The 60948-nt window shown below is 37.6% G+C and overlaps 1 protein-coding gene across 4 annotated transcripts; it reads right to left on the minus strand.

The window, feature by feature from the left end:
- Positions 1–19883: 19883 nt before the first annotated feature.
- On the minus strand, positions 19884–48122 carry LOC121295338 (glycine receptor subunit alpha-4-like). 4 transcript variants are annotated; one of them, XM_041219832.1, is made up of 10 exons: positions 47811–48122; positions 31570–31703; positions 31007–31074; positions 29910–30133; positions 28795–28877; positions 26653–26790; positions 26140–26354; positions 25567–25716; positions 23900–23968; positions 19884–22030 (listed from the first exon to the last, which is right to left on the minus strand). In XM_041219832.1, exons 1-10 carry the CDS (start codon positions 47876–47878, stop codon positions 21737–21739), a joined length of 1443 nt encoding a protein of 480 aa, XP_041075766.1. In that variant the 5' UTR covers positions 47879–48122; the 3' UTR covers positions 19884–21736. The 4 variants fall into 4 exon arrangements, with proteins under 4 accessions (XP_041075766.1, XP_041075768.1, XP_041075767.1 ...); XM_041219834.1 differs by lacking the exon at positions 25567–25716; XM_041219833.1 differs by lacking the exon at positions 23900–23968.
- Positions 48123–60948: the final 12826 nt, after the last annotated feature.

Here is a 60948-nt window from a genome sequence, read left to right on the forward strand (position 1 = left end):
GCGGAAAATTGCATCAAACAACAGGTGTTTACTAATTAATAAATGCCAAATTACTACTGTAGGGTGACCCTTCTACCTCAAAATAGATCATTCCCCCCTCTTCATATATATGAAAAATATTTAAATCAAAGATTGGGTGAGATATCTGTCTGACTCGTTTATCTATTCAGAGATTCTGAGGTTCTGAGTGAGGTAATACAAACAACAAACACCCAGCCACCAGTTCTGCATTTCTGCATTTGTCTCAGAAGGATAAATAGAATAGGAAACTGCTGATCTGATTATAAAGATGTAGCGCATCGTAGATGTAAATGATCTAGCTGCCGTCAGGGCATGTGGCCCACCGAAGTGATAAGATACCAGGAAGAAGGAAGAAACAATTTGATTTATTCTGTTCAAGAGCGTTATCCTAAATTCTGACTTTTAAAAGCAGCATTTTCTCAAAAAAAGAAAAGGAGGACCTGTGATAAAACTGGTAATGCTAATAAGAGGTGAGAAAATGGGTTTTAAAACCCAGGTTAGCACTCCTTTAAGGGAGAACATTGATAACTGGACAACGTGACCTTTCTCAAATGTCAAGGGTACACCTTTCAAAATAAACATTATCAAAGACTTCAATAAGGGATATACCTAATGGGGACAATTTATCATTCACTCCACTTAATATTAAGGCTGGAGCGAAGGCCCCAAAGCTCTAAATGTCAAATTTCAATTTTGCTCACCCCCTGATGAATGGGCCAATCGACCTACTCAGCTTCAAACCTAGTTTCTGCGCAACAAAAAGGTCTCAACTGTAACATTGATAGATTCTTCAATCTTTTGTTTCCGCAATACTTGGCTTACAATGGAGCGGTGCCTGACAAGGCTTGTTGCTTGGTAGCAATTCATGACAGATGCATCACTAGAGCTGCATGCTGGACTCTCTTGTTGGTGGAACTTTCTTGTCAATCTGCTCTGATGCACGTTCAGCCTGTCAAGCTGGTGTAGGAATTGTCAAAATGAAATGTTAAAAAAAAAAAAAAAAAAAAAAAAAAAAACTGAGTGTATGAAACTGAGGATTTACTCTACTATTTTCTCCAAATCCTTAAAAGGTATATAATTTAGCAGGGGGTACAATAACAGAAAATGTTACTCAGCTCTAATATGCAGCAAAAGACCTTTGGGAGAGGATTGATTTATATATATATCAGCCTGGTCCTTGCTGGGTTAATTCATTTTTGTCATTCATTTATACAAATGTGGGCTAAACACCATGACATTTGTACACAATGGCCCTTGAACAGAAACAGAAATCTTCTGTAATAGGATTGTTGGTAATATATGTACATGTATATGTATTTTTTAAATTGCCTGCTTAGTGACATAGGGGTCTGTCGTTTCTTATTTATGTCCTGTTTAATTAGGGACACATCTTGCTTCATTGGTGTAATTGGGCACTTTCCTTAACCAGACATTTCTTTTTAAAATCAAGTTCCACTTAAAAGGCTTTTCTTTTACGCTGCAACAAACCAACCTGGGGACTTGCCAGTACATTTTCCCAGTGACTGTTCCTTTCACTTTACAAAGAAAGGGGACTGACTCCCAGGTCTGGTGATTGGTATGATCTGTGCTGACCTGCTTGCAGCTGTAACTCAGCTCTAATATGACCACGTGATTTGGACTGGATAACTACTTGATTGGTGGTGAAAAGTTAAATAGTTCAGCCGCCTCCTTCTTGCAGCTGTAGATAGTTTTTTGAATGTCATTTACAAACTTAAAACACAAACAGAAAAGAAAACAAATGACATGCATCCCAACTTTTGGACGCCCATATGAAAAACCACAGCAAGAGGGAAGGTGTATATCCGGTTGCAGTTGCAAATATCTACCATACTTGCTTGTCTCGTTATAGAGATCTGCATGTTCTGATTCCTGTGCCACTGAGCTCTCACATTGAATGCAAAACAGTGCGAAAGAAAGCCGTCAGCAACACAATTGATTAGTATAGTTCCTTTCTCATCAACTCATCAGGTGGACTTTTTTAAAATATGCAGCGATCCAATGCTTTTCAATAGGCTGTTATACCGTATGGGAATCAGCCACTACTCTCACATCTCGGATCTACATTGGCTCTGAAACAGAGGTCAAACCAACACGTTTTATTTAACACCCCTCTCAGTTTTGTCCGTTTTCAGTCTGGTGTACTGATTATGCTCATATTTAGAGGCAAACTCTCCATCGCACTACAATGAGAAGCAAGTGGCTCTTACTGTACTCATGACAATGAGCATGCCTACATATGTTTAGACAGACTGCAAGATCCATACTAATTACATTTGAATGTGAACTGAAGATAATTGTTGGACACTGCAGTTTCAGATCTCCAATAAAACTGCCATATTGCAGTATTTTTTCCTAATTGAATTCACTTTCACAGTGATTAAATGGCTATAATTTTTCATATGAACACTCGCAAAAGGTAACATAATTACCAATAAATACCAGCATCCTCATATTTCCAGAAAAAGATAAATTATGTCTTTAATTATAATTTTATGTCTGGTCCGCAGCAAAAATAGTGTCCGGTATAGGTTTTGGCCCCCATTACACATAAATATTATTAATAATTATGATAAAGTAAAGAGACTGCTCCAGTAGGAGGCCCCTGTGTGTGTGCTTCAATATATTGTGAAAGAAATCAATATTAATAGTGTGATCAATACTCATTTTGTACTCCTTTAAAAGGCATATAGAAAAAGTGACCTTCAGTTACAATTATTACAATGCTGCTGTGTTGCCATTCCTAACCTAACCTTTTTAAACAGGCGTTAATGATTTTATTTTCTCTTTTAATTAGATATTACTGCTTATTTCAATAATCTGGGCTGTTAAACGTGTATGGCAAAATCAGTGGACAGCAAAATCAGCAGTAATTTTAAACAGATACACCCCACACACTACTTGAGTAGATTGGCAGAAGCAGTTGGTTTTCATTGAAGAAAAATGTAAACAATGAAATAAAATAAGTTCTGCCTTTTAATTCTATGCATGTGAACATATGATAATAATACATACTTACATATACAAAAAGTACAGTACAATGTTGACTTTACAATGCTAGATTGTGTCTTAAACTTGTTAACGATTTATCCTTGGGCTGTGATAAATTCTTGCAATTACAAGAGCAAATCTGAGAAGCAATATTAATTTGGTTCACATCAATGCACTTTCTGGCATACAAATGCTTTATTGATATAGCCCAATGAGGTCCTTTTCTGGCTGGCCACAGCAAGGCTAATGTGAAGGCATGGCTTCTGACTTCCATCTAGCTGGCCTTCATTTGATACTGTTGAGGGGTTTGTGATTCAAGAAGCACAACTGGAGCTTTGCAGGGAATTCTTACATACAGGATTGCTTGCCCTGCAGCGTGCCTGACCATAGCGACAGTGTTTCATTGCCCCAGCTTTCTTGATCACTGCATTCTCAAACACCTGGTTTAGATTATTCTCAGCAGCACACGGAACAGTAGAAAAGGGAGTTGCATGTCAAGCGTACCAATACACAGTAACCAAGAAGCAATGGAGCATCTACCCCCCATCACTGTTTAATTAATAGAAATATGTACACAACAAAATAGAATCATGAAATATAACATGTTGCCCTAATACTGGGAACAGAGGCACTGCAGTACTAGCCAGGTTTCAAAGTGATTGCACCAATCATACAATTAAATCAAGCATTGGAAATAATGCTGTAAAAGCAGGCAGACAGGATGGGGGAAGTTTTGATCACCCATTGCTTTCCTCATCTTGGGATATAATTGCACTGCATTACATTGCTGTGGCAGCATAAATGACCTGCAAACTGATTTAGAGTGCACTTGTAGATAACTCTAAGACCATGAAATGATCTCCCACTGGTGAGACTTAGCCAGACACATTTGTGATGCACTGTAAAATGAAAAGGAGGAAGCACAATCTCACTGAGGAGACAACTTGTTGTACAACAGCCTGCTGAGACCAGACAGGCTTTTGACTACAAAACATGGGATTCCTGCTGGCCTGTTTAAATAGCATCTCCATTCTAGAATTCTTGAAACTGTATGTAAGGGAAAAATGGAGAGATTGACCTTTGACAGCCCTTGTGTCCTATTTAATTTATAATAGACTTTTTCAATATTTGAAAGTATTAATATTTTAGGAGGAAGAAAATACAAGAAAATGCTGAAAAAATGAAGAGGGGCTTTGAGGAATAAATGCATTTAATAGAAAAACTGGATTAAACTACTTATAACAAATAAAGTAAAACCCTGCTGTGCATAAGGCTGCAGTTTTTCATTTAAACCACAAGAGGGCTGCCACTAAAACCCCTTATTGTGTAAAACTGGGTAGTTATTGTTTCTTACGCTGTATAACAGCTATAGCAAATTAAAATTGCTATGAATTTTGAACAAGCACTGCTCCACACCTGGCTCCATTAATGTGTTGCCTACATTACCAGGACAATATGGGTGCGATCGTTAGTTTCTGTTTCAAGTTGGTCAGAGCTGGTTATGTAGCCTTTAAGCTGGTCATACTGGTTCAAAAGATTTCTGTTTTTTTGCTGGCTGAAGAAAAGTACATTTCAGAGTTCAATTTGACAGTCAGTTGACTTTTGTATACAGCGCATTGACCTTCAATCTGAAGTCAATGTAGCTGCTACCTTGGTTTTTATAAACCAGCTAAAACTAATAACAGAGGAGAGATTGGGTGTGTATTATAAGACAAGTTTTAAAAATGGTACTGTCCTAGAAAATACAGAGGGCACAGTCTTTTACCGGGTAGACACAGAAAAATGGACTGTTCTTTGAGAAACAGGTCAGTGGACATCCTAAAAGCTATGTATTGACTCAGTGGGCCAAATCAACAACAGGACAAAAAAAAAGTCTCTGTAAGCTGCCAGCCTTGACTTTACTTTTTAACATTCGAGTGGCATTCTTTTTTTTTGTTGGAGCTGAAATTTCCATCTTCTGAGAGGAGCCGGTAAAACCCATTACCTCGGTAACACTTGAGCACCAAGCGAGAGAGGATGGGAGTCTTTCGGAGAAGGCGAGATTGGATTAGAATTAGTTTGGATCCTGTTTTAAAAAAAAAAAAAAAAAAATTTGCCTCAAGTGGAAGAAATTGTTCCAGCAGGGCTATCAGGCCTTGTAAGATAGCTGGAGTCATTTTCACAGCAAACAAAAAAATGAATTTAGCAAAGGTAATCAGTGGCCTCCTGGGATGGCGCTAACTGCGCTTGCACAGTGAACTTGAGGATAAAGGTTGATTTACCAAATTGCAGTTCCATGCTGTTTTATGCTGAAAAGTTAATTTTTAATTGGAGCTTCTGCAAAGTACATATTAAGGGTGTGCATCATGACCTTCAGCATTAAGGGAAACATTGAAGTTCTCTTTAAAAATTATAGCTCAATTAAATAATGTAAACCTGCTGTGCAAACATTGTCAGTTTGGTTACTCCAATGTGCAGGTGATTTAATTCCTCTTAATCCTGTAGCTTGCTGATTTTTGTTACAACCGTATTCTATTGTCAAAGTAAAACACCATTATAATCAGATCTAAACAATAAAACCTTAAAGGGGATGTGATTTTAGCCACAACATTCACTTCTAATATATTGTCAGCTCATGTATGTTCTTCAAGTTTTGTAACAGTAATACATATGTTTTTGTAAGTCATATATATATATATATATATCTATATATAATGTATTTTCTGTAAGTATATATTATATATATATTATATATATGCGGTAATATCTGCCCATATCTATATTAAATTTATTGGACGACAACTGTGCAGTCAAAAGGGCTCCTTCGTACAGCAAATAGTGAAGCTACACAGCTTTTACTATAGCTGTCTGCATTGACGTATCACATTCATCTGCGACAGAAGTATGAACCAGCATTTAAAACCTTTAAAAAGCACTCCAACCCACAACGCCTCCTGTTAATGAAGCAGCCATTGTCAGACTATCACAGTGATGACTGTTTATTGCTTCCAGCCTTTTCCCTTCTTCTCTGCAGCTCCGGGGAGCAATTAGAGCAACTTCATCATATTTATTTACTATGTGCCTTCAATGTCATTCTCTTGTACCTGCAGCAGCCCCCCCCCCCCCATACACAGATGGTTGTATCAATCAAGCTGACAGGTTCATATTCTGGGTGGGAGTCTTCTTTGTGCATATGAGATGAAGACCAGTCTGCTGGAGGCTTTCTCCCGGCGTTGATGAGGTAAAGCTCCCAGTGGCTGAGGCAGCCTTTCTGTTACCCAGTAACTGGGTGGATATTGTATTGACTGGAGTGACCCTGTCGGTATTGTGGTGGATGAGAGATGGAAAAGGCATTTTCATCACTCGCTTTAACTGTCAATGACGGCATTTATGGATAATTTGAATAATTTGAATATTTTTTATGGTCAGTGACCATTTAGTAATTTTTTTTTTCCCACATTCAGAGAAAGAGAGAGATCTGTGGCTGACTGTACATGGAGATTGACACTGTTCAGATTTCTAAAAAAAAGCAGTTCAAAGAATCCAAACAATTCCATGCAAAATTATAACATTTGCATGGCTACGCGCTCCGGTGTATATAGGACTAAAGCTGTGGAAGGGAAATACACGATGTCGCAAATGACATCCCGCACGTAAAAAAAGCACAGGAGCTGACTAACTCTGTAGAAATAATTACACCACCAGGTTTGGTTGCCAGATGTTTGTTATACAGCCTATCACTGCAGGGGCTTCTCCTGAGAAGCGACAAAGCATGCAGTGTTTTTGAATTAGTCTTTCATTCTTGAAGGCAATAAAACATATACGATTTGGTTTCATGATGTGAGGCCCTGAGAATCGACTGGAGGGGGTGTTTAAGAGCACTCAGCGAGACCCCAGCACTTCTCTCCTTTCCTCCTGGATCCTATAGAATTGTTACTTTAATCTGGTCTTCCTTTCGGCATACTCTGGTTACCATAGAAACAGGGGCTCCCCTCCCGCTGAGAGTAGAAAGTGGAGTGTAAAAAAACCCCAAAAAACATACCGTACTGTTCATAAAGTTTCCCTTTGAGATTTCTTTTTTTTTTCTTACTCAGAAATATCTTATTGGTTTCTTTCCAAAAAAAAGGTGACAGAGCAAGATGAAAAAATATATTTCTCAGTTTTATTGATGACATCAACTGTACACACATGCATATATTAACAGAAAGATACATCTAAAAAAAAAAGGTCCTGGACATTTAATTTTTTCCCTAATGTATTCCAATTTCCATTATACCTTTTAGATATTCGAGACCATCTGAATACCAGGCTATTATTAGAATGTTTTATATTTTTTATAACACCCCTTCAAGTAATCCAGAAAAAAAAACTAATATGATTTTTTTCTTGACCAATATGGTAAGTGCAACCTGCTTTTTTTTGGCAGTACAAATCTATACATGAATGTTTGTGTGTGTGTGAAAAGCCATCCCAGTCCAAAATGAAACCCTTGAACTCCCATGTACTTCTAGGGACCCACATGGAAAACCACTACAATTACACTGCTGTGAACTACAGGTTTAATTTTCATAAAAGGATTATTGACATTGAATATTTTGTCATCAACCCAGAACTACAAAGATGCAAATAAAGCAAACAGATCACATTCCCTTTCCAATCTTCCGTGATAATGGGGTCATCCAATTTATCAAGTGGAAAGTCAGAAAAAAAAGATCAGGTTTATTTGGGAAACATTATAAAGTAGGTTTGCTACTCATGAGGAAAGTTTTCTTTTTATAACACAAGGAATTCATAACAGGGCTGAATGGCGAGATAAGCTTGTCTTGATTGAACACTTTATTAGGAAAGAAAAAAATGCACTAATGACGATTTTGGAGTAAATAGCTTTGAGCCCTTTGGGCGTTTAAAACTGAGAGGCAGAAATGAATCAATTGACCTCCTTCTGTCCTCACAGTGTAAAGCCAATTAGACCACCACTGTAAAAAAGGTGTTGCAGCTTAGCTTTGCTAGCCTCTGTGATATCATTATATAAAACAATAGATACATTCAGTGCAAAAATATGGATAAATACAGTATGGTGAAACATCTGCATGTAAAGTGTCAGGCTTAAATCTTAATTACATTGAATGGGATTTTGCTAATTTAGAGTAATTAATGAGGACATCGCCTGTTATAATAAGTGGTTAGGAGTGTTTGTTACATTTTCAAACGCCAAACTGACCTTAACAAATAGCCTGACATCTCATTAGCATGCAGAATGTGGCATTTTCAAAATTCTAATGTCATATTTAAACAGGCATTTTCCCTGTACTAATTAGCATAGGATAAAATGACCTTTTATTTATTGAGGGGCTCTGAAATGGCATTTGAAGCCCAAGCAATTGTGTTTGAATATAGACTGAACAAAGTAGACAAACCTTTCGATGGGTCACTTTTTTGAGTTCATTTCGTATTTAATTCAGGTTTTTATGTTTGGCGATTGGGTGTTATAGAGCAGTGAGACATGCTGGAAGAACTTTCCTCTTCAAGAGCTGGGGGGGGGGACGGGGAACAGGGAACGGGACTCTTCCAATAGACAGAGGCCTCACAATAATCAGAATATACTAGAAAGGCACGGTATTTAATTGGCTAGTTCTCCTTTATTCACTTCGATACTGATTGGAAGGTGCAGCCCACTTTTCATCACTGTAATTATCGAACCATGTCATAGCTGAATCACAGGAAGGTATTATACATAGTATAAGGATTTTATAGATTTTACTAAAACAAGTTGCAGAATTATGAGATTATGCACAAAATGCAAAACCAGTCAAAACGAGTCTGGTTAAAGTTAGGGGGTGACTGGTTAAAATTCAAGCCAGTAATTGTGTTCTCCCTTTAGAGCGTGACTGACTGACAGATTTGATGAATGCATAAAAACAGACATTTTGAATGACAACCATTATAATTAATGCAAATTATTTTATAAAAGAGTAAAACCTAACTTCCTTTAAGTTTTCTTTTTTTGTTTTGTTTTACAGATCACATACTTTATTAATGCCATTCATAATTAATTTAAATGGAACCCCACGGGAATAATAGTTTTCCATTGACATTTCCATGCTACCAAACATTGAGTAAAATCACTATTTGAATCAAAGGCCTATGCTTTCACATCACATACAGAAAACATTAAAATAAAATAAAAAATAGAGTAGTGAAGTCAAGGGATCTGTAGCTTTGGTTGTTTGGGCAACTCAAGTTGTATTATAGTTCCTGACTTATATATTCCTGAAATGGTAATGGATACTCTATTTGAGTAGTAACTGCTCACTGTGCAGTAGTTCCTCAGCTGCAGACAAGCAGTCCCAGGGGAAGGGGAAGCTTTGTGTTTCCTAACAGTCACTCAGCTGGGATGCTGAGTGAGTGGGAAGAGGGATTATTTTTTACATCTATCCACTTTGCCTGAATTCAAAATGAAACTGTCACAGCCAGACACAGCATTGTTAGTTGTATAAAGTCCTCCATGACTGGCGCAGAAAGTCTTACGCTAGATGCCTAAGATACAGCATGTTTTTATTTTTTATTTTCTATGAGTAATTCATTATTTTGTGCATTCTGATACAGCAAAGCACATAGATTGTTTCAGTTTCATCCCAGGAGTATTGACACATGTAAGAGGTCAGTTAAAGTTTCAATGGCCAGATGCTAGAGACACAAATGAATGGAAGATTATGCGGAACGATAGATAGCTGCTTGTAGTGTGGATTGATTCATGCAGTCCAGTGATGAATGGAACACTTTGAAAGATGAGAGAGTGACAGTGCTGGAGCCCTCTGTTTATTCACAGGTTGGGGAGAGTATGGGTGAGCATCATGGGGCCCGGATTCCCCTAATGACCCTGCTGCTGATAAGTGATGACCTGCACCTGGATGGGAATTACTCTTGTCAGGGATGAGAGGGTCAGTGACACCTCCATTCAGGTTCATTTCAGAGCAGAAAAGTAACTCCTGCAACAGTATAAAACAAGATTTCCCACTTTCCCTCATTCAGTTGTATTGACATTTCCATTCATTTAGGTTAGGCTTCCAAGTTTCCGGTACATACAATATGGAAACAAATGCAACAGTAAAAGGAAAATAGTCTTATAATTGTTTTTCCATGCATATTTGCAGTTGACCATGCTCAGAATAACCATTTAACATGATTTTCTTTTTTTAGAATACTGTTACTGACCAATAAGTGATATATGATGCTTTCACAATGCTTTTGCAAAGCTTGACTATACTTTGCTAAGTAAACATATATAGGGGTAGGAACTACTAAACATAAAGTACCCACAGAATGAGAAATTGTTATGCAGAAGAGGTGCACCTTGTGACATGTGATTGTCTGAAAATAAAGTTTTGAGAAATTAGGTCTACACATGTCTTTATTCCAGTGATTCTGGATATTAGCAATGGAAGAATATTCTTGTTGCTAAGAAAGTGCTCTCTGTTTTAACACACCATCAATACAATGTTTATTGGCTAAATTGACATGCGAACAACGTTCACCAGACACAGAAAAAAATAAATAAATCAGTGTTTAAAAAATATAATGAAAATGTGAGTGTGAAAGAAGGAAATCTGATACTGTCAAGCTGCATATGAATGTTTCATAAAAAGAGCAACCCATATTTGTACATTTTCTTGCTTGAAATAGGTGAGTTGTAAAGTACTGTAGTGAAAAAAAATGGAAATGTGGCATTGTGATGGTAATAGACCTTGACCTGAGGCCTTATAAATCTGTCAGTAAAACTTAAAAGGCTAGGATACTGCTGAATGGGATCGCGCTGCACTGTCACCGTGGATAAAGGGCAGAATTGAACAGAGTTTAAATAAGATGGCATTGATTTTATTTATGAATCCTAGTGGGATCTTCCCTGGCCATTGATCACAAAGCCTGACCTCGTTAAATTATGCTCTAAAGTCACGCTGATTGCACCCCTGGGCATTTAAAGATAGACATTTTAAAACCATGTGTTTCACAATCCTCCAGACATTGGGCACACAAATAGCAAATCAGTATTGCTCATTTTGTTACCTTGGTCCTGTGAGTCTTTTAATACTAAGTCATCTCATGGTTTTCTTAATTAAATCAATCGATCAATCTTAAAGCTGTGTCACAGAACAGATATGATTGATTAATAGCTTGGCTGCATAAACTAATGGTGTCTGACTGCAGCTGACAGATACATCTAGAACTGTAATTTCAGACTTTTCTTAAAAGAAGCACTAAAAGACCATTGATCCTTCCAGCTGCCAGGCCTGCGGTCACACACCAAATTATTCTCTGACTCTTAGATGTGTTGTAGTATTTGACAGAACAACAATGCTGGGAACTGTTTCTGCAATGAATAGGGCACTGCTCGTACGGAAGAATGCCATTGATGATATATCATCTTTTATATTGAGGAACTCCTAAAAGCACAATTCAGTAGCAAACCAGTAATACCAATGCTAAATATTGCACCTGATACAGTAGCGCACACTAGTGGTACTGTTGTGGTACCATGTTACTGCATTGGATTACCCATGTGTATTGGGTCATACTACTGTCATCCAATTAGCAGAATATAAATATGTAGTAGTCATGGACTGTGTGTGGGCTGTTTTGTTAAGATCAAAGGTGTGTGGGTGGGTGGATGGCTTAGCAGTGAAACGTGTTCAGGTGCATGTTAAATGGCATTCATCTTTGATTCATTTATTGAATTTAAAGCTGCAGTGTACCACGGCTTTTATCAGTTTTACACTAAAACTTAACTTGCTGCTGTCTGCTTATTGCATTTCTCCATAGCTAGGCATTCTCTGAACTCCACGTCACCAGAAACCAGACCTAGTTGACATTCCTCTTTGTTTATTTCCCCGAAAGGTAGTTTTAGCTGCAGGTGGCCAAGCTTCTTCCTAACTATTCCTGATCATTTGTCTTAAGCTGAGAGGGCAGGAAACTACTTTGTGGCTTCAAACTTGGTTTTAGGTCACTGCTTGGCACACCAGGGGAGACTTAAAGTTTGATATAGAAAAGTTGTCTCAAACTAGGTCTCCCGGTCTCTTGGAACCAAGTTTCAAGCCACTGTTACTGAAATAATGGCTTTGTGTTCCCTCAGGGTTAGTTTTCTGATGCTAATAGTCTGGACTGTTTGGTTACAAAGCAAAATAATATCCTGACTTAACCCACATTTAAATGTCAAAAAGATTTTTTTTTTTTTCCCAGTGTTTTGTGAATTCTTTTGAATTGGTTTCCCATATCTGGGGAGCTGGGATTAACATTTACCAAAGATGATCTTAAAAACATACAAACAGTCAAGTCAGATTTGAGGATTTGTTTGTGCTTACTAGTAATTATTTAAATACCACTGAAGACCGCCTGTCAGCCCCTGCAGGCAGTTAAAATATGTTAATAAGCTATCTACAGCCTATTATTCCTTTATTCTTCTCAATTCCCTTCTAACTTGACTTTCGGAACGTCCAAAGCAGGTTCTGTGCTACATATATATATATATATATATATATATATATATAATATATATTATATATATATTATATATATAATTCTTTATTTAACGAAAAGAAAAATTGCTTTTCAGATATTACCAGCTTCGTAATCTCATGATTTGTCCCCGTAATCAATCTGCATGATTTATCGAAGAAGTGCATTAGTAAGTGCAGGTATATCATCAAAGAATGTATTTATTCCTGCATATAAATGATCAATTAACAAAATAATCATTAATGTCAAAGAATATATTTATTTCTGTATAAACATTTCCCATTAACAAAAAAAAAAAATGCATTGATGTTATATGCTAATACAATATATGTATTTCTGCATGCAAATGTCGAACAATATATTTCCGCATGCACATTTTCCATTAACAAAATAATCGTTAATGAGCTACAGTAACACATAATATTGTGATCCACTTATGTAGAACAACCAGCATTCTAGTAAATTTGCAGATAAAACAATTCAAAATAGTGTTGAAGGATATTGTACTCCAAATACGTAGTAGTTTGATGAAAAATAACATTTTGTTAAATTCAAATTAAATCATTTAAGACCTTTCATTTAATGACACCTTGGTTGTGACACAAAACACGACAAATACAGATACTGAATAGATATTTATTGCAGCCTGGTAGACTCTTGTTGCCCTTGGAGTTACACAGGACTCCTGAAGCCTTCCAATGCGTGAAAAGTGATACATTCGGTCATTATCCAAAGCCACTTGGCTATTCTTGAGACCGGTAAATGTCAGAAGTAAAGAGTTATCATGTTTATTTTGGACATTTACCATGTTGCTCCTCCCCACACTAATTGATTCCATAGGGATCATAGATTTATCTTGACTGGAGTGGACACAGATTTAAATTCATTACCCCATGGGCTGGTCAAGGTTTGTACAGGTCCTGTAATGTAACATGTGTCTTAGGCTTGGCACACAAAGCCACCATCAAACGTCTCTCATATGCCAGTGCGTTTGTTTCCATGGATGAAAAAGGCCAAGTTATTGGGGCTGAGCTTCAGTCATTTTTACAGCTGAACCCCATCTGTTAAACTGTGAAAACAACGAGCAAGGACACAGGCAGAGTGTGCAGTCAACGATGGAAAATGTATTTTAGCAAAGTAAAAAAGTGTAACATTTTAGTAAAGTAAAAAATAGGAATAGAAAGAAACAGTGACGCATCACTGCAAAAAAATTATATATATATATATAGCCCAGTAAATCAACATAAACATTGTTTCTAGCTTACCCAGTTATTAGCTTACAACACATTGGGATCCATTTCTGCTGATGTTATATAGTGTCTCAGCTGGGAAACATACCTGGGCTATGAAAGCGAATGATGCAAATCTGTACAATTTACAAAACTGCCCCTTGTAATATTTTAAAGTTAGAAGCACTGATCTTAATCCCGCAGCTCCTTTTCTCTGCTGCTGTCCCCCCCCGGGGTGATTTATTTACCCCTGAATTAACATTACTACATACAATAAAAAATACAATGGAAAGATGCGCTCAAAAATGTTGAATATTAGACTCCAAAGAGCTTAGTATGTTCAATACAAATTTTTATTTGGGTATGCAAATTATCACAAAGAAAGAGTACTCTAAGTGTTTGCCAGTGTTTTTTTTATTTATTTTTTAATATAGTGACACAAACAATCTCACTGAGATGAGGGTTAAAAGGCCATTGCCCAATTTTTAAATGATGGCTGATTCAGAGGTTCATTTCCCACTGTCACTAATTCGGATGCTGGCAGATTTTGATGCATGCTCCCTTGTTGTAAAGGGCACTCTCCCTGATCTATATGTTAGCAGCTTGTAATGTATGTGTCTTCCCTCATTTTAAAGGTCAGTGCTCATTATCACGTTGTTATCATACAGAAATATCGCAACATTATAAGGGCTCTGTCCTTGATGCAGATTTTGGTTCTTTGAGGGATTTGTTGAGCATAAAAAGATCCTATACTGAATGCTGTCTATTTGCTATTGTACTCTTGCAATTCATCTGAAGGAGGTGGGATAAAGGTTAGAACACTGTAAAGAGAATCCCAATGACAATTCTAAGAACTTTTGTTGGGATGTGCTACAGTGTCTGGTTGTGTTCTAAGGCTAAGGACAAGGTTTTGAACCCTGCTATTAAATGAACCCATGCCATGTTTCCAAACTTATACATTAGAGAGAATCTCTGCACCACCCAAACATTATAGGATGCATTGTACTGATGCTATAGTGCAGTTACAGTGTAGTTATGCGAGCCTGATATACCTTTTGTGTCATATAGGATCACTCTGGAATAAACCAATCCATGCTAACTGGCTATGGATGAAAAAATTATCCTGTCTTGCACTAAAATGTAGTTATAGTAAACCTAATCTAAGGCTTTAGAAGAGGTCATCTGAAGTCCAACTAACCACTGAAATGGAATAATATGTTTCAATTGAATTTGCTTCCACTCAGTTGTTCCTATGGAAATGGTTAATCCATTTAATCGATCCATCAGGAGACGTTGTCATTTTAAGCACAGGCCAATGCTGTCATTCCCGATTCAATAAGAAAAGAAAGAAAAAAAAAACTCTGTCTCTTGTCTGTACCAGAATTCTGTGCCAAGCTTTGACGCTTTAAGAATTCACTTGTGTTCGAAACTTTTAATGTGCCATCCCAAATACTTGGCTTGAAGGCAGATGTCTCTACTTATTACTGACACTGGTTACCAGCACATTTATCAAGAGTTTGGAACTACTTGGTCCATTTGTCAAAGGCGGCTCCCAGAGGAGACAACAGCATACGGCCTGCTTGATTAGTGAGGTAACACTTTAAACTAGGGGGGAAGAGACAGACAAGGGCTGCTGGGGCTGAATCCATTGTCATTATCATTCTATGCCAAGGCTTCTTCGAACTCATTAGCTGATATAACATCTTGTCTGATTTGACAGTCACAATCTCATTCTTCCACCCGTGGGGAACTTCCTTTTCCCCCCGGCTAATTTAGACATGAGCAGAGGATGTGAGAATAAATGATAATTTTGATGTAATTGCCAGAACATTCATCTGGGGGTTTTCTTTAATAAAGAAAGCAGATGGATGATGGATTGTTTGTTTCTTATGTTTTGGTTTTTTGTGGTCGATCTATATTCTAATCTGCATGGAAAGCCTTGTTTAAAAATGTTAAAAGAACCCTAAATTCAAGGACAAACGTTTCGAATACTTTTAAACATGAATACATGTATTATGAGATATAAATTCAGTGCAACACCTAGATGCATTGAATTATATGCTTTCATGATCAAATTGTATGGTTTGATAAAGCGTTGTAAGAGAACATATTACTTATTAGGGTGTAATCGAGTGATCTAAACAGTGTTGGATCTAAAAACCTCATAATTTCACTGTATGTTATTGTATGCTATAATGTCAAGTCGGTAGATAAATCATCTTAGGGAAAAATACTGGTAGGATTAATATAGAGTTTAATATCCAAATAGTATATTGTCCCAATAATATAGAAGGATTTTATATTTCCCATAATATATCATCTTTATTTCAAGACCGCCTGCCCATACACTGAATTTCTCTAAGTAGGCTTGACAGTACCATACAGTTTTTAAAGATGATTGTAATCCTCCATTTGCAAATCTAATGAAATTTCTAATTGGCAACAATCTAATTTTATATGTGTCAGTTTTAGGCTATATGTGCAGACATGGCAGTACCTATTTCGGTAATTACATTAAGGCATCATTGAGTTTTATTAAATGGAACTGAGTTGATATATGAGATATGTGGCAGTCAGGATGTTTGCTTGATTTTTATCTGATCTCATTTTCATGTTGTGACTCCAATGGAGCTGAGTTGAATTCTATAATGTAAGCTTTAAAAAAAAAAAAAAAAAAAAGTGCATGGAAAGTTAGGGTATTCTTTGCCTCCTGTTTAATGCATGGGATTACATTACTTCCGTGACATTATTTGGTTCAGCTTTTGAAATTTTAAAAAGTTTGCAGAATCCCTCTCCTCCATCTGGTCTACATGTGGTATAGCTAGTCACTCAATAGAGGTAATTATAGAAATCCTAAAAGAAGCTTTGTAAAATTAAATGACAACCGTTTCGCCTCAATATCTTGAACGCTGACCGTTTTGGACGACATACTTTCAGACACAAGTGGTGACCTGTGAAGGATCTCTTTATGGTCCTGTTTCACCGGACAGAAACAATGCCTATGAAAAGTCAGATAGGATTGTGCTTGGGTGGTGTTGTACTTGAGGGGGTTTGCATGGATTTGGCTGCGGGTCCCTGTCCCCCTGTCCCCCCCCTCCGTCCTGCTGAGAGATGCCCATGGTGGGGTGGCGAGCTTTGCCTGCCCCTTTGAGATACATGCAATTACAGAGGTGGTAATGAGGAGGATGGTGGGGCAAAAAGTACAAATGAAAAAGCTATGGCTCTTATGGGGGTATAAATGGCAAGCTACCGTAATTGAAGAAACCAGCAACAATCTGGAACTGTTTTTTTTTGTATCTGTAATTCACGAGTCAAAGCTCTACGAAGAGGCCTCAACATTACATTTGCATTGCATTGTTTCCCCTCATCTCGTTAGACATTAGTAGACACATTTCATCCTCCTGGGCTCTGGCTGCACTAATTTAAACTGACTGAGCTGAAGGCTCCAAATGAAGTTCAATGAAAACTTAGCAATCAGATTTAGCTAAATGAGTCCGGGGCAACGGAAAGGATTTTATTAAAAACAAAAAAAACCTTGATTAAAAATTAAAATAATGCAATTAAAAAGCCAACATAAGAGATGCCACTGGTTTGTAACCCTTCATATATGTAGAGGTTTACAGGGATTCTTTTCATTTCGGTTTATTATACTCACCCCTGGTTTAGAAAATCTATTTCTTTCCTACCTGAAGCTTTTAGTATTGTACTCTAAATCCATTTTGTGATTTTTATGCATTTTATTTTTGAACCAGAACAATTGACCTTAATGTTTTTTTGTAATGTTTTTTTTTAAGTAGTCACTAAGACTAGCTCACTGCTTTCAGTTGCTGTAAAGTCAAGATAATTAGTAAACACAAACAAACACACACCTCAGGCAGCTTTGAAATTGCCCCTGCACTTCTGTCACTAGGCTGCACGGATATACGTCTACTCTTGGCATGCAGTGCCAGTTTAATCACAAGCAATCTCACCGACTCCCATGAATCTCGCATGAACAGCCACACTCAACCCCAGATAGTCCCATGGTTTGTTCTGGGTCTCTTATGTATTCAGTTAGGATTTTTTTTAGAAGCATTAGCTCCAGTCTTTCATTAACTTTTTAAAAGGAAAAAAAAACAACTTTTCATTTTCCAATCTGAGAACCAACTATCATTCAAAGTCTGAAGTTGTAATTGTTTTCAAGCGTGCAATAGTTTCTGTTCCCAGGAGTTTAGTCTATGCAATGGGGGGCTCTATTGCTTCAGAATATTTTTAGTGAAAGTCAAATCTATGCTTCTCTTCTATGGACCACCCAATATACTGATAGTTTGCTCCTGTGACATTTGCAGCCTCTGAAATCATAGCGGTATTGTAATTTTATTTGCCTAAAATCATATTTTATTTTGCCTGGGTTTTTACTGATTACTATTAGGGCTGGCAAAAGCGATTAAAGAAACGGCAATCACAGAAATTCTTAAAAAAAGTATTTTTATAACATCTTTATTGTTTTCCTTTCTTTCTTTTTTTAACCTGGAATTTATGAAGTGTTCAATAGACAGAATTGCATGAACTGTACATTGCACGTCCCCATATCATGTATACGCTGCCATGAAGTGTTTGGATTCTCTATCTTTTTGATGGTGATTTATAGATTCCCTGCAGGTGATTGCTGTTAGTAAAGCAAGCACATACCTAATGCAAACCTAATGCATATCCCAGGCTATGCATTTAATATACAGTAGATGGCACCTTTCATATCATGGCTCTATAGCATTAGTCATTGATAGGCCAATCTTTAGATGACATTCACACAACAGTAAGACAGCTCTTTGTTCAATAACCCCTTATACAAGACCTATATCAGCACTCAGCAAATGCATGATGTACATGACAAACTGACGTTTGTATTGTGGTTTCTTTATAAAGGTTCAATATTCTTAACTTGACTGGTTGAGCTCCATTTGCAGATGCCAACTTTGTCAAAACAACACAGGGCCATTAGGTGCAGTGGTTCTGTAACTTTTTATTTTATTTTAAACCATCCCAGAGGTGTGACCGGCACCCAAAATGTAACCATTTAATGTTGCTATATTGTATGGCGAACGTAAGAAACAGTGTTTTCAATGGTTTAAAGCTGCAGATACGTGGGTGATATGGCTTTCAGCTGGACATGGTGGTTAAAAAAATTAAAATATTCAGTACATTTCTAGTTGCAATAAACCTGTGCTGGCTTTCTATCAACCATCTGGGTAGAGAAACTGAACCAAAGAAATTGCGTTGTAATTTCCAGCTCTCACTATTAGTTGCTTTTCAACACGGTTACTTAATATAATAATATAAATAATATAAATAGGAACCATTTTTTAAGCACAGTAACACACCATGTAATATATTGTAAGCTAGTGCCATGGGAACTGTGAACACACAGTGGAAAGGAGGACGTTACCTTTCATATCATGGTTCGGGTTACTTTGAGGTTGCTCTGCATTGAAATTGTGATGCCAGTGCTCCATTCTATAGAAGATTATAAGTATGGATGGTGAGTTTATTGAGATTGTGCTGCACGAACGCAGGGCACCTATCAAATTGAGAGATTGGTCAGCATGGTTTAATTCAAGGTTTCACAAGCCACAAGAACTCCACAGTAAGAATGGTCAGACTTTTCAAAAAGACAAGAGTTTCATAAAACTGTGACTGTGAATTGACATATGGGGTTAATAAAGCAAATTCAAAACCGTCCCAGTTGGGGGCGCTTTATCGGCAGTCATTGGGGGGGGAGTAAAAACATCCTGATTAAGCGACTGTCCCAATTAAACGAGAGGTAGTTGAGATGACCTTAGTCACACTCTTTTGTTTCTAAATGAAAAGCAAAAGAATGAAATCACATCCCATTATGATTAAATGTTAAATACATCATCTAAACTAGTTGATTGATAGTGTTTTTTTATTCCTAAAGTGAAAAAGAATGAAATCACATTTTATCACAAGGCGAGGCACCCGGGATGTTGACACACCAACTGTCTTTGCAACAGCAGCCTGAGAAAGCACAGGAGACTCCAGCAGTTCCTTCAAGAGTTCAACGTGGTTTACACAATTTACGCAAGTCACAGTGTAATCACGTACTCACTGCACTGTGCTACGCGAACCTGTCTTGCTTTGAAAAATGATCCCCGTTCATTTGAAAATACTGTATCCCAATTAAACGAAGTGACGTCCCAGTTAAATGGCATAAAGAGAATTGAGACGAACCGGCTCCCAGAGTTATATCCCATTAAGCAGAAATCCTGATTTAGTGAAGCTGACTGTATTTCAACAAATACACAAACTTATTACCCATGAAAACATAACAGAAGAGGGTTGTCACACTCTTGGGTTTCCTTCAGGTGGTTTCATATCAGCTCTATTACTTTGTGGGTTAGGGCTTGTTTATTGCACTACTTTTGCTGATGCAATACCTCAAGGCCACGTTCCTCTTGCAGTGATGACTCAGACTTGCGCACGTAGTGCAATACCATCTTATTACCACCTGTATTCCAGTCTCAGAGTCCAAATTTATCTGTCTCTAGAGTCCAAACTCATCCATCTTGAAGAAACATGACTTCAATCCATCAACACCAGCAGACAATTCTCCAAACCGATTAAAACATACAGCATAAACCATGCAAATGATGAAAAAATAGTATTTCTTCCAGGCTAAAATGTTTTTAAAAAAGAGTAGGGGGAGGGGTACAGTAACTGGCTGTTGCCAAATAAAAAGACAGACGTGCATGTTTTGATCTGTTAAATATGTACCATGCATTTGGTCCCGTGGCTTGGGTTTTCAATCTCTTGAATCACAAAGCTCCCATGTTCAAATTTGTAACAAAACACTGCAGCTTGAGTTACACCATTGGGCATCTAAATCTAACATGCCGGTCATGTCAGAGCTGTCAGCTTGGAGGTTGAAAGGAGTTTTGAGAAGAGGCATGGTAAAGCTCTGCTGTTATTTCAAACAAAGTTTTTGATCTTAGTTTTGTCAAGAAAACCTCTACAGACATCCAGACATTCAAATTCTGCAGCTATGGCATGTAATTTTATAGATTCAGTATATTCAACATGATCCATTTGGAAGGGGAAAACTTCAGAATAGTTAGTTAGTTATAAGCATCGCCCCAAGTTAGCAATTCAAAGATCAAGTAAAAAATATTTTTTTAGGTACATTTTTTTTCTTCAAAAACATTCATTTTTTAGATACAGTATATGGTAGAATACATTTTTTTTCTTTTAAATCTAACTTTAAAAGCTGTCTCTAAAGGGGTGGAGCTGAATGACTCCCTTTTCAAATCAAGCAGGTCTTCAGCAAACTGCTAAAAAAAATAAAATAAATAATTTAAATGCAATTCTCAGACTACAAAAGATAACATCCTTGGAATTTACTTTGTGTTTTCTTACTCACAGTATATTTTTATGTATTCTTGTATATTTGCAATGTTACTTTCATAAATCTAAATTGCTCATTTTCACCCAGTGAAGGTCATATCTGTGACTTATGCACTTGACAGAGTTTCTGTAAAGCTGCTTCTCCCTTGTGATATGGGACTATGGCAAATCCTAGGCGGGAACTGTGATCGGCACACGTTAGTGCAGCAACTTAGAAGCAATTTACAGCTTGAACATACCAGCAAGACTAAGGTAAGTACAAACAGAATTGAGAATAGATGAGAGAATAACAAGAAGTAACCGGTACATGTTACCTTCTGAAGGGCTGTTATGAGAAGAAGCGTGAGTCTCTTGGTTTAGTCTATAATTCAATGGGGCTCTCTTGGAACACCATCCAAGGATGAACAAGTTATTAAAAGAACAATGAAACAGGTTGCTGTTAAAAAAAAAAGCAATTTTACATCAGGGTAGATTTTTCCAGAGCACTTATTTCTGTCACACACTCCACGTGTTGTCTTGTAGCAGTAAATACAATCGAATCCTTTTCTTTGAAATCTTACAGGCAGTTCTGTTTAGAAAAGAAACGTTTCCTACAAGGCCTGGTGGATGTCCTCGTGCCGCAACACTTTGTAGGTGATCCAGTAGAAAATGTTGAAAAAGAGGAAGGACAAAGGGAAGACTGCCCGGGATATTGTGTCGATGCGCTTGGCTTGATCCACAAACTTTTTGCGGATAGCCTCGGTGTCCTTGGGTAGGGGAGGGGGTGGCGGGGGGGCAAAGATGGTGGCCCCCTCCACCGCGGTGCCGTCCGTCACCTGCAGGCAGTGTCCCAGTCCGTAGCCTCCGAAGTAGAAGCCACGGCTGTCACGAGCCAGGTCTTCATCCTGGAGTGAGCAGGAGAAGGGAGTGAAACTTTACAATAGGTCTTGACAATCATCACGTAATTACCGTTTATTATGGGCCTTAAGATGCCAGGATGAGAATGGCATTTAACTTATTCAACTGTACACATTTCTTTGCAATTTAATATGTCATTATAAACAAATTTCATACCAATAATTGAATACCGATCTACTCCCTAAAAGAAGACAGTTTACCTGTTAATGTTATACAGTAAGTGGGGTGTAGCGTCATACACTGTACTGTACCTAAGGCATTTAAATGTGATTGTTATGGCAAAGCCAGGCTAGAATCATTGGTCATTCCTGCAATGTACTGCTGATATTGAAAGTCAGTAAACATATTGAATATGGGTTTGTTGTGCATTCATTTTGTGGTGAAGAGTTCTTATACAGGCTCTAGGGATTATAAACCAGTTTTGGTTGAGTGACATCCAGGGACCTATTCACAAAGCTTTACATCACAACTTATTAAAGGACTGCATTTTTTTTAAAGTTCTTCAAACTATACTTGAATAAAATTTGCATTGTCATGCCATTACCTATTAATTTACAGGGGGGCTAACAATAAAAGTGTTCTCTGCTTTGTGAAGGGGTTGGGCAGCCTCTTCTTGCAGCAGTTTGTAGCGGGTGAGGGGTGTTAAGCCATCCTGCCAGGGGGGTGATGTTAATAATACCTCCAGCCAGACTAAAAGGCCCTTTTAATGCTTTGTTTAAGTACTCAGTTGTGTTTGACAACCCACTAATGGACTATATTGATTTTAAAAAGTAACATATAGATTTTTCTGTAAAAAAAGAAAACTCATTTGGACATGAATATTAATATTCATGTCTAATATTAATTTGTCGCTCCTGAGATGTGCCGGGGGAGTTCTGACAATGTGTTTGAATTGGATAATTAGCAGTATCCATCATCATTCTCTCAGATCTGACCCCTAGCATACATGCCCTTGATAGTTCTTTGATACCCAATGTTCCTGTTCATGTCTTGCTGCTGTTCACTGTGAATGTTCCGGGTTTAAAAAGCCCTCAGAAACTCTAGGTTAGGCAGATAGGCAGAGGCTCTTATACATGCTTTCCTTTCAGCTCGCTGTCCCTTGCTTTTGACGCCACAGCTTGTCAGTCAAAGTCCTTAACAATTCCCAGCACTCCCAAAGTCCTTGCAGATTACCAATACTGATGGATCTGTGGCAGTATTACTCCAGTTTCAACCTTTTATTTTTTTGCTGTGTGCTGTATATTATCAATTCAGTCGTCCTGTTGTCCCTGCACAGTATGTAAGTGATAAAGCTGCGTGGGTGTGTGTGCCGTCCACATAGTTTAACTCCTTTATTTGCTGTTCAAATCACGACCTAGATGTAAAGCTTCTTGCATTCAGTAAACAGATTTACATAAATACATTGTGTTCCTTTCACCAAGGTGAATTCTTATCTTTAATTGACAGGTGTTTCTGTAGTACAGTAAATTTCTTATTCTTACCCATTTGTCTCACTTGTCAAGTTATATATATATACACACACACACACACACACACACACATATATATATATATATATATATATATATATATATATATATATATATATATATATACACACACACACACTGTATTCAGGATTGAGTTCTTCACTTTCATTTATTCCTAAATATACCAGGATTTCTTATGTTACATATTCCTTTTTACCTTTACACAAGTCAGACCTATAAACTAGTTATAAGTATTACTGCACTAATGCCAACAACACTAACAGATATAGTTAACTAAATTAAATAAACGTACACCGAAACAAGCCTCATCTTCATCTTTTCATTTTTTTTTGCACCGAAGCACAATAAAAGATTATTTTAACTTACTTTAATCACAGTAAATATTCTTTCCAAAGGAATTTCAGCTCTGTCCTGTCCATATGCATATAGCTGCCGCTGTCATACAGTCATAGAGACAGAAGCATGAAAAAAAAAACAACAACACATTTTCTGATTTAAAATGAACTGCGCCCTGTAATAATGTGTAACTTTTATAACTGATAGGAACAGTGAGGTGTCTGATCCACATTATTAGCATAAACCACGGACCATGAATTACTCTGCGCCAAGGAGTCAGAAGTGGTACTGCAGCTGAAGGAACAAGAAGCTGTAAATGGTTCTTCGACTTCGCTGTTTATTCTTGAGGAGCGCCATAGAATACTGTAATCAATTACTCACCTTTTGGAGTAAAGTATATGTGTGTGTAGCCTGTTAATGGTTAGGCTTTGACAATAAATGGGAAGATATATCCATGCAAACAATAGGATGGAAAAGACAGTGATCAAATTTAACCCTTGCATATTCTATGAATGTAAATATTCAATTATATATTTATCTTATATATTTATTTATATTTATTTATCTTATTATGTAGACTCTACAATGATTTGCTGTACGTCCGACAAGGTCATGATCGTGGTGTGAGAGCTTGCCTGTTCACTGTCTGATATGTCTCTGGCCCGGCTACCCTCCTTTTAAAAGTGTCCCACGGTACTTTGCATAGTACATTTACAGTTTCCTCATCCATTTCCAATGGCTATACAACTTTGCTTCACTGTGCTTCATCACACTGTTGGGATTTTACTGTGGGTAGTTTTTGTAAGGGGGTTTTTCAGTTGAAGCAGCAAATACATTGAATATTATCTTATGATGCAGCAAAGCCTCTGCCTTTAATTCCAACCCGTTACCCAACTGAAAAGTTGTATTGATGTTTCAATGAAGAATGTGAGTGCTCAAAATAAATAAGGTTCTCTAAAAGGTGAGTTCTGTGTTACAGTATGTTGGGAGCTCCCCAAAAATAAACACAGAAAACAAAGAACGCTATGCATGCAGCGGAAATATGTTTGTGCTCGTAAACCCATAAGACAATTGCAACACACCGGTCAAGAAAGTTTTAAAAATGCAACAAGAAATAGCCTGTAAAATTGGTAATCATGAAAATGAAGAACCCTGAATGAATATTGTTATTTACGCTCCACATTCACTTCATACTAGATGCATTAGCTGTGTTATAATGAACCTTATATTAAGACAGCAATGAAAAACTACTTATTTATATTCTACTCACAAGCAAATCCCCCACTTTGTTTTGTTTTTTTGCTGACATGCCTCAAGAGAGTTGTGGGAAGTGAGAGAGTTTCAGGCAAATCAGAACATTATGTTCCCCATCGTAATAAAAAAAAAAAGTGGAAGCCTTTAGATAAATCCCTATAGGGCTGACAAAAAGGAAGCAATGTGTTTAATCATTACACAGTGATTAGATAAGACAGGAGACAGCTGAACGACAAGAACTGACTCTTAAACAAGGGGGTTGATCCAAGCAACACAAGGGACGCCACCATCAAACTTCCAATTAATTAGCTCTGAAAGGGGGCAAATTAATATTCGCGTGAAACAGCCATTCAGGCAGCCCGGTATTGGTCCGTCCTATAGCTCTGGCTGCAGACATTAGATAGATATTTAGCATACTTGAAGCAATGCAATGCTTTACTCACTATCTTTTGGCGCCTCTGCTTCTTTCTCAGCCGCATGAACTCTTTGTGCTGCCGGGATACAAAGTTTACGGCTGCATACTCAAGCAAGGCCGCAAACACAAAAAGCAGACACACAGCCATCCAGATATCGATAGCCTTCACATAGGACACCTGGAACACAGAGTGCACGGGACCAGACCACGTAAGAAACACTGATGAAATTCAATGTAAATGCAAGCTTGCGGGGGCTGTTGCGTCTTTTACTCTTCCTATGTGTTGCAATCTTGTAGTAATATATCTTATTAGCAGGGTTTGTGTGTCAAATGTATAAATTGTGATTATGTTTATTAGAAGGACCAAGAGGACACCAAAGCTGTAAAGGAGGAAAGTTACAAAAGAGGAACGAAGAGTGGACACTCTATTGTCTCTGAAATTGGTTATTATGCACACAAAAAATCACTTTTTTCGTATTGCGTGGTGATTTTGATGTTTAATGATGTATTAGTATTAAACTGATTAATTGTTGTATTGAGCAAATCATTGTTAATCATCAACAAAACCAGTAAGCCAGTAGCAATGGTCATGATCATATACCTTAGGTAGGGAGGCCCGGGAGCCTGAGCTCTGGGTGGTCATTGTGAGCACGGTGGTGATTCCCAGACCAACCCGCGCTGGAGCTGCATCCATGTTGATCCAAAAGGAGACCCAGGACAGGATGACGATGAGCAGGCTGGGGATGTACATCTGGATCAGGTAGTAGCCCATCTGTCTCTCCAGGTGAAACTTCACCTCAATGCAAGTGAATTTACCTGGGGGTTCACAGGAGTGGAGATTATCATGCAGAGTGTGTGGGGGAGGTCATGAGCATGATTGATCCTAAAATGTACCAACCATACCATGTATTATAGGATTCTTCTCTTGTAAGACCAAATGAAAATGAGCAATACGTTTGCAAAGTAAACTAATACACCTATCACCATTGTAGTGTGTCTTGAAAAAGTGTCGGTAATATACATTATCTTGTACAAATATTTAAATTAAGTATTTTTTTTCTATTAAAATTGACAAGCCACTATCCATTTGTTTGAATTCAGTCATGGCCCTTACCTGTATTATAGTGCTTGGTGCAGTAGCCCAGGTCTTTTTCATCTTTCAGAATAAATTGGGGGAGAGTGAGCCCCTCGGCCACCTGCACGGGACTGATATCCAGCCACTCAAAGATCAGGTCGTTCATCGTGTAACCAACTGGTGGAGAAAGGCAAGCGCGTTTGTAAAGAGTAGGCTAGGCACATACTTGTTTATTGCAGTAACGTTTTCCATTTGTTTGTTAACAAGCGGCTCCTGTTGAGAAGTCTTCTTGTCCTCATGCATTCAGAATTTGGGGTGCAAAACATTTGAAATTTGCATGCCAGGGGCGGTTTTGGAAAATATTTGCAAGAGATAGAGTTGGATGTTCAATTACTGCGATTCAGCTCAGCTTGTTTGCAGAATTCATCTTCTAAATGGGTTCTGCAAACACACCACAATATCCTTGTATTGGAACGCAAACATGCCTTTTCGCATTGGGTTCTGGGACAAATCATTGAAATAAATATTGTAATAAAATCCAAACCAGCTTTAAATCCCCCACCTCCCTCTCTTTTGAGTTCTGAAAGTTATCATTCTTATTCTAGGAGATTCAAACTCATTTTAAATGCATGAAGCATGCAATAACTGTGCTGCATGCTTGACATGTCTGAGTAATAGTGATGTCTATCTTAGCCCCTTGGGGTCGGAGTTACAAAGTCATACATTATTCAAGACATTATCCCCCTTCCAATAAGAAGCGGGAATAAAATAACAACTTGTTTATTAGGAGTTTTTTGTATCAAAGTACACATGACTAAATAGAAAACAACAATGAATGATTGTTTTAAGAAGATACTGGCTTTTGAGATTAAAGCTATGAAAAATAATTGTGCCTTAATGGAAATAGAGCATGCTTAACAAAACTAACAGGTGTAGAGGGATGACAACTACAATGCTACAGCACTTAAAGTGACCCCTGCAGGTAGGGCATCCAGATTTTCTACTTGAAGCATTGCACAGTGTTTGAAAAGCACAGTGCTATTATGATTTAAGGATAGAGATATTATTGTCGAGGACTAGTTGTTTTCAGGACTCCTTATGGTCTTGTGCTGGCACAGCAGACGTGCATTGATTAATTATCTTAATCTCATGACTTACTTAAATTGATGTGATTTATAATTTTAACTGTATCATTTGTGAGAGGTGTGTGAAATATTTGGCTGTACTATACACTTGGCGCACTTTGGAAAGGTGTTGCCAGCTCAGGGAGAAATGTGTGCCAAGACCTTCTGATAATGGGGCTTCAATATCGGTTCCAATTAAAGAGATGTACACAATACGGGTACAGCAGGACTTTTGATAATATTAGCGAATTCTGTGTGCGTTTGCATTGCAATGCACTAAACGCAACCCTGTAATTGGCATTGCTCTCTCCCATTCCCATGACACTGTCAACTCTTCAATCCCCACATTAGAATTCATAATTCAGCTTTAAATCCCCAAAGACACATCGTAGACTGCAAGTCTTTCTGTTAATAAGATCTAAACCGTGCTTTTTTCTCAACTGCAGCAAGAGGTAATTACAGCTTCCCAGCAGTAGTTAATTAGCTTTGTACTGTACAGCCCTTTAAAAAGTGTATTGTGTATTAGGGATGGGAGTTTTGTATTGGAAGTAAGTATGCAAGCCTGAAGCACTTAGAATTGGGAATCAAAACAAAAATCAACACACCGGCTGAGAGCAACAACAATCTAACTAACAAAGGTTATAGTTCTGTGACATGAGAACTTCAAATTTTAATAACAAGATGAATCATGGATCTGACACTTCTTCAGTGTGGGGGATTTTCATTGTTTTTGATCTTGGCCAACAAATCTCTTTTTTTTTGTTTGGCAGAATCTCACATGTTCAAAGCGAAGGCACAGTGCATTATTGTGTTCAGACCCCTGTTTCTCCCCACCTTTCTTTTTGAGGAGGAGAGTGGATGAAAGGATCCTGAGGCTTGGGAAAGGTAAGTCAGGTAATAACAATTGTGTAAAATGAAAGTTGTATTATTTATGTTATTGAAATCGGTTTTCCAGATGAATATGTTAACCCAGCTTGAGGCAGGAGGCAGGAGACCTGGTTTTGATTTTCCATTAGACCTCGGGGTGCAAAATGGGAAAGATAAAAATGAGACTCACAGCTTTCAAGCTGCATGGCGCAGGTCTGAATATCCATAGGGAAATTCTTCAAGTCCATAGGGCAGGACAGAATCAGAGTCAGCCTGAGAGGGTTAGGGAGAATGCGGGGCAGCGGTAGAGACAGAGATAGCAGAATTGGAGGAAACAGAGAGGGAGAAGAGAGGTTTTGAAAAAAGGAAAGGAAAGATACAGTACAGTGCTCCCTCGTTATTGTGCTGTGACTTACACATCTAGAATATGGAAATAATTGAGGGTAGTTGTGAAGGGCCCTTAATAAATACATAAATAATTTACAGTCAACAGGGCCTAACCCTGAATTAACTGAATGTGTGAATTACGCAACAACAATGGAGCACTGTACTTTATATAACAGGGAGCACCAGGTATTCTGATTGGCTAATTCCCTTGAATGTGATTTGGTATTTTTAATTAAAACTGAAAGAAGCCTGCTTTCCCATCTATTTGTATTGTGAATATCGTAACAGTACAATATGTGTGTTCCGAGAAAGCTTTGAATTCAAATCATTTTAAAGCCTGTCCTCACCTATCTCATTTTAACTACTTGTATTCTATGTGTGTAGTTATTTAACTTTTCTTTCCTTATGAATCATAGTAACCTAATAGTCCTTTATTAGCTTTAATGGTCTCTGAAGTTTTGGAGAATGTGGGGAGATTTAAAGTAGAAACAAGCACACAGTTACAGTGCATTGGTATAACCAATGAGTTTGAGGTTACAGTTACAATTCGAATTGGTTTTCTTAGGGTTCAGACAGGTAGACAGGTAAGCTGGGCCCCGACTCCAACATTGCACTCTGACCCTTCCATCAATCACAAGATGGACCACTTAATTTCTCAGCCTCCTTAGTATTGTGAGAAAGATAACATTTAGGCAAAAGTAGTTACATTATGTACCCTGAGACAATGTAATTTTAACCAGCACTAAAGCATAAAGTGATTTGTTAAAGAATAACAAATTGATAATTGTGTAGCGAAAAGAGATCTACTATGGGTACCAATGTAACACCTAGGTTTTCATATCCCAGTGAGAATTTCAAACAGTAACCCCTCAATATGATTTTGAAGGTGCGGGTGGCCATATAGATCCTGTTCCTTACCTGATGCTGTAGAGCACATTCCCGTCCTTAAAGATCCGCAGCAACTTGTTGTCCGTGGTGACCTCGTGGAAGTTGGCACCCTTCTCGTTTGCAAAGAAAAGATCAGGCTTCCAAATGGAGTTTAACATAGAAGGGTCGAGGTCCAGGGAGTCGTCCGGGAACTCGCTGTAAGCCAGCCGGGGGTCGTTCCACTGCTGTCGTAGGAAGACGTTCAGACGGTAATCCTGTAATACAGTTGAGGGATAAGACACTTTGGTGCTTATTTTGTTCGTTTGCCAGGGCAGCGCTGGAAAACGAATGGCTGCTAAGCTCCACAGGACACGTGTGTCGTCTTCTTACTTGATTTTATTTAGTTAGCTTTTTAGTTTTAGTAAACTGAACTTTTTCACGGTTAGAGTATCAAATGTTTAGATTATATTCAATTTATATTTGTAGGGGGGGTTTTTGGGTCCAAGGCTCGTCAGCTTGTCTCTGATTCAGGTATGGATATGAATGAATACCTGGACTAGCTAAATTTACAGAAACCAAGTAGGGTCACACAGTAAAGGGTAATTGTCCAAGTTGCACCAGAAAGCCCATCCCCAATATTCTTCTATCATCTATCAATGTATATAAGCCCATATATATATATATATATATATATATATATATATATATATATATATATATATATATATATATATATATATATATATATATTTTTTTGCAGATCTTGTTTTGTAATTGGCAGATGTTCCTTTACCTTTACTGACGCTATCGGCAGATCAACGAAGGCCATCCCCACATTTTTAAATAACTTAATAAGTCAAGTAAATCTCAGATAGACAAACAATATATAATGCACAATAGTAACCCTCTGAGACCAATTATGCAAGTTTACATTCAATTACTCCTTCATTGGAAATGCATGCTTTGAAACTTGACTCACAGCATGCAAATACAGGGAAGACCTGGGAAATAATGCAGGCATTTTTTGACCAAATGCCCCTTAGTTCTCCTACTCATAAAAACCTGCTAACTACACAGAAAAATAAATCTACCAGTATGCTTTTATTAAACTGCTCAGGAAGTTCTTTTTTCTGACAGTAAACACTTACCATTGTGGTTTCTGTGACAGACCCAAAACTGTTGATGAAGATGTTGCAGGTGACATTTACAGGTGGACCTGAATTGAAAGAAATGATATTAATTAACCGCAAATTCTAATTTCTTCTATTTATAAAATTGCTAACACCTGCGTCCTGATTGCTCCATAACTGGGGCAGGCAGTCCCAAATACAAGCTTTGTTCTTTCATACTGTAAGTCTTGGGATATTACTGTTGTTTTGGACAGAAGAAGCAGCAGATTTTTAGACAAACTAATTCAGGCCAGTACAATGATTTGCCTCACTGCAAATGGCAGAATGAGTGGCTGCATTTATTTTGCCACTTGGGGTCTCTATAGGGAAAGAGGAAAAGTTAAACTGAGACTATTAAACACTACAAGTTCAGCGGGATGGGGCTCTGTAGGAACTGTTTGTTATCTTTTGAAGTCTTGCTTGAATTGAATTTAAGACTTTAAGAAAGTTATTTGATGCTAACAACACTGTGAACACATTATGCATGGACAGCACTTGTGGATTCTGGGACTGTTGTTGGCGACAGTCACCCACAGAGATACCTTTGAAGTTGGGCCTGATGCGGGCGTCGTATCCCGAGGTTCTTCCCATGAGTTTGTCGAGAAAGTCGGACGGAGACATGGCCTGGGAAGCTGCCCTGCTGGCTGATTTGATCTCCTCCTTGCAGGATCCTGGCCTGCGTTTCCGGAAAGGGAAGGAAAACACACACGAATGTGTTTAATGCTATATGAATAATGATTGTTAGTATGGCACATGGTTAGTATGAACGATATTAAGATGAACACCTTTGTGATACAGGCCAGAGTCTGTTTAAGTATTCACACTTGGCTCAGTAGTGAGAGAACTGGCTCACTGTAGATAAGGCCCTTGGTTTAAATAATACTATAACTTTGTCACTAGAAGCCCATTCAGTCAAACCAACTGAGAACCTTGTATGAATGCTGGAAATGGCACTGACCACTTTGAGCACCATGCACCAGTCAACCAGCTATGCTGTATCGGAAAAATGGAGAAAAAATAGACCTCTCACTTCTGCTTTGGAAGCTTGCATCGGTTTGTCTTTAACATTTATGTATGTAACTATGTACTGTATGCAGGGTGGGACAAATCACTTTGGTCACCATAAAACGGGGACCATATGAGGAGACGTGTATATGTTGCACAAACATTGCTTTTGCATTCTTCGTTTTCATGTAATGGGTGTTTTTTATTAACTTTAAATTTTGGGAGGGAACTATATACAATCGATGTGCCAGAGAACTAACTCCATAGAATTCCAGGGAACTATACACATTATATTCCAGGGAACTATGTACAATAAATGCCAGAAAACTATCTACATAAAATGCCAGGGAACTATTTTCTGTCTGCATAAAATGCCAGTGAGGGAAGTATACTGTATACATAAAATGACAGGGGACTATATACATAAAATGTCAGGAAATATAACTATATTAATCAAATGCCACAGAAGATAACTAAATAAAAAATCCAGGGAAGTAAATAATTTGCTGTCATAGACAAGCTGGCTAAAATATCCATCTTCACTTCACTTCTAACACTGTAATCATAGCTTCCAATTTCAAGTCAGAGTGACATTTAGTAATTTAGACAGAAATGCACTAAAGAGACCGACACACATTAAACTATCTGGGGGTCAAGTGCAAGCACAGGCGAGATTGCTCAATGAGATTCATGATAGATGGAATTGAGTCGACTGATTTTATTTCTTTGGACTTTGTATGTTTGGATTCAAATTTGGACTTCATTGCAGATCTGATACTAGAACATTTCACTCTAAGGAATCTAAATTAAGAAGAAATTATATTAAAATAACACTTGAAAAACCTCATTCATTTGGCATCCTGTTCTTTATTGGGAGTATAGGCCCACACCACCCCTGTGTGTTGTTTTTTTTAGCTCAAAATAAACTATCTGGGACCCCAAGTGGCTCATCCAGCTAAAATGCTGCCACTGGGAGTGCAGGATGAGTCATACAGATTTTATGGCGCTAGTTCATGTCAGGGCTGTGCGAAGAGGCCAAACTTTGCTTGGGACTCTGAAGGGGTCGTCACATTGGCTCTGACGCTCCCAGGGTGGGGGATGGGAACCGGCAGGGATTGCTTCTCTTAATCGCGCAACTGTGAACCCTAGTGGCCAGACACCAAGCACATTCAGAGTGAATAAAAAGCAGGGCTGATCTCTGATCTCCGGGATCGGTAGCCTGCCCACCTCTGCTCTGGATTGCTCGGCATAAAAGAGGTTCTGGATTTAGGCTTGTGAGATCGGAGGATGCGCACGCGCCCTCAGATTGTCTGTGCTGTGAGAGGGCTCCCTGCGGTGAGGAAAAAAAACATAATTGGACATTCCAAATTGGGGGAATTATTAAAAAAAAAAACTAAAAAAAACTCTCTGTTCTAACCTTAAAGAGTAATTAGCGGGATTACGAAAATAATAGTGTTACACGTCCCCACGTGTTGTTATAACTGTTTAAATAACGTATCTGTCATTTTTCTTTTGATTGTTAACATGCTGACAACTGTTTCCACTTATAACTGTAAAGTCTGTTTCAAAGCTCTTTTCAAAATGTCTGCTCTAGTGCACCCACAGTGTAAGGATTATTGCCCACATTGTCAGACAGGTAACACAGCAATAATGATACAAGCTGTGGTACAGAACAGAAAAGCCAGAGCACAGAAGAGATATTGTTGTGTTTTAAACTTCTTCCCATTCAAGTTTTTTTTTTTTCTAGTTCTCTACTCGACTGTGAAAATTGAAGCACTAAATAAAAAAGCACCAGTGACTCAAACAGGAAGAGATACAATGTGTTCCTTCTTAACAGGTATTCCTTTGGTTTGAACTTTTACCAAGTGTAACAAGAACCCTTCATGAATGACAATGCAATACAAAACACAGTGCAAACCCCCTATTGCTCAGGTCACCAGAATACACTGAAATGCATAAAATATGGATATGTTTGGGATCAAGGCTTCAGCTTCCTGCACATACCTACATGTAACGTATATAATATAGAGTGCATCACATATTGTGTATCATTGGACAGGACTGTCTACAGCAGGTCTGTCTACAGCAAGACCAGACAGGTTCTAATGAGCCTCCCTACAAAGCTTTACTCCATTGTCTTGTTTTTGTGATTTAGTGTACTGTGTACTCATTTCACTCATGACCACCTGAGCACTTTACGAACCTAGGCCTCCAGAGATCAGAGAGGCAAATGCAATAATCCAATGCCCTTAGGCCATATCTAATAATCAAAAATGTTCTCAATTCATGTGGCACCTCTGCAAAAGTGAAAAGGGTTTGTTCGGAGTCAGTTTAGAATATAAACAATCTACCTTATTCCTTCACTTTTTTTAACCAATTTTTTTTTTCAAAAAAATGGCCTGCATCTTAAATTCGAGTACAGCATAGTTACGTGTGTCTTAAAATCGCCAACTAAAGATGTTGACACAAACAGCAACCTGACTGACTGGCAGTTGAAGGGTCTCCTAGTAGTTATCCTGCAGAGCAGAGGCTCTCCTCCTCGATGTAAACAAAGCAAGCTTTCGCTCAGTGCCCTGTGTAGCTGTGGCCATGGTTCAGTAGCTTCGAACTGGCGCTACTGCGTTAAGGTTCCCCGGGAACGCCCTCCTCAGTCTATCAGGACCTCTCGATCAGTTCAGCTCCGGGCAAGCCTTCCTGTTAACCACAGCAGCAGCGTTTCATTATTAAACTCAGCTCTAATCAGACCCCCACTTTTTTCTACTTACCGAGCAATACCACAGTTCACAAAAAGGGAGAAAAACATGTGCAAGTAATCACAAATGAAAATGAGATGCAGTACTTAACTGCAGACAGCTGCACACTGTCTCCACACCTTGTTTTCTTAGGTGAGTATATGCATCTTTGTAAACATGTCTTTATTTGATTTAAAATTTTTTCCTCAAGTTGAGGGTGGGAAATTTGGGCTGGTCTTAAATTTGAATGAATACGGTAATCTTATGATAAAGATTAAAAAGCTCTGGCAATAACAAATGCTAAACTATTGTAAAGCACTTTATTCATGTGACACACTGGGACTCTGCTCATAGATCCCAAAGTGACCGTCCTCACAAAGACAGAAACAGCTTCCAGTGGCTTCCAAAAACAATTGAAAAGATGGTTCTTGCAACGATCCATTTCAAGGATAGCTTGGTGTTTTCAAATTGAAATGCAAGAGAGGGTAGTTTCATGTGATGGCTTAGAGGATCCTTAACCTTCTTCACTAGACCCGCGTGGGCTTTAAAAAAAGCATACTCACTCAAAAGTGCATCCTTCAAAGTATTAATCCACTTTAAATAGCAACCCTTCTCTGGTTTCCAAATACTATTGCAGGTAATTGCCCCCTTGGGATCATAATTATTATAGATACTGCAGGTTAGATGAGTCATTCTTTTAAAACATTTTAGCTGTGAAAAATTGTGGACCAGTATTCATTTGAATTTACATATCAGCAACAGGGTTTGTCAATTTAATTAAAATATTTTATACAGAGTTCCAGAAGTGGCACCAGGACCCAATATTAACATTTACCATGGCTATACTATGCATTGGCTGTAGTTTACCATAGTGTTCACTATTGTTTACCATATTTCTCTTTTTCTGTACCATTCATAGGGTTACAACACTTTGCTATGCTTTTAAGAATCATAGTAATCTTTGGCTGATTTGACAAGGCTTCTCCATTTAGACGTTCAGTAGTGCATGACAAATGATTTAGTTTGACTAAATATGAGTGCCTGAGGCCATGACAGAAAGCTCCAAGAGGCTAATCAGGACTGGTTTTGGTTCGTCCTTCGATGAGAAGCTTCCAGGGTAGTATGATTAGATAATGCTGTCCCTTTGGTCCACAATTCAATCAGTGCCTCGGCAGAATGTAGGAGGCTCGGCCTACTGTTCCTTTGTTGTTGCCTCCTGCTTTGAGGGAAATCAGAAATGTATCTAGGAAAAGCAAATATTTTATCCTTGTTATCCTGGATCATTTCGATACAGGTCAATTCTCTCTGCCCTGGCCTACCCCTTAGTGTCTTTGTAAGTAGATCATTCAAAATGCAAGCTGAAGGGTCAAGTAAAAAAAATTTAAAAATTTAAAAAAGTAATCATTTTAATGAATCAGCAAGCAATTTTGGTTTCCAAGAAGCACAGTTCAGAGGAAAAGTTAATTAAGAAGGAATTCTAATTTACTGTAAGTGGAAGATTACAGGAGAGAGATTAAGATAAGTCTCTTACCTTAACGTACCACGGTAGAATCAATAAATAGATACTTTGCATACCTGTTTCCCCTGTTTTAACTTTGGGTTAAAACACCAGCTAGTTAATGGGCATCATAATTTAGATCATCTACCTCACTGAAATCGACCTGTAGACCCCTCCTTTAATAATATAGACTGTGACTTCTTTACATTGCATAAGAAAGAGTTCCTGCCAGTTTCAGAAAATTTTTGTAGATTTAACTGTTGCATGTGTTGTGAGATCCTGCACCACTCTTATATTGTTATACTGAAATGTGGTTGCTAGTGTTCGCAACGAAGATCCACTTTGCCATTAAATACCCTTCTTGTGGTGCTCTGACAAGCAGAGCTGTTACAGTGAAAGCTGGCGAAAGCAGATGTACATCAATAATATGACAGATTTATTTAAACAATTATTGTATTGAATGCAATCTTTGCAGTACTGTTTCAACGTAAAGCCACTGAACTAGATTAATTACAATTAGACAAAACAAGCAACTCTGCCTAAACACTGGCAATTGCTTTCCATTAGCAAATCAATCATTAGAAAGAATACACATTTTCAATATAGCCATTTCCAATATCCAGTGAATATAAAACGAATATGACCAAGCAATCAGTGTGCACGGTATTTTTTTTTTTATATAATGTTCATTTTTACAGTAATACAGTAGGATAAAGAATGTGATTTAAGCAATGCAGGGTATGTTTGAACCATTTTCAAAGCATGTCAGTTGTGTATGATTCCAGGGGTCAATGCTTCCACTGTTACTGCTATGCCCAGCAACACTTTCAAATGGTTCAGTGTTAGGGCCCCTGGGGATACCTACACTTATGGATCTGGCTTCATTTTAATTGGCAGCTATTGGCAGTAAAGCCTATTGGCTAAGGATAGATGGTCTCTTTTGGGCCTGTTTTTAGAAGCAGATTCCAATTTCCTTGCCTTCCTTTGATGTGTGGTCCCCACCCCCTCCCTGTTCATGCTTCCAGAATGGACCTGGGGAACAATCATGCTGAAGTTTTATAACCACGAAGACTGTCAATGCAGTGGGAACAAAGCACTTTTCTATGAGATCATTACAAAAAAAAAAAAACAGTTGGCAAATTAGTCAATACTGCTGCTGCAGCAATCCAGAAGGTTGCTCTACTCATGGGGGTGGACGGGGCTTGTGGGGATAACCAAGACTATGGAGTATGAGAGAAGTAACCCAGTATTTTGTTGCAATCTTCAGCTTTAACCCAATGTTTATCTAGCATCTACATCTTTAGACAATAATCTGAAGGAGAGCATGTCAGTACACAGCAATAGCTGTGCTCCTAAGCCCCAGGAGTTAAAGCATTATGGAAAAGTTGAGCAGATAAGTCAGAAGGGTATTCATATATTGTACTGGACTGTGCAAAAAGAACACACTGCATCTCCCTTTCCATGAGGTGAAAATGTTCTACCACTAATTAATAGCACATTTATCTAGAATTACTGGGATGTTGGAGGGTCTCTAGTCCAGTGACTTTATGAAAATAAACACATACAACAAAACCTTCTAACAGTCTTTAATTTCCTGCTTTTCCAAACACTTGTAAATCTGTCCATTTCTTTTCTATGGAAATGTAAGGAGACAGAAGGTGACTGGAGTGTTTGAAACCCACGTGTGTCCATGTACTGTGCATCGATTGAGAATGTTTGATTTATATATTAAAAGTTCAAATCATGGTTTGTGTTAGTGCTTTTTTTTTTAACCACTTTAACAGATGTGATAATAAGAATCCACTAATACTATTTACATTTTGCTGCTCGCCGTTAGTCCCTTCCATTGGGTCTTTCTGATTGTTCTTAGTTAAATGGTTTAATTCTCTTGTCACTTGTTCTAGGATAACTTATCTTGGTACCAGAAGACTACATGAACCTCAGCAGTGTCTAATGTTTTGATTTAGAACCCCCCTGCACTTCATTTCTCCTTGGGGTATTAAGACTTTTAAAGGTATGCATCAAGATTCATTCAAGCTTGTGATAATTCGGGGAATGCACCAAATGCGCCATTTAGTCCACCAACCCTGATGATGTGATATTTTTTTCTTCAGGTTCTCCTTGAAAATCCAATTTGTTTGGGTTAAAACAGTATTACGTTTGATGGTACTGATTACCTTTTATTGGATTTAGCCTCAACAAGCATGAATGTAATACAAAAATAAATAAAACGATGCATCTTTTCACATTTTGCAGTGGACTTGAAACTATATTGCACATTCTGTTTATTTTTTAACACAGTATGGTACTGCTTTTTTTAAGTACATGACACACACATATAATGCGCTATTTAGTTCACAAAGCAGCTTCATTTCCAATCTTTCAGTCTAGTCTTAAACAGCTAGTGCCGTACCAGAAAAGTATATGCACCTCCACCAATCACGATGACATTCATCCTTATTGCGTAATTTCTATCAGCAGCCCCTTCATTCTAAATTACATTCCAATAGTGTAGGAATGGGAGCTGAAGTAAATGGAATGAACAGCACTAGCACTAGCACTCTTGATTCCTTAAACGAACTACTGAGAAGCTGTCTTCTACTCTGTGCATGTGGTCAAGTTAAATTGGCAATTCATTAACAAATTTTGCCTAACAACATTCTCAGACTAACTCGACCGGCTACATAGATGGCTTGTTTGCTTGTTGGAGAGGAACTAGACACAAAGCAGGGATTTAATATAAACTAAAATATATACAATATTTACAAACCATACACGTATCTATACAAATGTACATGAGATGGGCATCTGCCCTGCAACAAAACAATTGCCCTGGTTGGTAGGGTGGTTCGTTGTTTGGGTGCACCCAATCTACACATCACACCTATAAATGACAGCGAGTGTCTTAATCGCTTTTGTTGTATTAAAAAAAATAAATAATTAAAAGCCAATCTTGTGCTACAACTGCTGATTGGTTAATTTCACCTTAAAATAAACAAATAAAGAGCACCCTTTGCAAAAATCTCATAGCTATTAAACTGGCAAATAATCCAAAATCGAATGTTTTCTGTGGTGATGTAATCTTAGCAAAGCTTTCTGTAATGACCATGTTCTCCATCTTCACCAACAGTTGTAATGTGAACACCCTGCTCAAAAATCCATATCATTTCAATGAAATCTTCTTTCTGGGATTCTGTCATTTCCATAATCTGATTTATTATTACAGTATGTGAATTGCTGTGCTTCATTTTAAACAAGATTATAATTTCCTTTTTGTGTCCATATTTCTCTCTTTGCTTATTGATTAATTGCTTCTCCGCTGGCTGAACGCTGACAGGACATCCCTTGCAAATGGGATGCAAGGTTCAGTGGCTCCTCCTTTTAAAAATGTTAAAATGGATAATCAAAAGAATAAATCAGGTAGATATTATAAAGACAGCTCACGTACGAAGCAGGCTATTTGCCTCACACTGTTAATGAGGTAGTGGGCCCTATTTACAAAGTTAAGTTAGACCTTGTTTCTGTAACAACACCTATCCATTAAAAAAAGGTATTTCAATTGCCAACACATCATTTTGCATTGGGGCACCAAGATTAAGGTTTATTTTAAGATAAAACATCCTTAAGAAAGAGCAGAGTTGTAACCAATTGTCCGATCTGCGCATCAGTAAGTAGTAAGAAGTTAACATACACTATTGTGCCATTATTTTCATATGATCTGTTGTTACAATTCCTTGCCTCAATACATAATAGTGTAATCTTATATGTATGCGATAAGGTGTCAACTTTGTCTTGTGTCGCACAATGTGTCGCACAAGTGTCTGTGTATTGGACATATACTGACACCCTGACGGGCTTTATTGCATACTTATAAGAGTATACTATAGTGCATCACTTTGGTAAATTAGCTGACTTGCCTTGGGCTGCAAAGCTATATTTGCAGAGCAGGAGGGTAGAAGTCTGGATATTTCATAGTACTTTCAGCATGGGAATGGGGACGGAGTTGGGGCACAACCAGACCACACCACCAGAGGCTGCAAAAACGAACCTGCCAGCCTGGATAAAATGATGAATGCTTTTGATTTGGTACCTGTCGTATGAATATGGATGAAGATGTCAGTATAGATCAGGCTCCATATTAATCATATTCTGAGACATGAACACAGTTATTACAGAACTGTACACACTGCAATTTCCAACCTGCTCAGGAACTGAATTATTCCCATCTGATCACAGTTTCAGGAACAGTAATTGGACCTCTGCTGCTGAGTCACGAGATCCTTTGACTGGGGCTTACCCCAAACCCAGCTGCTGCAGTCTTTCTGCTGACCCCAACCTCTGCCTTGGTCTGGCAATGGCAGAGAGCTTTTAGATGGCATTTCCAGCTCAGTGCTCTTCCTGCAGGGAGACTTGGTGTTGTACCATCTACTTCTGCTATAAACATGAAGGTAATTATTCATGTTTCATTTAAAGAAAGGCATTATCAACATTATAACTGGTACCCTTGACTTTGAGCTTTTGTTCTTCATTTGTTATGTTTTGTTTTTTACTATAAATGGGTTTAAATGTTTAAACTGCTGCTTAGTGTTTTCTTAAAAAAAAAAAAAAAAAACCACCCTTGAGGTAATTTTAATGTACTCATCACATGCCTTGTTCAATCTTGCTCAATCTTGCTCAGTTACTGCCCTGAAGGTAAAATATGAGGAGGATTTTATTAAACATGTAAAAATATCCATGATGCAGCTGCATTAATTAAATATTAAAGAACCAGTGAGCTCCATTACCCCAGCGAGCTGTTCTCCTGCAACATGAGGTTGAGACTTCTAGCCTACTGAAGTGTGGATCTGAACTTCACCTAGAGTTACAATGAAATTAGCAAAAAGCCTGTATCTACAGCACCAGCAGCTAGTAGCCTAAAAATAAAAATAGAAATCTATGAGAAAATTTGGATACACCCCAGGAATTCTACAGCGTCTGCCTTGTGTAAATACTGTATAATTATTTTACAGTAATATGTACATACCTTATTAGAAACAGGAGATTGATATGCTGCTGATGAATGTGCTCCTTTAATTTGACAGAATAGAACAATCATGCAAGAGTGATTGCAGCAAAATATTTGCATGTCTTCAGATTTCTGTTACCTTTGCTAATAGGGATGGGTTTCATCACAGTTCAGTTGATGGCCCCAAATAAAGTAACTGGGAATGAAGCAAAAACATCAAAAATGGGTCAGGAATTCATATGCCCTGCTCCATGGGCACATTATGCGCTGTATGGTATACTGGGGTCACGGATTCTTTCCCGTTGGTAAGATGAGATGAGGTTAAAAGCTCCAAAATCACAAACGCAAATGAGCTCTTTTGCATTGTGGTTAAGATGCTCGCTGGTATTGTGCAGGCTCTCCGGTTTGAGCCCAGCCTCCGCTCTGTTACAAACATACAGAACCATTTGCTCAACCGTGTAGGCCTGACAACCAGACAGACACTTTATAAATATGTAGCTGTAATACACCTATACAGCTAAATTACAGTGAGCTACAAAGCATAGCATAGTCAATCTTATGGAAAGGGGCTTATAAAAAAATAGTACAAAACATGCATGAAATAGGAAGGAAATGTACTACAGAATCTAACAGTATTTATCCTGTAGCTTATATATAGGAAAGCTGATTCCAGGTTTTTGCTGAATGTTCATTTAGGTAATAAGTGATGTCAATGCAAATACCCTATGAGAATGCCAACCATGACTGAAACAATATATATATATATAAACTGTGATTTAAGGACCTAGCCCAAGGGTAAGTGTGGAACAGTGTATTACGACACACTTCTGGTTTTATTTTATGAAAGGATGGTGAGAGCGTGGCAATGCATAGACAAGCACAGGATTATGCATTGGTTATGCTAAACTGTGAAAAGCATGGCTATTTTAAACTGTGAAATTAACATGTAAAGGTTGTATACTATGTGTAAGTGCAGCGATGACCACACAACGTTATTTATGATGAACTGGGGGATAGATGGATTTCCTCCACTGCTTCTCATTGTGAAAGTTATGTAAACACTGCTGGAAGTGTGCAGGTACAGTTCTCTCCATACAAAGCACCAGAAATGGAAATAAGCAAATCCTAAAAAGGGTATTAATATGCTGCTTCTGTCGGCTGAAAACAGAAACCCTAAATGTGGATAGGGTACATTATTGTGGGTACTCCTGTCCTTTTTTAAAATAAGTTTAGTTCTTTAAATGGTGTTAGTATGCCATAACAAAATCATTGCAAAGCATAGGCAACAATAGTAAAGCACTGAGCATGATTGGTAATACATAACAAAAACCATGAAAAACTATGATACACTATAATGAATACTGTGACACACTTTTATAAGTGTTACAGGTGAGATAAAGCCAGTATTTTAAGATCGCACCTCTGAACCTTTGTCCTGATTCAGTAGGAGGTCAAAACAATGATCCTCCAGGGTCTAGCTGACCTATATAGCTCACAATATCAATTAGTATTGATAGACATATATAGACCATTTAAATCACTGTCTTTTACAAATAGCCTGCACTCAATTTTCCAGAGGATGGGACAGGACTGCTGCATGAAATTAATGAAGGAATGTACAACTTTCTATAAATGTCAGTTGAGCACAGGCATGTGTCCCCTGTGTATTAACTAACACAAACTTGTAATGCAGCTCATATATAGAGCTGAACTTTTGCTATATGATAACCAAACCTTGTATCATATTTTAAGATGTCAAGGCTGCATATTCATTTTAATTTGCTACACTTCGTAGATATCAAGGTCACCAGAATTTTGACACAGGCTCTTTTTTTGATGTGTATTATATTTACGTGGCAAAATGTAAGCTTCTTTAATTTCATGGTGTCATACATCACTGCCTTTGGCTCCGGGCTGATTCTGCATTATGTGATGTGCAGATTTCTAAAACTACTTCAACCTGGTGGGTCATGCACGGTCTAATATATGAGCTTGTCTTTTTATGCAGTGTGGAGCAAAAGTTTTTTCAAATGTATTGACTGTCTCAGTGTGTCTTTGTAATTAGGCACAGTGTTGAACTCAGCTTTCCAGTCTGTCAGGTTACTGCTTAAGGTACAACAGGGCAGAGAAAATATGTCTAAACAGTGCAATACTACGCACTCTCCAGTTGGTTGTGTGCAGATATCAGAACATAATGAACACAAATAAGTAAAAAAATATATATATTCATATTTATTTTGGAGATGTACGCTTTTTATTTGGATTTCTGACTGCCAATAGAGTTATCTATGTGTCTTATTTCGGAGGTTCTGTTTTTTCCTTATTGATTTATTTTGAATAAAACAGAAAGGTAATTTCCAAGCAGCAGAGATGCTCAAAATGATGGCATACCTCCTAGGAGGTCCTTCACAGATCAATACTGCTTAGTTTCCATCTGACAAATTGTATGGGGAATCCCAGGCTATTTCGACAATATCTGTGTCTCTATTCCCATTACAATCACATGGACTAGAGTAAAGGGACTAGCCCTCCTCGTTAGGTGGGGAAACTTATTGTACAGTTAGTGCATTTCACATTTCTAGAGAGGAATACATATTTGTAATAATATCTGGTAGAAAACTAGGAATAAACTATTAAAATAATTGATCTGCTCTTGCCTGCATATAAGCTGTATCTTCATACTATACAATAGCTCAAGTTACCACGCTAAATGTGTTCACTATAGGCTTTATATTCAGGCCTCTAATACAGGTTTAACTGGCTCTGTCAGGTGCTGGAAAGGGTTTACAATGTCCTGATGTTCTAGTAGCCTTGTAAGAAAAGAGAATATGTCACACACCAAGCCCCAGTTTCAAAACCAGAGGTTGCTTTATTGCAATCAGACGAGAGCGCGGTTACAGCGCTGGAGAGAACTTCAAAATGCTCTAACTCAGCACAGTTCACACAACTTTTTTATACATGCATGCAAAACAGCTTCAGCATATGCCTCACAAACTGTTTGTGCTTTTTGTCACATCAGCCTTCACAAACTGTTCGTTCTCAGTACTTTCCCGTTATATACTAATCCCCCCCCCCACCCCTCTTGCAGCTTGTTCTCTCTTGAGACATCTATCAACTCCGGGCAAGTTCTGCTTATGGTATTTTCTCAATCTAACATGCATACTGTAATTATATTTTATTACTAATTATACATTGTTAACTCAAACCATCATTAGTAATAAAAGTAATGAAAGAAAGAAATACACTTCTCAAATTCTCACATACACTACTGTAAGCCGTTTCTAATTGCACTGATCAGCCCAGAGCTTCATTGACAAAATAAGCTACTTCTGAAGCAATCATGAGAGAATGCTGGACATAGAATCCATAGCACTCCTATTTAGATCAATCAGTCCTGGTTATCATATAGATATGTTGTCTTAACATGTCTCTTCCATAGCCTCAGTGTCCCATAATTATCCTTTTCTAAACTAATGTATCTTCAACATAGATTTGAAGGCTGTAAGTGTGTTAGGTTGCAATTTTGTATGTTTATAAGCCACACAGGGTCAATATCTCCTCCCCCATATCACAGGTTCATTCCTTGATTGGTTTGTTTTACTGCAAGCCACATTGCCACATCTATATTTTTTATTACATGTGTGAGGTGACGGTCTTTCTCTTGTGTGTTATCTCTGGTCCAGGAGGCACAAATGTCACTGAGCCAATACATATAGTAATATGTGTGTGTGTGTGTGTGTGTGTGTGTGTGTGTGTGTGTGTGTGTGTGTGTGTGTGTGTGTGTGCATATTTGATCAAAACAGGACTGGAACATCAGCCTTCAGAGATGAAAGGCTGCAATAGTGCAATAACCAGCTGGCCCTCTGAAGGGCATACATTGCATCTTAGGTTCAGGTCCCAGGGAAGGAAAACTTGATGTGTGAAGGCATGACAGACTGCCTATGTATAATATTACCATGCCTCTCAGTTTATCCGTGCTCAGAGAGCAGACAGGTGTTGCAGTGTCAAGCAGACAGCTCTCTTTGCACTGCTGCTATGCTACAAGCTTCTGTTCGATTGCCATTGAATTGCCATCAGAGTTACTGATAAGCTCAGGAAAACAGAAGTCATTTTTCTGGATGAAACTTCAGGAACTCTGGGGGAAATCAAAATGGTCTTCCCTTAACCCCTGCCCCCTGTGTCACACCACTCTCTCCGCAGCATCACTTGATCATTCTTGGTTATCCCGTTGAGCCTGATCTGATGGTTTTATTCTGTTGATTGATTAGCTCTGATTCTGCTGTGGTTTAGCGCTGGTGATGCACGTTATCGTCATCTACAAGGAGATACTGACTGACTGCGCCCACCTCGCTGCATCTCATCCACAAAGGAGCTCGAAATGATGTGGTTTCTTTTGGTTCAGTACAACTCATGCCTTATTTAAAGCAATTGTGAACTGAACTGATATGGAACAAGACATTTTGTGCAATTCATAAGCCTTTCTGTCATGCACTTGCCTTTGGGCAAGTCTTAAAATACAAATGCCTTATTCAACAAGATATAAATATATACGTGTACATGCATAAATCCATTAACATCGTTGCCATGACTAATTCAAAACAACTGTCACTGAAAACAGACACAAAGGCTATCTACAGTGCATAGACTTTAGATCATTTAATCACTTTTTTTCACATCTAGAATTTATTAGACTTTTGTCTGATCAAGCTGAGTCAAGTATAATGGGAATACAAAAATATCTGTTTAATAAGATTTCTGTATTTGTAACAGCTACCTCAACTGCACATTATATAACTTCATAGTGGCTTAACTGTCTATGTCTGCTTTCTTACTGTATATATCTATAGCAGTTCAAGCTGACCGTATGCTGATCACAATATAGCTTCTAATTAACCATTACTTGCATGTGGAGTGTCTTTATTAGAAGGTTTGTATACTGTCTAGCTTGTTTACATCTTCCAAATGTATATTTTATTCACCACCCAGCCCCACCTTGCTTGTCACCGTGTTCCTCTTTGAACCAAAAAGACTTGCAGCAGCAGGCGGTTATAACTCTTCACACTCTTTTTTTTGTATTTAAAAGGGGGATTAGCTCATAAAGGTTTATTTTTGTATACTTGTAAAATAAATAAATACAAGGAAACAAACAAGTACTTTTTAACATAGACGTATAAGCTGATAACCTGTATAGGGCACTGCACTTTTAAACTAGACTGTTGAACACTGTCTCCCTCTCCTTGCAAACTGCAGCAGCACATGTCAAAACAACTCTGGACATGGTAACAATTTGCAATATCCTGCCAGCAAATATCCAGTCTGGTCATATTTATGTACATCAAGCACCTGCCTTATGAACTTGAATCCGATCCCAGTCCTTTGCACACACGCTGCATGAGTGCCTTGATTCTCTGCAACTCATTAGGATCATCTTGGGAATTTAGCTTTACCCAATTGCTTTTCCAGTGTGCATTTAAGGCATGCAAAATGCTGTCTGTAAGATCTCATAATTTCATTTCCCTGATGGCTTTGCAGACCAAAGATTTCCAGGAAGATGTTCTCCCTTTTCCCTACTGAATATACAGGCAAGGAGATCTTGGTACACTTTTCATTCTGCAAGCTCGAAACTTGAATTTCCCAGAGGGGAACCTGTCAGCTTTTAAACTAGCCAGGTTTGGATCGCTTGATATGGCTGATTTAATGCACAGATAATGCAGACATTAATTTTAAACTGTTTGCACCCATGTTCAGGCATAAAAGAAAGGAGAATGTTTGATGCACCATCTGCTGTGCAACTTTTTAAAATTTATTTTTTCATTTGTGTGCCTGAGCTGTTGAGCTTCTCTTCAAAACAATCAGGCAACTCTTGTCACTCAAGCAAGACTGAACGGAAACCACGGGGTTGATTGTATTGTGTCACTCTGACACTGGCTGAGACCCGTCTTCTCTTGCCTCTGTACCTTACATTTATCGAGATATTAATTAACCTCTCAACACTTGAGCCAAGAAAACTCTCTCGATCTGAATTTGAATGGTGCATTCAATAAAAGAAAAAATATTACCACCAAGAAATAATGGTATTTTTCACATCTTTGTTACTTGTAGTCATTTCATGTGTCTCTCTGTGTTGTACTGCACAGTCTATTGTTATCAGTGCCTTTGTCTGGGCATGCAGAATTCAGCGTTGATTGATTTGAAGAAACACTAAACAATAGCATACTCATGCAATTACAGCAGGTCTCAACCAGCTGAAGTGCATTGGCAGGGTTCTATACATTGGTAGTTGGAAAACAAGACACAATTTATCTGAAAAGCATGATTTTGCAATAAATATATAAATCAGCCTTCCTGACTACTTTTTCACTGCACTTTCTATTATCAAAACAAAGTTTACAAAGTCACATGCAGTTGTGGGTGTTTATATAATACATTGTACCTGGAGGAATTAATAGTGTTAATAGTATTAATAATTGTAATTTGTAGTAGCAAAGAAATCATACAAATGCACACCGTTTACCCTGGAAATGTGAAAAGCATCTGTCTTACCTGATAAAGCTGTCTTGAAAAAAGCAAAAAGACAAGACACACAAAATCCTCAAGACTTGTGATAGCATTCTCTGGCTCTCCTGTCTCCCCCTCCGCAAACACACAGACACTCTGCTTTGTGAAATAATGTGCAGAACAAATAATTTGAGGCAACACCAAATCCACCAAGCAGCTTGCAAAAACTAGGAAAAAAGCATCTTCTGGCTGGGAGCAGGTCAATCCTTGTGGAAAGATATTTTTTCCCTCCACTTGATCTTCACAGGTATAAAATCCAGGGTAATGTGTCTCTCACTTGTGGGATTCTGTGTGTGTGTGTGTGTGTGTGTGTGTGTGTGTGTGTGTGTGTGTGTGTGTGTGTGTGTTTAAAAGTGAGCTCCACCGCCAGCTGCTTGCTCCAGGAATTCTTACGGAAGGGGATTTAAAGGGACAGCTACAGTAGGGTAGCAGTAGACTTTCAATTACAGACTGTGTAAGACAGAAGCAATATTGGTGACAGGGTGGGGGGGAAGTGGTGCTGTTAGGTCCAGGGCTATAGTAGGTTAACCCTTGCAATGCTAGGATAGACATAGAATGAATTATTGGATACAATTATTGAATTTATTGATTTTTTTTTTTTTTTCGTTATTAGGGTGAATGCAATTCTGGTGTCATTTAAGGCATTAACAATTACTAGATAAATGGTACAATAAGGGTTAATGATTTTGATCAGGGGTAAGAAAAATAAGTTTTTAAATTAAGTTCTCTCAAATAATTATCACCTCAGGTGTTACAGTTTGAACATTGTTATAGTTTTCAATTGGGAGTATATTATTAGTTATTATTTTATTTTCATAAAAAAGACACACATTATCATACATTATGTCAGGCTTTCTCTTTTTAATTGTTTGCATTTAAATCATTATTAACATTTAGAAATTATTCTCTTTTAAAAAAGGTAATTTATTGCAGGTTTTGAAAAAAAAAAAAAATCTTTCTAGAAGCATTGGAATGAAAGACCCAGGCATTTTCACAGAAGAACATCAATAAAAAGGCAAGAGATTTGTATGGTGAAGTTATGTAAACTCTAGAAGAAGTAATATATAAAGAGGGAAATCACTCACATGATTTCACAATCAAATTGCCATGGTAGTGTCGATTCATCTTCCGTGTGGGCTCAATGCTCTTACAGGACCGTTTGCCAGAGTGATAACCATGTAACGCTCTTTTTTTCAAAAAAGAAAATCGTTAAACAAGATTAAACTGTAACATTGATTTGTTTGATCTCATTATTAGTATCATCCTCTGCCCCTCCTGCACCAAAGGCATTGCATTAAAAAGACATTAGATCACATTTTAGGAATTACATAATAACAAAGCACGATATCTCTTAATGCAAGCATTTACGTTTGCGCTTTTCTGTTGGATTTTATGAAATAATAATTCTGTCTATACACATTTTTCAAACATATTAAGAATGCATGTAACTCACATGTTTGCATGTTATGCATGGGCATTCTGCATGCATTTAAAGCAGGAATGTGCTAGAAAACTATATGTATAACTAAATATCACAAATCCTAACTACACACTTTAACATGTTAACAAATACCTAACACATGGACCACAATTGCATGGAGTTTATGGATGAGCTAGCCTAGAACTGTGCAGGCAGGGCCCTCTTTGAACAAGCCTTTGGTAGGGGTCTACAGCAGGGGCCTCCAATGTGTCACTGTTGGTTTGTGTTTGTTAAAGTTCTGCACACAATTATTTATAAGATCATTCTGAACACCTCCTCATATTCAAATCAAGTTTAGTTTTGATGACATTTTTTAAGCAACATTTTTACTATAATCTATGATATTACAAAAAAAAGGGGTCAGCATTGGGACATTTCAATAATGTGTCTAACCCACTATATACAACTCCCTTTGCTTATCTTATTATGGGCTTGTCTAATGTCTAGACTTTGTCTCCTCCTCCTCCTACCCCTTTGCAGTTGTAATCTTCTTTGCCTGTCTTATGAGCATTGCTGGAGAATGCATCTAAATGATGGGGCACTTGATTCACTGTAAGTCTTTGAAATATTAATACACAGATTTAGGTCAGAGAGTAGAAGGGTATGGAATGGGTTAGGTAGCCATATTGTCAAATAATTTGGATCCTCTCATGGGCCAGTTTTGAGATTAACAACCTAATGGGACATGCACTGATGGGCCGAATGTTCTCCTCTCGTTTGCATTTTTCTTAACGGGAGTTGCCGTACATTTATCCAATCACAATGAAAATCAACACATGGTTTATTCATACTGCCAAATCAAATCAAACTCATTGTTATCTAAACAGCAGCTGGCTGATCAATTATAAAGGACCCTGTATGCAGATGAGCTCTTTCAATATCTTTGTACGATTAAGGACAATGCATAAAAAATTGCAAATTGTGAAGACAATAGGAAATACTTAATAAAGTAACCCAGCATATGCCCATGTATACATTTATATTTATTGGCAGGCCTAGTGTACAGTAGGGGTGTCTTATTTTTTTAAAGAAACACTATAACATTTCAACAGGAATGTGAATGAGTATGCATTTATCAAATGCCTTTCTGTGCCCTCCATCTATTGGTGAAACTATGAATCAGTATATGAGTATACATAGGGTTCTGTTCTGTACCAAACCCGGTTTGTGATCTTAAACAATGTATGCAATGCAGGACATGTGGTGCACCTACGAAACTAATTTTCATGAATCACCAGGCTGAGTTCAAAGGTTTAAATGATGGGGGAGCTGGATATGGTCCAGTTCAGACACCTCTGTATCAAGGAAGCTTGTAGCTGGAGGTGACTTCCTTTAGAATATAAACAAATATATATATATATATATGTTTAATACACAATTTTCAAACAAATGCAAAGTTTCCCTTATGATAGTTAGCTGTGGATCTTAATAACATAGCAAAGGCCACAGACAAGTATGGTAAAGCATTATAAAGCACAAAAATAATCATGGGAGAAGCATTCAATCACATGACTCCTATGAAACTTTGTAGTGTGAATGTCTAAGCCCATCATGGGCCCCAGTTTCCACCACATTCTCAAAACACTGGAATGGAGGGAACCATTTCCAAGCAAGGATAGAGGTTTTTAAACAACCACCAAAAACGTAAACTGTTTACGATATTTTCATATCCTCTGTCGCTGTAAGCAACCAGCAATCACTGTGTCTCCTGTGAGTCACATGATTAAGTGATTCTCCCATGATTCTAAGCAAACAGAAGTCCACGCCTTAAGAAATACACTTATAGTACATCACTTCAAAGTGCAGTTGTTTCTTAAACCACTGACATTAACAAAAAAGATTACAGAAAAACACAAGTATTCATTTTAGGATGCAGTGTTTGATTCAATGCAGTTCCATTTTAACAGTAAGTCTGTGGTATGGGCGTAAATCACCCAGGCAAAATATAAAACCATAAAAAAACCCACAAAGTTTAATTCTAAAATACCATCCTTTGAGGACAAGCCCATCAATTGTATTCCCAGCAATCACGGTTTTCTCCACAAAAGAGCTGGGATAAATGAAACCTATAAAGTGTGTGTCTGTTCATATTTAAACACCTCATACATAAACATGACATTTACCCCAAACCTTCAATACCATTATGCTTTCCCGTGTATATTTTAAATTTCCACTAACATTAAGCAACGTTGTAAAATATGAATAAAAAACTATCTTTAAAAAAAGAAAAAATGTGTCAAAATAACTTAACTTCGATAAAGTGTAAAGAAAGATAACATTCCTTGTGCTGTGTGCTGATCGTATATAATGGGTAATTCAGGCTGACAGAAGCTGACTTTTTCTAGTAAGCTGAAATACATTTATTTGACTATAATGGCAGTTGAAAATGGCATAGAATTCTAGTGGATGTTAACATACAGAATGGACAGAAGGGCCAATTAAATAATGTCCATCATATGGGCAATGTCATTATTACAGTTCAGTTAGCTTTGGCAGAGAGATAAGTGTGGGTTGTGTAAAAAGGGGCATGGTTTTGTAAGAGTCACTAAAACCTAAACATGAGACACAAAGGTTGTTGCGATTCCTTTACAAAACCATTTCAGATGGGTCTACTAAATGTCTCTGTATGCACGGTCAAATTTAAAATAAGGTTTTGAAAAGTTTTCTTGAAAAAAACACTATTTCTATATTTCAAACACATGGCAGCTTCAGATGCTTTTTGGTTAAAGCCCAGCTAGAATACAATAATTATAAGTTGTTTCAAATGAATACTAGTGGCGTACATTGACTTATTTAATTGTAATGGATTGTATTCAAAGCTATTGTAGTTTTGCAGTGTTTATATTGTACTGTCTTTGGTGTGCAATAGCACGCCATGAAATGTTAATTCCATTTTAAGTTGCTCTGGTCCTTTATTCAGGCTGCCACCCAAGACTTGCTCAATACACTGTGAGGGCATTCCCCCAACAAATTAAACTGCAAACAGGTTGCTGTCACACAAACACAAAATAACACCCTATAGCAGATGGCAGACCTGCAATAGTGTGGTATGGTTCCCCCTAACCATGTGATAATCTGAACCAACGTCAATACTGCAGTTTGCGGTTTCTGAATTCACATAGCACGTAGAGAGAATCATATTCAACCGTTCAGAGAATGAGTTGTCACTTTGAAATCCGATAGTGAATTAAGGTTTTATAATTGTGACTTAATGTTTAGGTTTATGTGTAGCATGGGTGTTCCTGGAGCATTTGTCTTTTAGACGAAGCATCATGGTGCATCAGTACTACAATATAAAGCTTGCGAGGTTTTCAGGCAGGAAATCTATACCATCATTAATACAGTTCCCAGTGCATCGCATTTATTCTCTGGTCAAACTACAAGCCAATTACTGGCAAGTCCCCATCAACTTATTAGGTATATAAAAAAAAAAAGATGCTCCTCTGCCTAATACATTTTGTTCACCAAGTTGAACACATCACATAGATTTATTATTTTATTCTTTGTTTTTTTTAGCAAAGGGCACAGAAGGATGAGGCTGTGCTCCAACTATTATTATTCTACTTTTTAATTTTTCTTCAACCATTGTTTTTGAGCTAAATATTTTTTTAAGATTTTGTATTATAATAAAGGTGGTTATTTAACACAAGATTGTGCTGGCTAAAACCCAGTTAATCGCAAAAATACAGCTCAGTGTTTTACTTTATTTTTTAAATCAATTAACAAACAGTGACACATTCCCATTGGCCTTTCTGTTGTTTAATGATTTCAGGAGTCATGTTACTTTGTGTAACACAGACTAGCCAATAACCTTGCTTACTTATATACTATATTCAAGTCCATATCTCCAAAAGTTAATGTTTCAGCTGACAGTTAAACTTCTTTAAGGAACCATCAGTGGAGGTTGCCTGTGTGTTTGCTTTGAAAAAGGTTGTCTGAGCATCAACTAAAACATTAGCCTGGGGATTTGACTCTCCCTTTCATAGATGTTCTTTTAATAATAAAAAGGTTGTATATCGACTGCATATAACGGATCTAAAAAGCTTTAGCTTGTTATTGTAGGCAGTGACATTTATAGGGGCAACTTGCGTAACAAAGGAGAACCATGTGTACTTAAATAAAACAAAGATGGTAATTACAATATTGATACATATTTTGTAGAGTAACTATCTGAAAATACTTCAATTACTAATTAATAAATATGAAGTAAGAAACACAAGCTCACTTTTGATCACATATAAAGAATGTGCTTCTCTGCTATTTTGTTATGACAAACAGTAAATCTTTAGTGGCCCAGTGAGGCTTTGATCTAAGCTTGGAAATTTGAGCCATCAAGATTCCTAATCTTTATTTTAAGTATAGCAGATTGCTGAGTACTCTATTGTTCATATAAAAAGCACATTTGCTGCAAAGTGATCTTTTACAATATTACATATTTATGGGCCTTGAGACATTTTAAACCCATATTTTTAGATGTTGGACGAAACTATATTTATTAATCAGCCAACAATATTAATGTACATGTAAATTGCTTTGTCATACATTTAAACCTGCCAGGACTGTAATGACGAATAGAAGGTTATTAATAAAGTGAAACAAATGTGAGTATTAGTGCTTTGACTGCAATTAGTTGCAAATAATTCTAGAGGTGTGGTCAGTGATTAAAGTGTTAAGATTTATTCACATATTTCCTTGACAGATTGATATCTATCACTGCAGTACCACACAGAATAGAAACAGAGACTGTACATTATTGTTATTTTGTTTTTAAATTGGGGTTTTGCTCCTTGCAGTAGAGGACAGTTGGGAAATGTGTTTCTGCAAATTAAAATAATAGGTCTGTGCGGAAATTAGGCCGCACCAAGGGAAGCTTGTGGTTTGCAGACATCTTGAACTCTCTGAGAAGCAGTCTCTCTGGAATCCTGTGGTTTGTGTACATACTGACACTGCATATTTAAAAAAAGACTGATTTCCAATACTACCAGATAATTGGGTGACATGATTAAAGTACTTGCTAAACAATGGCAGAACGTTAGTATCTAGCTATTTAATGACTTTCTTTATCAATTGCAGTACTTTTAATTTTTAGTAGCAATTTGCATTGTGTGCCTCTATTGATATTGTAAATGCACATGTGGTTGCATGGCAATTACAGAAAATGTGAACAACTGTCCAAACATGAAATATGTGTAATAAAATAGCAATGTAACAGTTGCATTGTAAAAACAGTTTTTACAACACAATCAATTTAATATTATGCAGTGGCCCTACAATAATACACTGACTGGGTAATGGATTACCAGAGTGTTCTGGTTGTAATACAATTCAGTTATGAAAATGTTATGACACTGGTAATCTACCATTGTCTTGCACCATTGCCTGTGCCCTTGTTCTACCAGTACCCCATAGTATAGAACTACTACCACTGAAGATTCACTTGGAGGTGTTGATGTTACTAATGAACTACTGGAGACAGCAGTAGATGACAGCTTTGCATCGTTTTGTGTTTATTTGGAAGCAGATGTCCCGCATTGAATGTGATGAAAATTATGGGTAGTTGAGATGTAAGTTCTTGTAGTGCAAAAATAAATGATCTTAGTGAGTCAGGGCACAATTGCTCCCTTTAATGAGAGGTCATTAGAGCAATGTGCGATCACTAAACTAGAAGAATGAAATGGCTGTTGCTGTTTGCTTCTGGCATTGTTGTCAAGGGATCTGACTCCTAAAAAAAAAAAAAAACCCTCCTGCCTTCTCATTTAGTTGTGCCAAATTTATTCTGCTGTGGAGTTCCTCACTTCTGTACTTCTAACACACAGGACCCACCCCCCCCTCCTCCTCCCCCCTTTAAATGATGCAAGACCGATTTTGTAAATTGAAAGCACCAGGGTTGAAAGGTAATTTCATTTCCGCCTGTGCTGAGCCGTTGTGAGCTTCTCTCTGAGACTCTCGCTCTACTGGGTAACAATGAACATCTCTAAGACCTATTAATGACTCTTTAATGAGTGCAAGAAAGATGGCACATCTAGGTAAACTTTACAAGTCATCATAAAAGTTTATAATTTCAGTTTCTATATCATTGTCATGCAAGCATTGCACAAGAGGTAGAGTGAGCGTGTTGAGATGCATGTTTGTGTGCACCAGATGTTTTAAGTTACATTTCTATGTGCAATAGATATTGCTGGGTGATGCATTTTGCTAACTGATAATGCGCACCCCAGCTGGGGAAATTAAGTAAAGGTAAACAAGCTCTATAACTACTTGTTCAAACATATCTGATTGTTTTGTACAGTGTGCTTAAGACATTCACAAGGGGGGCATGAGGATAGATTGCAGTAGAACCCAGTCCAGAAGCATTGGATTGGATCATTGGATTTCAGAATGGCTTTGCATAATATCGGCCCATCACAGAACTAGAAAGTAATGTATAGTAGCAGCTGTAATAAATTGTTGTATAAACCTACCATGACAAACTTTCCTGAAGAATATGAACAGATTCTTTAGCCATAAATAGTTTAGTTTGAAAGCTAAATATCATGGGCGTAAATTCTGTCATTGGTCACCACTTCTCTCAGGCAGCGGCAGACATTAATGTGAAATATACCTGAAATTAAAGGCCAGCTGTCTGCAAAGATCACATTTTCACCAGTCCCAATGGTGGTTGTTATAGAATGGAAGGAAAGAATACAGCAATAAGCATAAAGGTTTGAACTTGAGCAGTCTGTTATTTTTTTTATTGATTTACATACAGCACAAGTTCAATGTCTGGGAAGCCCAGCGGATGTTTAGACAGAGCAAGAGAAAATTCAAACTGTCAGAACTATAGCAAGTTCAGATCCAGTGGTCTGATCAACAGAGAGATTGAATAAACATGGTTGTAAATTTCCAGCATGGATGATTTTATATTTTTTAGTAGCAATGAGATCAAGAACAGATTTTAAAAATTAGCTTCATGTTTATTGTATGAGTTCGATATGAGACAGAGCACACCCAGGGAAACAGTATTTCTTTTCTGTGTGTGAGAATATTCTTTTGAAGCACAAGCAGTGTTAAAGTGAGCTTTCCCATATTGCCCCACAAGTGTGCCTCAAGCCTTCCCTACAAACATGACCAAGCTGACCCGAGAAGAATTCAAAACGAAGCCTCCAAGTTGTGAAAGACGAGTGCATTTGCCCACTGTGCGGTTGGTGTACATTCAGTTGGAGGGAAAACATTAACAGTTCATGAACTCAGATAAAGATTTAATTGTCAACCCATGCAGTGCAATTGTACTATAAGTTTGTGGCCAGCCCACAACACTGGGCATTTCAATGAAAGAGTTCAGGATTTTAAATTAGATCTATATTGGCAGGGCTTTAATAGGCAAAAACAACACAAGCAAGGCAAGCAAGTGTAAAATTGTATTTACCCAAACTGTATTTACCCACGATTTGGCTTAATTACGATCAACCTAAGCTATCTAATGACCGAGCTGCAATTTACACACAAACATATACCTCAGCACTGCATCACAGGTGGAGGTGTTTTAAAGGATGGAAGATGTTTTATTTCTGTTGCTTGGTTCTGGTCATACAGTTATATTAAACACAGGTGTAAATTTCAATGTAAAAACAGGGGTCCAATTACTGTCATGAATGGCCATGCCAATCTAGGTACAATGAAATAAATTACTTTACAATCTGGATTGAGATTTTATTGGTTCAACTAAACCACTTAAAACACACTTGGAACACAGACCATGACTGGAAGGGCCACCTTTGGCCACCCTTCATTAAATATCCTTAAATCCTTACATACATTTGGATGAAGCATCAGATTATGACAACAAGAGTTTTTTAAAATCTCAATAGGTTTTGACATGTTAATGTATTCTCTTACTAACTCTGAAGGGTATCAAACTTTTTACTCAAGTGTTTAATCCGGCTGTTTTTTTTTTTTAATATCGTAGAGCTTGCATCATTTCTTCACGATCCAGAGTCCTGTGTTCAGAGGGGAATTAAATTGTAATTTGTTTGTCTGTGGGAGAGAAGATTTAAACAGACACACTAATTGCAGCCTTTTCCTTCATACACCACTAAGCTAAATTTAAATAACTGAAAACTGGCAACTTTCATAGATGTGATTCTTTGTGTGAAAATATCCCTTGATACAAGTATGGAAAAAAGGGCATACATTCTCATTAACAGCTGAATACAATTCCAAATTGACAAGAACTGTGTTTGAAATGTGCTAATGGATGCATGCTCTACAATCGATGATAAGCACGGATTCCAGCTGTTTTGTAGATTGAGGTACAACAAAGTACTTTACATACAGATCTTTATAAAGCTGGTTACTACGAAAACTTCAGTGGGCCCAGTTAATTGATACTATGGACTTGTTGACCTGCACTCAGATCTCAAGGCTTTCAAAGAGTGATATTTCTATTGTACTATATTATGAGCATGAAGGTCCTTGTCATTGCAATACTGTTTTCAGCATGTTTTGATTAGCCAGTGTTCAAGTTGTGTGTAAAGGTTTTTTTTTTCCTGTTCTTCAGTTGACATGTAATTAAGAATTTATTCTACGCCACTAGCAATGGCTACTTGATCAACCCATCAATGGCCATCATAAAAGTCTTTATACAAGTCAAAATTCTGTTTTATCACAAGTGAATATATGGAAAAAGGTATGCTTAAGCCTAGATTAAATACTTGAATTCAGAGAATTGCTATCCTTGTATTCTCAATCTGCTTAGCAACGCAGCGTAATTTGGAAAACTGTCATTCAGTCATTGGATTGAATGAAAGCAAGACAGATTACAAAATGAGATTACCAAAAAATGCAGTCAGCAGCATTGAATACAAAAAAAGTTATTTGATAGTCGCTCTCTTGACACCAATGGTCCCAGGTGGGCATCATGCTTGCGTCCATCTCTTCAAAAGGGATACAAAAGCATTCAGAAAATCAGGAATGAGAATGAAGGCTTTAGATTTATATATTAGATTTATATATTAGATTTATATATTAGATTTGTATTTCTTGAGCATCTAAAGGGTGGGAGACTCCGGATGCTCTGTACACCATCTCACTTACATAAACTGGTGTCTACTCAAAACATCTAAACAGAGGATGGTTTTGAATACCTCTGCCATTAAATTATTTTGAAGGGTTGGTCCTGCAGTAAGTTTTTTCAAGAACTATCGAATAATGTTGACGTTTTATTAAAATGTTTTTGCTTTTCCATAATGAGCCTTATTTTGCTATGTTGAATTCTGCTGACAAGTCTATTCAGTACTGCCACTGTTCAGATCAATTAAACAGACCTCCTAGAGTGCTCAATATATTTAAATTATTCTCTCTTAATACAGTGCCATCACCAAACTTAGGGTGAGGTAGTTCTTTCATCTCTTCAAGCGAGAGAGAGAGACATTTTCATTCCCTGACAATTAAATAAAATGAATGTGTAACACAGAACAGACACTGAAACCTTCCCTGTATTTAAAATCTCAATCCTGTTTTTTTTCTAAGAAAACTGCCTGCACTATATTAAACATAATTATACCCTAGATTTTTTTTTTAGGAGCTGAAAATGAGACATTTCCATTATCCACACTTCTTCATTCTTGGGTTCTCAAAGCTGGTAAATGTCTATTCTTTCCAGAGCAAAGATTGAATAACTTGTATTTGCTACATACTCTCAGTCATGGAGAACTGTGGCTGAGACATTTCGCTCTACTCCAGTATTGTCTTGGGGTTTCTCAGAATTCTCGTTGTCTCAGACTTATAAACCAGGCCATTTTTGGTTCCCTTGTGTGCCACCCCCCCCTGACCCCGGACACAAATTTATAAAATAATAATACTGTCAAACATATTCTGAGTCTTATGTAAAGCAGTGTCTATTTTGTCTGAAAATAAATCTAGGGCAGACGACAATGACTTAGTTCAAACTTGTTTTGAAACAGATTGCTAACAAAAATAGATATGTTGGCTTATCATAGAACAATCTCAGGGGATATCTGATAACGTCAGCTCACCCACTCTGGTCATTACATTCGTTCAAGGAACAGGCCTGAGACAGTTAAACATACTGACAGCCGATCTGTATACAAAGGTGGGCTAATCATAGGATGCAGAGAAAAATATGTAATCTGTGCAGAAAAAAACTAAATAATTTAGCAAAAATACCCCACACAGCAAGTGCTCTCTGTTTTGCAAGTGCTTTCAGCTTGCAAGTTTTTGACCATTGACCTACAATAGAAAGTAATACCTAGGCACCTTGACATCTGTCATAAGGGCCTTTATGGCTCACTCTGGAGAATAATGGGGGACTAAATCATTAGGGGAGGGGGAAAATGTTCATTTGACAATAACCTTTCATTTGCACCTTCCTCTTCCTTACATGAAAAGGAAGAAAACAATTTAATGCAACAATAATCAAACAAAGCTAACTGTTTAATCCATTACCGACCTACTCATCTCTATGGCAACCAAGGGCCCTTAAAGCCCCCAGCCCTCAATTAAATTTTTATCTGACACTTATACAGCTGCCTTCTGTTGTGGGTTACATGGAGGATGGGGATGTTGGGAGGCTTGATTCACATTTAAAATCTTATCAAATTCCACCAAGAATTAATTGTGCTCTTGTCATCAACAAAGGAGGAATTTTCTTTTGAAGACAAAAAAAGCCTTTCCTGTTTTGAAATCAGGGATGGAAAAAGTCCCTTGTCTACAGCAAAGCGGCCCTTGAATATATTTTATAAAGAACCTCAGGAGATTTGCCTCTTTAGAAAGCAGGCACCCCACATATCACATGATGCCTTAGTTAATTAATGACCTTTGAATTCCCATTGAATATTAATATATTTAATTGTAACTGTGAAAGAAACGTTTTGTTAGTTTTTTAAGAATTTTCCATATTGTAATATTTTTTCATCAACAGGTTTTAACATTCTGTAAAAGCCCCATCTCAGGACTGGTTATTTATGACCTTCAGTGTTAGTATAATGACTTTTAGAGGTTATAGAGACTGCTTTGGTTTGTTCAGTTGCCAGGATTTATTAGACTTATTTCAGATAGACTGGGATGAATATCTGTTTTATAAGGAACCGGAACAGATCGTAAGTGAATGTGTGGGAGGAATATGTTTTGTGTTGTGTTGAGATATAACCTGACTCTGGTTTAAAATTGTTACAGAATTCCAGGGACCATGCTGATTACATTCCTGCTACTTCAAAGCTGCACAACCAAAGCTCCAAATCTCTTGAGACAGAACAACAGAGCACTGTGTTATTTTCAAAGGACATCTACCTGGCAGGCAATATAATAAATCTTGTTGCTCTGTAAGCACAACAGGCTTGGTGCCATAAAAATGCCTTGTTCTTTCTTAGGTTTTAGCCCACTCAAAACATAAAATCTCAGTTTTGATCACTGTATCCTTTCAATTGATGGAATTTGTCTTACCCATCTCAGCTGCCACCTTCCACTGTTATATTCCCACCCCTGAACTCTGCCTCCTGCCAGCCAGAGGAAATTATTGCAGCTGAGGGCCTCCCCATTGGAAACTGTTGCCAACACAAATGTATCTGCCATAGTGTGTAGTTCAGGCTCAGTCTTGCTAATTGTGACAGAGTGAGGTGTCCCCGCCTCCATCAGGCAGGCTGACCA

The sequence above is a fragment of the Polyodon spathula genome, chromosome 20, assembly GCF_017654505.1.
Source record: "Polyodon spathula isolate WHYD16114869_AA chromosome 20, ASM1765450v1, whole genome shotgun sequence".
Taxonomy (NCBI): Eukaryota; Metazoa; Chordata; class Actinopteri; order Acipenseriformes; family Polyodontidae; genus Polyodon; species Polyodon spathula.

Coding starts and splice junctions, on each gene's coding strand:
- LOC121295338 (XM_041219832.1), bottom strand. CDS start 47,878: ATGCTATCACAAGTCTTGAGGATTTTGTGTGTCTTGTCTTTTTGCTTT. Junction 28,878..29,909: donor AATGTGCTCTACAGCATCAG/GTAAGGAACAGG, acceptor TAACCCTCTCAG/GCTGACTCTGATTCTGTCCT. Junction 23,969..25,566: donor AGCAGAGGCGCCAAAAGATA/GTGAGTAAAGCA, acceptor ACTGTATGACAG/CGGCAGCTATATGCATATGG.